A 70,269-nucleotide genomic window follows, 5' to 3' on the forward strand; every position below is an offset into this window, starting at 1 on the left:
TTGGGGTCACAGGAGAAAGTGTTTCTCTCCTTGACGGCGTTCATGTCATCTGGTGAGAGTAAAGGTATGTTTGAAGGGAGTTTTCCGTGTCGTGTGTATTCAGGGAGGCTGATATGGTTTCAGGAGTGGGTCAAGTGAGTTGACTCCTGACCTCAGTGCCTTTGAGGGGGTCAGACGATCTTGGGTTTTGCTCAGAACATCACTTCCTCACCTTGAAGATTTGTGTGCTTTTTCTACCTGAGGGTGCGGATGTTCATCAGTGCCTGACGTTCATAATTCCCTAAAGGTTGTCTGGTAATATTATTTTACATAGTGACATAAATCTACAAGTGAAAAGAGACAACCTGCCAATTTGTTCTCAAGTACAAAATTATACTTAATTACAAGTCAAAGTACTGCTGTTGAAAAAAATACTCGCGTAAAAGAACAACAGAGTGTTCTGGAAAAACTGTTCAAAGTATTAACAATGTTTATTTATTTATCTATCTATCTATCTATCTATCTATCTATCTATCTATCTATCTATCTATCTATTTATTTATTTATTGTTAGTAGCAGGCATGCACCTCTACGTTTAGATCTCCCAGATAAATCCATATAGTGATGTCACAATGCTAAACAAATGTATCTTTAAAGCTGGACTTTTATATGTTAATGAAATAAACAGGTTTATTGTTGGTTTAAAAAAAATACAAATTTCAATGTGATTCAAGTAATTTGTGAATTTGAAAGTAGATGTAATCGAAAATGGAGCCGTGTATGAACAATTAAACAACTAAACAAAAGTACAAGGATCCAAAAAAACTAGCTTAATGGTTTGAAATTAACATGACACACAGTCATACTTGGTACAAGTATAACCGTGTGTGTGTGTGTGTGTGTGTGTGTGTGTGTGTGTGTGTGTGTGTGTGTGTGTGTGTGTGTGTGTGTGTGTGTGTGTGCAAAGGGAAAATATGGATAGAAACTAAATTTACATACAAACATTTGTAATTTGTTACTGCTACTCTTGTATATGTCTGATTTGACTTTAGGGTTTTTTTTTATTTGTACCGATATTATTCAGTTTTAGTACTTATTTTACACACTTTCACAACTGGTGTGTGTAAAATCTTTAAAGATAAATGTGGAGCCAAAGAGAGAGAATCATAAACCAGTCAATAGCTGTGGTGTGGTAACTTTAGATCAGGCATTATCATCAACCCTGCTGCCAGTCTGAAGCAGGAAATCGCAGAGCCTGAGCCACAGTTTCACTTCCTTTGAACACTGTGAGGATAACATTACCCCCCAGTGGTGAATGTTTGCAACTGCATCCTGAAACTCATGAGTGAATGTCAACAACCCACGGTACAATCAATCTCCATACACCCTGTGGTCCATACAGTAGCTATAGCATAGAGACCCTGTCTGTGACCTCAGATGCAGTTATCAGGCGTATGTATAGAATATTGATCCGTCTTCATCATTCTCTTTTCCTAGCGCCGAGTGCAAGCTCAAGTGAGTTGGGACTGTTAAGCAGAGACCTTGCACAGTAGCCTAAAGGGCAGGGTAGAGCATGTATGTTTGCTTTCCACATTGAAACACACAGACACGCTCAGGGCGCTCTGCACACACTTTATGCAGTCCCACTCTCTGCTGCATTCTTCTTCCTCTGCGTGTTCTCCAGATGTCGTGTCCTCTTCGTCACCCCGTTTCTTTGCACCGCTCCACTCGGTTCCCCCGCCCGGAGACTTGTCACAGCCCCTAACCGCATCAGGAGCACTGCTAGATTGGATATACATGATCTGTCCATCCATCAATGGAGAGAGGGAAAGAGAGAGAGAGGGAGAGAAAAGGAGGGAGAAATGGCAGTCTATCTGGGAGGAGTGAGATACAGACGCAAGGAGAAGGAGAAAAATTGGGATGGATTGTCACTTTGCGAGCATGAATCTCACACAGCAAAGAAAAAAAAAACATTAAAAGACAGAAACCCTATAAACAGAAGCTTATTAAAAAGATGCCATTCGTGCACATGCGTGGAAACCTCTCGATACCATTTATTCCAACATGATGTGTTTGAGGATCATGTGTCTTACAAATAAACAGCCCCTTCATGCATGTTCTTCGTGCTGCTATCAGTGAATAATGTGATCAGTGATAATGCAGTTCTGCAGAGAAGTGGACCGAATGGCAAACTCGGAAGATTAAAATCGAGGTGCAGTTTTAGATTTCATCTCTGTTGTGTTCTGTCCCCCCAGCATCTGTGTCTTCGCTGAAGGTCTGGCCGGCGATGCCGAATTTCTTTCCCATTTCTATTCCGTGAAACGAATGAGCTGGAACACATGTGTTATGGCCCCTGTAGAAATGTGTTGCAACGTGGGCACACACAGCGAAAACCTGTGGGGGCTGAGCGAAACCTTGGCTCCATGCATTTATACCTGCAGGTGTTCTAATGTGGTGAGATTAGACCCCGTTGCAAACCTTGTTAATCAAGAAATATATAAGTCCCCGTGCTGAATAAACTCTGTGATTGTTTGCTGCAGCTCAGTTTTGTCACAAGTTTTATGTGACACTGACGATTATGACACTATATTTTAATGATGCAAAGTATAATATAAAGATTAAAGCCTATTGAGGCTTGCAACACTTTTAATACCGTGCGTCGAGAAAGCTTTTATTCTCAAGATGCTACTGTGTCATTTGTAAGAGATCATTTGTAAGAGTCTGTTTATTTTTTCTTTTAACATCAAATGAATAAATCTTGAGGCGAAGCATAACACCCGACTGTAATAAAAACAGAACCTCTCTTACAATCTTTACTTGGGGTATTGCTTCTCCCAGACTCTGCACTGTCATATATTAGTTTGATGTTGAATATACAGTATAAGCAGGGTTCAATCTGAGGTTGCCCCACCACTCCTTCCCTCTATGTTGCGATATTCATCTTTGTCTGCGGCTCGATCTTTTCCATACATTTCCAGATGAGGTGGTATCCCGAGCACATCTGTACATCTCCTCCCTCTGTCTCCATTTCGCTCTCCTTATTCTCACAGCCTCTTTCTCTCCTTCCCTTCTGTTTTTCCTCACACCTTTAACTCTGTCTCCTCTTATCTCTTCTTCCATTTTCATACTGACACCACCTCCCCCCCTCTCTCTCTCCCTCCATCCTCTCCTCTCCTCTCCTCTCCTCTCATCTCCTCTCCTCTCCCTTTCCTCTCCTCTCCTCTCCTCTCCTCTCCTCTCCTCTCCTCTCCCTCTCCCTCTCCCTCTCCCTCTCCCTCTCCCTCTCTCTCCCTCTCCCTCTCCCTCTCCGCTGTGTGCTGATGAATTGCCTTCCCCTCCCGGTGAACTCGACCGATAATCCTGGGGAAGCAGTAAAAGACCATCGATCAGCCCTGCAGACAGGCCCACAAGCCACAGCACAGAAACAACACGCTAACAACAAGCCTCTGCACTTGGCTCTCAGTATATACTGTATGTGCATGTATGCAGGGGTGCGTTTCCATATATTTGCAAGTGTGTACATGCAAGTGCAAATCTGATGCATGCCTAATGCAAGTGAGCTTTATAGAGATGCTTATATTCATATTGGTGTGATTGTTTCTCTATATTTTTTTCCCCCGCACATGCGAGCCACATGCAGTGATGAATTCAAAAGACTTCTCATACCATTATTGTTTGGTTGTGTTTCATGTGCATGGTTTGGTTGCATGTGTCACCGGCATGCTTAGCATACATTGAAGAGTTCCCTCTGTGCACATCCTCTTTGCTTTCCCACGTGATCAACCTCCTGCTGTGAGTCATCCTCTGGGAATGTGTGCATGTATGAGCTAACATGCAATGTTTATGTGCATATCTAATATGTCTGTGAGTGTGTGTGTGCATTTGTGTGTGTGTGTTGGCTTCTTATGTTTGTCAGCATGTGTGTATAGTATTTATATATGTATGCGGCACACGCACAGGCCATAAATCATGTGGCATTCTCCAGGCCCATCCTGAAGGAGAAGGGTAGAGAATGCACATGATCTTGGGCAAAGCTTGATGGCTATGAAATTGACCAATTGATTGATTGAAACAATTAATTTTGCACCAAGCTTTTATGGTTGAGAAGCCAAGTGATCATTAGTTTGCAACAAGCAAGTGAAGACAGCCGGATTGTTTTATAATTTCCAGTGAAACATAGCAAAGGACTAGCTACTGCTCCCGGCTTAGGATAATGATAAGCTACTGGCTATTGGTTTAAGTTATATGACATGATATGATAGCCTGGACCGTGCAAAGTCATGTATGAAGTCCATCCGTCTTCATCCTCCATTTTGCACACAAAAATAAGCCGAGCTGAGCGATTGAAGCACAAAGCAGCCAATGGTCATTATTCTATCCTCTTAAATATGACAAATGGATGAGTACTTCTATTGAATCTCATTCTTTACGTGCCATATTACAACACACTGCTGTTCGCCAGTGTGGAGGAGCTTGACCATAAAAAGCCAGTTGCTTGGAAAATAAATCTTCCCTTTGACAAACTGTGAACTGCTTTTCATTGAGGAGATTCACCATTCATACTTTATCTCCTTTTTTTTTTTTTTTTTTAGACCTGTTTGTGAGTTGTCCTTCACTGCCTTTTCTCTTTGCTGCCTTTGTTCCTAATGTACTGGCAAGGCTGACTTCATTAAGCCCTGTATGCGGGAAACACATTTATGTCCTATTTTCATTTTTCCTATTTCATTTTGCCGTGATACACCACAGCACCGCCACCAAAGCGGAAAATAAAGCCCCCGTCAGGCCTGAAGCCATGTGTCATTTTTGAAAAAGATGACACCTTGTGGGAAGGATGGAGAACTACACCACTACTTGAACTCAAACGGAGGGAGAAAAAAAAAAAGCCAGGTCACACACTAACTAGATACTATACTAGTTCCCGTAATTGAACTTGCCAGCCCTCATCAGCAGCATGAAAGTCCATGCAGAACAAAGAGAAGTTGTGCACAACAGCCCCAGAGCTCTGAAAAGACACCTGCAACAGGTATGTGAAGCATTTCGCAAGTATGAGGAGGCGTTTCTGGCCCTGATTCCTTTAATACTTGGGGGATGACCTAATGTGAGGGCGTGTGCGAGAGTACGTGTGTCCCTGTGCATTTTCCAGAGAGTGAAACGCCACCAAGGACATTGACAGATCACAGGGGGATGTTCAATTGCAGGTTGTTGCGTCCTGCTGTCATTGGGCTCATCTGTCACAGGCCAAAGCTAGCTGGGAGGCAGGAGTGAGGGGCGTCACTCCTTCCAGAGATGATGATCACACCGGAGCTCCTGCCAAGCAGGCTGCTGGCCCTGTCTTGCTCCTGTGGTCCCCTGGAATTCCTCTCCTTCACCGTCAACTCCAGAGCAACAAGACTGCTGCTTTGATAGAATACACAGTAAAGACGGAGGGGATCCCCCCCCCCCACTTGAATATAGTACAGCTCTGTTCCTCTATCTTTCCATCTTTTGGGCATGTTGCCATCTCGACTGCACCAAATATTTGTTGCAATTAATTTGGCAGCCTAGAGAATCATTTTTGTTTTATGACGAGGTATTTCTCCCAACAAATCCACACAATGAAGTTGTGTTTCAGAGATGAGTCAATGCACAGCCCTGCAGGAAGATAACTGATCTAACTTGTTCTCTCTCTCTCTCTCTCTCTCTCTCTCCCTCCCTCTCTCTCTCTCTCTGTCACACACACACACACACACACACACACACACACACACACACACACACACACACACACGCACACACACACACACACACACACGCACACACACACCCTTATTGCTGAGCGAGCGAGAGACAAACTACCCCTGTAACAATTCTAGTGCCTGCCTACCTGAACCTGACTTCCCCATCCTTCCTTTGTTTCTCCTTCCTGTGAGAAATATCTGTTGTTGTCATCCTGGCACGGGGCTGCTGCACTTTTGCATTTGCACCCTCTAGAGTCAAGGCCGGGAAGTGTCTTTGTTGTTACATGAGAAAAGATACAAACAGGAAGGCCAATTACAGCCGAGCAGTCATCTATCTGTCAGCCATTTGACAGGAACACAGCACAGCCAAATATATGACTCCCCCATAAATCATTGCATCTCACTCTAACTAGCCTGTCTTGTGTGAGTAATTAGTAGTATCATGCAGAAGCATTTTGGCGTCCTGAAATGCCATTAGATCATTTTACTTTTGATTTTCAGTCACTTTTCTCCAAAACCCACACACTCAAATAGCCAAATGTTCCTGAAAATGATATGCATAAAACTGATTTAGGAGGCACTCAGGAAATCGATCATGCAACAAAATCGTTTAATGTTTAAAGAAGGGCCTTATGATTTGTGGATGTTGAAACAGAGTTCATATTCCACATTTAAAGATTAAAAAGAGGACCTTGTATTTTCATAGTGAGCCCTAACCGCCTTGTACCCCCTTAGAGCAGTTCCTCCCCGAGAGCTCCATTGCTATTGCAGATGCTTTATGATGGGCAATTTAGCTTCAGCTGCTATCTGAGCCATCTCAGGAATGGACGCGCTTAGAATCAAGTGCAATAAAGCAGAGAGGGAAGTGGAGAGAAAAGAAGGGGGAGAGAGAAAAATAAAGAGAGAGAGACAACAAGCTTGTCTGGCCAGCCCCTCTGGACAAAAGGTTTGGGGGGGGGGGGGGGGGGGGGGGGGTGGTAGGGGCCTCCATGTGGACACACCAAAACACAAACAGTGGTTTCCAAGGCACTCGGCTGGACTTGGAAAAAAAATACCTGTTTGTTTTCACAGGAACAGAAGGAGTTTCCAAACAAGGCCGAGGCTGTGTGAGTACATGTACACTCACAAACTGAGTTTTGTTTTGTTTTGGGGTGCACCTTTATGCAGATTGTGGGTCCGTGCATGTGCATATGTAAGTGTGTGTGTGTGTGTGTGTGTGTGTGTGTGTGTGTGTGTGTGTGTGTGTGTGTGTGTGTGTGTGTGTGTGTGTGTGTGTGTGTGTGTGTGTGTGTGTGTGTGTGTGTGTGTGTGTGCGTGTGTGTGTGTGTGTGTTACATTTGGTCCTCAACACTGGGGATAGGCTTTGTTGAGTCTGCTGAGCTCCAGGAAATCTCCTGAGACGGGGGAGACAGATTTACACCCTTCCCCCTGAGAGGGCTTTAAAGCCTGGGACCCAGCAGAGCAATGGAAGGGCCAAGAGCGTCAAGTGAAGAGCAGGGTGATGAGACAGGGAGGGAGAACCGAGGGAAGAAGGGAAGGATAAAGGCAGAGGGGAAGGATGAAATATGGCAGAGACCTGGGAGATGGGGGGGGTTGTGATATCGATGGAATGCAACATGGCTGCTATTTTGCTTGCTGCCCTTCGCCTTACTCACATATCCTCTCTTGCTTGTACCTTGTGTCTCTCACGCTCAATTCATCCCTCCTGATCTGCCACACACACACACACACACACACACACACACACACACACACACACACACACACACACACACACACACACACACACACACACACACACGCAAAGGTCCACATGCACAAGGAGTTGCCATAAATCTGCCACTGAGTGCTGCTGGGATAGAGTCGCCGAAGACAGGCCTATGCTGTGTTTGGAGAGAATGCAGATGTACCTGCCTCCAGCACATCATCCTCTGTCCCTCTTCTTTTCCCTCGTTCTCCTCCTTCTCTTCACCCCTTCATTTTATCATCTCCATCTCTCTCTGGGATTTTTCTGTCTCATGTTCTTAACCCCTTTCAACCTTTAACTTGGCTCATCTCTCCTCCGCTCTCCATGCTGTAACTCCCCATTTCCCTTCGGTCTCACTTTAAGATGCGAGGCTCTTCCCACTTTTTTTGAGGCGGGGGGGGGGGGGACAAAACACTCAAGCCAAGTCCCAAGCCATTGTTGTGCTCAGACAAGGCCGAGTCAGAGGACAGACAATAGGTTGAACAGAAGGGGATACACAGCTCGCACTATAGGCAATGCCTTGTGGGAGAATAATGGTAACAAATACAGGGTCTACGCAACCTGTTTGCTGCCGTTCCTCTGCCTAAGAGCCTTTATTCATCATCTCATGACAGCCCTAACTACCTGCTGAGTGATACCTGATGTCCTAAGAAGGGCTACATTCACTGCTATCCACCTCTACATGATATGTCTGAGATAAAACCAGACAGGGGCATCACAAAAGAAACAAGAAAGTGTTGAGTAGGGTTTCATGTTTGCTCGTAATGTAAAATGGTGATGGCAGGTGTAGGTATTGAGGGGATCTATAAAAGGCATCTTCGTTAGTCAGACAGCGTAATAACTATAACTGTCGCAAGTGTTTCCATCCCATCTGTGGCAGCCATGATGGCCTCCAGACAGAACAGACCTCCAAACACATGCACACGCCCTCGCATTCACAACAAAGTGTTAACACCTATGCCTTGACATTATCACAACCCAGCCTCACAGGGGGGCTGCAGCAAAAACAAGGACTCAAACGCAGGCGCACACACGTAAACATACTCTGTCCAAACAGATGTGGCCTGTATGACCTGATTTACAAGGAAGTAAACGATTTAAGCCGCACATCTCACTCCAACACCTAAACACCTGACAGGCCTCTCATAAATAAGGCTGGCCAGAGACTCCCACATAATTTACACCTTGGCTATCTCCTAAGCTAACATGTAACAGGTCTCCACTTCATATTTCACCACCCAGAGCTCACCACTCACTGAAGTAAAAACGGAAGAAAAAAAAAAGGATAGATGTGCAAAACTGAGTCCAGACGAAGGGGGTGAGGGAACTTCAAAAGCTTGGGAGAAAGCTCTGCTGTGGAGACCGAAGCCTTCTGGATCTGAAGTAATGTGTGTGTCTGTGTGTACATGAATGACCCTGGCCTAGGGCGTAGCCAGGCCTAGCTTAGCCACAGCTCAGCTCAGATCAAGGCCCACAGCCAGGAGTTCCACTTCTGTGTCTCCCATAAATCGTGCAGCCTTTGTCTGTTCTCTCTTTCACTGGCTGAAACTTATCCTCTTCCATTAAGAGTGATGGATCAGCAGCTCTCGGGGAGTAAGAGACTCTGAGGTTACAAGTCTTTGCAAAGATTGTACTTTTCACTGCAAATGTATTTGAAATATACACACATGTAGGCATCGTACATGTGCCACACAGCAGGAGAGCAACATGAGCCAGAACGAGTTTTAGATGGTCAAAGAGAGAATCAAAGTGGAAATGGGTTGACTATATTTTCAGTGACTGATATGATTTCAATTTAATGTGTTGAATCTTTTTCTTCAGCACAATGAGAACAATGATGAGGAGTTGATATTTTTGTTGCAGATCAATGGTTTCCTATGATCAAGTAGCTTCAGTTTGACAGCATCTGTGCGCCCTCTGGTGGCCGCTTTCTGGTATTGTTGCATGTAACAGTTTTCATTTTTTCAAATATTTTACATTATATTTACTTCATTTAAAAAAAGGTACATCAGGAAATTTATTTTAATTTTATTTGACCCAAATTTTAACACCACAAACTAATGGGAATGTAATCAAATAATGTGATTACACGAGTATGCAAATCAAGACTTTAAATCCAGCCTGATGAGTTTGCTGTTGGGGCATACGGCTGCTTTTCCCAGAGACAGATAATAGCTTGCCAAGTCATTTTACAAACCTTCTGCACATGTTCGAACAACGACCTCACACACACCAGCTGTGTGTGTGTGTGTGTGTGTGTGTGTGTGTGTGTGTGTGTGTGTGTGTGTGTGTGTGTGTGTGTGTGTGTGTGTGTGTGTGTGTGTGTGTGTGTGTGTGTGTGTGTGTGTGTGTGTGTGTGTGTGCTTTCAGACTGTGCAGCAACATCACGTGCAAATGACTTTCCACCATGTTTGTAAGTGTTAAAATAAAAGTTGTTGAAAAGATTAATGGCCTTAATATTGCTGCAGGAAATTTGTGGAAAGTGTCCAAATCCTTCATATAAATTGGACTATTCTGTCAAGAAAATAAAGCTTGAACTGCTTAAGAATGGAGGTTTTTGTTTTGCTTGCAGTAAGTCATAATCTGCATACAAGTACAAAGTGAATAAACGTATCTTAAATGCTGCAATCCTTAAGCTGTGCAAGTAGGGGGGACAAATAAATATTCTAATACATAATATTATTTGAAGGCTGCATCCGGATGCAGCTGTTGCCCAGTTGAGTGATGATGCCCTCAGGTGGTGGGAGTGAAGCACAGCAGCAGTGAACGTGGAGTCTATCAGGAGGCTGGAAGATTCACTACTGAGCCTCTCATCTGCTCGCTTGTGTAGTACCCCATTTACGTGGGAATGGATTGCGTTTTTGTTTTTTTGTTGTTGTTTTTTAGTGTGTGTGTCGGCGTGAACCCTGTGGCTGCCCGCGCATGCGCCGCGGTGGAGCGGAGGTGGCCTTTGTCTCGGAATGTGGCTCCCCTGCGCCTGCGCCTGCGCGCTGCCTCACCGGACAGCAGAGGCACATAAAGCCTGGTAAATTGCACCAGGGCAATAAAATGGCAATAAAATGACAACAACAGTGCATTAATCCATCACCAGGGAGCGCTGAAGGTACTGTAAAGAGCTCTGGCTGGAGTCGGGAATGATTTCTGGGTTTATCGGCTGAGCGGCTGCAGCGCCCGCTCCGTTTGCCAGGGGGCAGTGTGGAGCCAAAGGCTCTCTCTCGCTCACTCTCTCTCCCTGTCGTATCTGCTTATATTGATATCATGCAGGTAGGGAACTGTAATGAGGGGGGGGGATGCAGTAAGTTCATATTGAATAGTCCTGCTTCTTTTAATTAGAAGACAGAAATAATGAAATGGAGTTTTGAAGTGGCAGGGGGATGATAGAAAACCCCAGCTCTCTGCTTTCCTCTCCTTCAGTCTTATTTGAAACAGTATTTTCCATGATCTGCTTGAGTTTTCCAGTAGCCCAGCCCCTCCAGTGTGCAGCCTCCCCTCCGGCTCCCTGTGGCTCCTGGAGAAAGAGAGCTTTATGCAGGAGCACCTGGATTTATGTAGGGGAACCAGAAGCAGCAGGTGATGGAAACTGTCAGCCCAGTAGTTGGTTGTGGCCAGGGGGTTCTGGCAAGGTAGTAAGTAGGCCCACTGGGTCACACTGTCATTTCCTGTTTCTCTACCCCTTTGCTCTCCTTTTACCGTCTTTCTATCCCAGCCTGCCTTCATCTACTGCTCCTGCCTTCCTGCCAGAATCACTTCCTCCAATAGGAAACAGATGAGGGGCTCATAGTCTGAGGTGGCCGTGATTTGCCCTTCCCATAATCAGGGCAACACATCTGACATACATTTTCACATAGTTGGGGCTAAAATGTGCCTTTAAAGATGTCATTTTGAAGTAATGCAGCCTCGCTAACAAAAATTATCAAAGCTTGTTTTTCTTTCAACTTGGATACTTGAGCACAAGTTTACCTGGCCGAACACTGACGATGAGTCTTTGATTTGTCCACCTGCATGTCAGTGTATGTCACTGCTGACATGACAACAAATTTCCGAACATACGAGCACGCGCACACACACACACGCACACACGCACACACACACGAAATAACCTTTAGGAAAGAGAGAGCGTCTGTGGTGTAAACTCCTCAGATAAAACCTCTACCCGGCAGCGATTCCACAGAAACAGCACTTTAAGCTGAACCAGGTGTTTACATGCCACAGTGGAGAGGTCAAAAGTGGAAACACATGATCCACTCTTTCTTCTTCTTCCTGCTCGTCTTCCTCTAATAACCGCTGCCTAGTAGAATACATAAATAAACAAATAAAGAAAAAATGAAAGAAAAAAAAAGTCATGCTCAAATGGGCTATTAAACCTCCCCATAACGCTTATGTAATGTGTGATTCAGTCCACGGTGAACACATTTCACAACACAAGCACGGTGAGACATTAACAAACAAAGTAGAAAAAGAAGAAAAGAAACGGGATGAGAGAGGGAAGGAAGAATTAAACAAGATGGTCATTTTGGTGAAGAAGTAGACAGGCGGAGTAGGGAGAAAGATGGCAGCGGTAGGTGGTGTCTACGCTGTGGAAAGACATCTGTTTGGTCTGCTCTGCTTCCCAGATTCCCTCCAATCGACTGGACCCCCGTCACACCGCTGCGTCTCAGTTTATTTTCTGGCCAGCAGTTGAGATGACGGACTCAATGTTTAGACTTGAGCTGTTTGGATAAATTGGCCCGTGTGTGTTACAGATCCTTTAAGTAAAGCCTTGTATCACTGCGCCCTCAGAAGTACGACGTCTTGGACACGTTATATTTCACCAGGATTCCTCCATGAATCAGCGCGGAGACTATCCTCCTCTATTTCACTAAGTTTTATTACAAATGTGTTTACTGCTAATCAGTGTAATGGACTCGACTGTGAGCACTTGAATGTGTGTTTAACTTATACATTCTGCGAGCCCAGGGAGATGACAGGACCCTTACAAGGACGGTGGTTGTAATATTGAGTTATAAAACCTATTCAGGAACCTGTCAAGAGCCGCTTTATCCTGTGCCGCGTAACATCTATGCCTTCTTTTATGTGCTAGATTTGTTATGCAATGTGGCTTTATAAAGTATTTATCAAGGCTTTATAAGCCACTAAAATTATAATCAGTCCAGGAGCCACCTCCAGCAGCAGAGCGGCCCACGTTGTTGAGAGCTCTCCATTCAGAGGTCTGGGCAAGCCCTGCAGCATTCCAACTTCTGCCAGAACTGCTCCTTGAGGATCAGTTAATATGAACCCATATCTCCTGTTGAAATAAATACTACTGCAGAAAATCCTGAGGATTTCATTGCCTCTCTGAACCCTAATCCTTGATGGAAATAGAAAGGCCTGAAACTTCATGTTCATTAGGCGTCCTGCAAAGTGCTCCGCAGTGAGACAGATGTGACTTTCTTTCCTCCTCCCCTGACAGCACCAGCCCGTCGCAGCTGGACTTTTCTCACTTACTTGTAAGCCTTGCATATTGTACCTCAAGCGTATAATACTTCACATTCATATACAGTGTAACATTAGATACTTTATGGCTCTGTATTATGTCAAGGCTGGCCATGGCTGGGAGCAGAGGCAGAAGAATGTTGTGGTCAGCAGCAGGTCAAAGACTGTCAGGGCTCCGGGCTGGCACGGGGCCAGACACTGTACGTGTCTGCTCTGAATGTTAATGGATTAACGCTCACCACACATACAGCCAGACTGGGAAACTCAAGCTGACTTTTAACGTGAAAGGCCGCCAATAAGTCGCCATCATAAATTCAGGGACACATGCTGTCTGTACCAGCGTGGCAGTCAGCCGTGTTTCCTCCGGGAGGCCGGGGCTGAGAGACTGTGATGGAGAGTGGGCGAGCAGGTGGGCTCCGTTGTTGGCTGACCTTGCCTCCCGAGCCCCACAAGATACGATCAGAGTCTGCTGGCAGCTGTGGCCTTGCTTAATAACACCCAAGGTATCATGTAAAGCAGGTACATCACCGCGGCTCTCCCACCCCCAGACGGAAGGCGCTCCTCTTACTGTCGCGTCAGGCTCGCACACTTCAGATTATGTCCCTTCGCAGTGTTTTAAACTCAGACCCTGCTGATTTAGCATTTTTCCACCACGAGATCAGCCCATTCTGCTGCATCACTTTTTTCCCCCTTAATTGCTTGGAGCGAACAACTTAGGCTTGTCTAATGTGAATTTCCACATGGCAGAGAGAGCTGCTGTTGTAATGCTCAGGAACTGTGCCGCGACCGCCCCAATGACTGTGTAATTTAACAGCAGGGGACAACGAGTTAATCTCAGAAGAGAGCCTATACTCCCAATTTAAAATCAATAAAGCTGCACTCTCTTTTTGTTAAGACTGCCTCTTCAGTTGTGTTGTAAATAAGAGCTTGGTTCGGAGCACACAGTTGGTGCATGTCTGTGTTTAGGGGGGGAGGGGTCATCTTAAAGCCCCAGCAAAGTTTCACACTCATTCAGACACTGGATTTGTCCTCATTGTTTTGATGTTGCACTGCAAGCAATTAAGTGTGATCATGTCAGGAAATGATTTCCAGCCATTTATTGAGAAAGTGACTTACAAGTAATCATTAGCAGCAGCAGCAGCATGGTTTTAAATAGATGCAAGAAAAACAAGTGACACATGCCTGGAAAAAAAAAGTTATGGTGGTGGGATTTGTAATCTAATTATTTTATTCCAGTGAATAAAACACTGCTGTGGTTTCTTATGATTTTCTGTCTCCAACCACGGAGGACTTACTTAATGCCTTCAATCTTCTTTTTCTTTTTTTTTGCTCTCTCTTCTCTGCAAATTAATTTATGGTCTAATTACAGGACAAGCCTCCAGATATGAAGGAACACAAATCACTGGTCCTTACCAGATGGCAGAAAAACGGCACAGGATAATTGAAAATCTAGAAGTGGATCAATATTTAGAAGCCCAAGGTTACACGAAGTATGACACAACTATTAACATGGAAATATGATGCATTGCATCCACAGGCAAATTGGCCTGTGTGTTATTTGACGGTGAGTGAGTGCTGACTGAAGAGCTTCCAGTGCTGACGCCGCAACAACAGGATGCAGAAGTAATGAAGAGACATGGACATCTTCACACTCTCAGATGATCCAAAATGTCTTGTTGCGCTCTCGTGCACGTGTACGTGAATGTGTACATTAACATGCACGCCTTGCTGTTGGTCAGTGGTGTGCGTTCCAGATCCTGGGGGTCTCCTTTTTAATGACCCTTTGTAACCTGAAAGCTCAAAGCCCCCCCCCCCCCCCCCCCCCCCCCCCCCACAAGCTACCTCTGGCCCACCCCGCCCTTCTCTAGCATTTACCTCTGGCCTGTTAAAAATGATATCAGCTCATGGAGGGCAAGCATTAGCATTTGCATTTTATTGGAAGCACAGAGATTTAGAGCGGAGGATATATCAGCTCTGAGCAGACAGAATTAGTTAACAATGCATTACCTGCCTTTTATGGCAGCTATAACTCTTTCCCCCTGGTGGGGAGAGGAGATGAAGGGAGGAGTGTGGTGGAGGGGGTGAGGGATGGGGGTGTGTGTGTATGTGTGTGTGTGTGTGGGGTGGCGGGGGAGTGGAAGAAGGAAACACAGCCAGCAGAAGGTTGGTGCTGGTGAGAGCTGTGGCGCAGTGGTGTAGTGGTGGTGGTGGTGGTGGGGGTGAAGCTTTGTCCATGGTGTTTTAGTGCACATTGAGAAGGTTAGTCGCCCAAATTAGAGCATCACATTGTGATCACCTTCAACACACGTCGGCATGCTCTGCAGACGACCCACTGGTCAACGCTGACTATTTTTTTGGGGTTTTTTTTTAGCTGATGGCAATGAGGGAAGCGAGGCACAGCTGTTGGGCAGCTGTGTGTGTGTGTGTGTGTGTGCACATGATCACAGCACAAGGAACAGCCACATCGAATTACGCCGGTTCTCTGGAAACACTTTAACGGCGTCTCTGCCACTAAGCGAGGGCCACGGCTTTTCTCTTTAATATACAAAGTGATAGTGCATTTGACGATAGCTTCGCTTGTAATCCCTCTAAAGAGTGCACACTTGTTCAGTTGTTGTTTTAGTGGTATCCTTGAACGAGCTGTAACTCTGATGAGGCCCACTGCAGCAGTCCCTTCCCTGCACACAGCCACAGCTGCACAGTAGCTCCCCCAACACTCATTTGGTGTAATGTGCTGCAAGACGACCCACCTCTGCCATGGGCAATGCTCCGAGGACCTCATTTGCACTAGAAGTTTAGTGGCGGGAGGGGGGCAGTATGTTTGAAGTGCAGGAGCTCATGTGAGTAAATAAATAAATTTACACCAAGACTGTAACTACATTTTACAGAGACGTGCTAATTAGGGGAAGACACTTGAATAAATACCTGTGACTTGTGTCTTAAAAAAAAAAGAAGAAGAAGAAGCTGAATTTAGAAGTGGAATGCACAGGGAGCTCTGAACGCATTCATTTTTAGCACACAACTGAAATCTGAATTCAGTTTTCTACCTTGGGGGGGGAAAAAAAAAAAAAGATTTTCTGTTTATGCTCAAATACCAGAAGCACCTTTACATCTGTATGCCACCAGCAGAGCTCCCACGAGTGCCACAGTGGCTTTTCCCAACCAAACCCAGTGGGTCTGGGTTTATCAGCACACGGCTCCAGGCTCCATAAAGCAGCCTGCTGCTCGCTCCCTTTGCCCAGCTTAATGGTCCCAGGGGCTGGATATTTACAAGTGACCTTTGCATTCCATTTGGAGTGTAAAAGCCTTTTTGCGAGGAAAATTCCATCACTTTAGACGTAGCCAAGCAGCACTGTGCGTGCATATGTGTGCGTGTAGTGTGTGTGTGAGAGAGTCACTATAAAAGGGAGCAGGAGAGAAAAAGATGGTGGTGAGAGAAGAACTGAAACCAAACGTTCACTGCATTTTATAGCCAATCTTGCAGTTGACACCTGAAGCAAAGACACTATTCTGTTATAACAAACTAAAAAAAAAAAAAAAATCATAAAAATCCCTGATCTTAATAAGTTAATATTTTTCTTCTGCCATGAAGGTAAGGTTGAGACAAAGAAAAGGTTCATTCTGACAGTGTAAAGTGGTTGCAGGGCCCTCTTCTTTTCATTGAACATTTCAATATCTTGTTTTGCTTGAATTGAGATTCAAACTGTGGCCTTAACAATCTAATTATTTTAACTGCTTCACCATTACATCCATTGAAAGACGGTTAATTGCTTTTCACATAACTAACCACAGCATTCAACCTTTATTGCACAATATTCTCTATTGCCTTGCGTTCACACATATGCCCTCATATAATAACACATTATTTTTAAAAGTGTGGGAGTGGTGATACCTTTTCCAAACAAGATTTTGTTCCTTTCATTTCTGAGATTAAATCCCTCAAAGATGAGTGTGGATACTTATTTTAATAACACATATTTCGAGACGTAATAGGCTTTAGTGCTGCTAAACTGTTATGATTACAGACAATACAAAGTACAAAATACATGCAAAAGCATGTATTTTTGAATAAACCACAACTAGCACAATAAGAAATATATGTGATTGGCTATGGATCTGTTAACATCTTATAATGTAAAAAAAACAAAACATTAGCCCATCATACAGTGTGAATGAATAGTAGCTCTCCCAGAGAGATTAGATTTTTCCTACAAGTTGAAAGTTGTAATTTAAAAGTCTTTTGTCATATTAGGTGTGTAATATCCTATTTTGTTTGTTAAAGGCCAATATTTATTCATTTGTAGCCAAGCTGTTCTAGTAAATGCAACTTAAGGTAGCCAGAGTGTGTTTAATGAAGTTAACTGTTGGATACTATCGGCAGTGTCTGCTATTTAAACTTAGTGAGTTTAAGAGGTCAAACAAAAACACCGATCAAGAACTTGTAAGCATGCTTTATGAATTGAAAACCAGTGAATGAGTTGTTTTCGGGAGTAAACATGAGTAAAAAGCGGTTCAGCGGTGAATGACTTGCAGAAACCTGAGGTTTGTTGAGCTGGGATTGTTTAGCAGCACCATCTGCTGGTTAAAAACCACTGGTGCTTTGCTCAGGGAAACTTGGAAAAAAGAAATCTTGCACATGAACGATTCAGTTTGTTCCATTCAAAGAAACTGTATCTACTTATTTGCCCTTGCAGTGTGGACTTAAATTCTTAAAGGGAAAGTATTTAGCATGCTTCTTTTTCCACAGAAAAATCATTGCAATCTGCACCAGACTAGTTTTTTGTGGGTTTGCTGGAGGGCAGTCCTGCAGCAACTGGGATTCGAACCAGAGTTCACCACTCAAGATTAACCCTTTCCATCCCAAAATAAAAAATAAAAACAACTGACAGCGACTGTTAACATTGAAAATGTTTATTAAAGGGTGCTACTGTACACATTTTTAACATTTTCACACAAGAAATATTCTACTTTGTTTTAAAAATTCAGCACTGGCAAAAAATTGGAGGAATTTTTTCTTTTTTTATTTAAGATGAAAGATGACGACACCTCAAAAAAAAAAAAAAAGATCCTAAGTGATATCAAGGGCATTATGGTATGTATGAAAGGAGAGAAAATCACAGCTTAAAAAAAAAAAAAAGGAATAAAATGAGAAAGACACAGCAGATCTCAGTTTGTAGACACGAAACATTTGGTCCTATGAGTCCATCCAAAACAAGCCGGCCAGCTCCGGCGATGATGAAACGGTCACGCACCAGGTCCCACAACATATTTGAATTCAGTGGAAAACACGAGGCCGTGTTGTTCCAGATTGATCTGCCAACTCTCAAGGATAAACACTCAAGCTGATGAATCTGACCACTCATCGTTTATGAAAAAAAAACACCAAAAACATTCTTATTTGGGGTATTTCCAACAGAACTGTCAGGTTGTCATAGTGATGTCTTTTTGTTGTTGTTTTTTTAACCACAAGGTGGCAGACTCGAGTGATGCTGGTTTCATCTGAGGAAATTGAGGATTGTCTAACCTGGAAATGACAGTTAAAACAAATTTAAAAACTGAGCAAAATGTGTTTTATTCTCCTTTACTTGAAATCAGTGAGAGTAAAGACATTAAAAAAAAGCACACAATAGTGATGGTTTAAAACTTAAATGAGAAACAAGCATATGATGAACATTACAAATCATGTTTTAAAATGCTTCCAAATTGCGGCATTACATCCTGGGGGGTGGAAACCGAACAATCTACAAAAATGATAAAATAAACAAAAAGGAAGCGATTCTGCAGCCAGGACAGTGCTGTGGTTGTTACTTCCTTAACGTCAATTGCATGGTCACATCCTCAGTCTTGTCAGAAGAGACGCACAGAGAAAGAGACGCACCGTTTTATACCGAGTTTTTTTTTTTTTTTTTCCTTTTCTCTTCTTTTTAAACTAACTTTTAGAAGACGCCCACTTGTACTCATGAAGGCAAATAGCATCAAACAACAGTATCCAGCAAGAACTAAAACAGAACCTGTTAAGACATTAAAAAGAAGGTAGAGAATACAAAGACGGGAAGAAGAAAGAAGAAGAAGAAAAAAAAAAAAAAAGTAGAAACCCTCCCCAGTAGCATGATCAGCCGTGTCGACGGCAGCTCCTGTGATGGATCCTTCTCAGCAACCCGGGCCCTCGTGGTCCAGTGGGGCGTGGATGGAGTTAACAACACTGTGTCCGCTGTCTTTTTGAGTCGTTGCTGGACATGGTAAAAGTGAAGGATGGGAGTTTTTTTTGGGTGGTGTGTGTCTGTGTGTGTGTGTGTGTGTCTGTGTGTATGTATGCGTGTGAACAATGTCCGACTCAAGGTTGTCCCTGCAGTGGAGGAGGTCCCGTTTCCCCCCCCCCCGGGGGGCCAGGCACTCACGCACTGACGGCATCCTTCTCCTTCTTGTCGCTGTCTTCGTGCCAGGTGAGGCGCTCCTCGTAGAAGGCTATGACGATCTGTGGGCACTTATGATTGGCCTCCTTGGCGAGTACGAGGTCGGCCTCGTCCGAGTCTTTCCTGTGGGAGGAGAGAACACCCCGAAACTCAGTCTTACGGCACACACTCAGTCCACTGCATTCTGACATTGTTCAATTAGGTCTGTATTTGGTTTTAATGCGTTTCAGTTTAAGGATTATTAAAAGATCGTTTTTTTCCCCCCCGATATTTGATTAACTTTATTATCATCAGAAGAGCTGCTCAGCTAAGAAACAAATCCATTATGTCAGCAGTTTAGGAAAATTAAACCCTTCCTCTTTACAAACCTAACTTTCATTTAACCTGATAAAAACATTAGCCATTTAGTATTGATTAAAAGATGCAGACGTGGTGAATTCCCTTCTATTCCGTCTAAATTCATTCACTCCTCTCTCGGCTGTGTCAGTTTTCTCGCGAATCCTGCTGGGCCTACTTATGAAAATCATTTCATTCCAACTCCTATAATTATTTTCTGAATGACTCAATTTCCTCACTGCAGAATTACGGTCGGTGCTCCTAATGAGCAGGAACAGCCAGTTGTGGCTTGTGAACTTGTTTATGGTACCATTAATTATTCCTTTAATCTTCCAATAGATATGTCCCTGTTTTAGATAACATCACATTAATAAAATTCACTTGACTCCAACCTTGCAGCCGGGGCTCCGGCTGCACTGCGCGGGAGATGAGCCGCCACATATATCCATCCACATAATATGCCATAACATAAAGTTTTACGGCGTGGCTTACTGTTTGTATATGAATGGACAGCTAGGCTATTAGTGCTGCTAATGGGTCATTTGCCTGTAGAAATGTGACAGACTGAGCTGTCATTCCCACGAATCATCCCATTACAACTTGCATGCAGTCGTCCGACAGACTGCGACCACTGCACGGTAGCAAAGGTTAACACACGGTAACCAGCGGAGCAGCGAGGCCACTGCAGAAATATGAATAATAAGTACCCCATTAAAAGCCAATGCAGGCATTTATGAGCCATTCCTTGTATTTTAGAAGAATAGATTTTTCCCCTTTTTTTTTAAACCATAATTTTAACTAATTAACGCTCTCTCAGCGTGTTCTTTACAAACAAACTCCGCATCAAGTGTTTAATCGTTTCATTCCAGTGCTGCAGGCTAAGTTGGTGCTGATGCACCTGAAACTTTGTGAACTTCAGAACAAGTGCAGAGCACTTCCATCAACGCACAGTGGGTAGTTTATATACATTTCACCTCACTAGAAAGTATCCCGAGATGTGCATTTTGAGCCCCGGTCTTCAGTTTCATTGTGTGGAAACATTGTAAGAAGGATATTTTAACAGTATCAAAAGAAACCTTACCATTTCATAAGAAACATTAAGTCGCCGCATGAATCTGTGGCTCCGATGATCTTCTCTGGCTCCAGTCCTCTCTCAAAGCCCCGTGCAACAAGAATGTCCTCCTGAAAGAAAACACAAACTTAAGACACAAAGATTTTGTCCACAAAACACAACCAAACTCTGAAATAACCAACAGAATAGAAATTATGTAAACAGTGAGGAAAAAGTAACAGCCTCTGTCTTGACAAATCAAAAGTGAAAAGCTACTTTTACGGTTTTGCCTGTGCCAGAAACAAACCTTAAGAATGGTGTTTACATTCTGTATTTACAAGATGTAAACAGCAGGAAACTACTGAAAGGAGCATCACTGCAACATTTTTTCTTTTCAGTTTGAGACGAAGCCCCCATCCACTTCCAGTTAAACAAATAAGTATTCAAAGTGGAATCTCGTCTACGGAGCACGCAGGTTTGTGTTAGTCTCACACAAGAGCGAGTACAGATCCGTGCATGCAGCTCAAACCTCCAGTAGTTAAAGACGTTTAAAAAAAATAAAAAAAATCTAAGTCATGTTGCATTCAGGGGCTTAGTGACCAGCACTCTTGTCTTATATCCACAACTGAGTGCAAGTTGAGTTTGTAGGCCTGGATGGGTGTGTTTCCTCCACCGAGGTCTCTGAATGTTTGTAAATGTGAATCAAGGTGCATGTGTGTGTGTGCGTGTGTGCTGCAGTCCTTCACACTGAACTGGGTAAAGCAATATAAAATATGATTGGATGTAAAATTGACAGTGTATTAATGAGGGCATCAAATTGGTGTACGTGTGGATGCTGTTAAATATCGTCCAATTCAACTTTGCAAAGCAGTACAAATTCACTGCTTACCTCCTTTTTCTTCTTGGGCTTACTACCGCCCTCGTCGTCGTCGTCGGAGCTCCTTTTCTTGGAGCCGCTGGAGTCTTTGGTGCGCCCCAAGGAGCCTGTGCTTGACTTGCTGGCCCCGCTGCTTGGTGTGGAGCTTCCGCCGCCGCCGCCGCCGCCGCCACCACTTGCACCGCCACTTGCAGTGCTTCCACCTTTCTTGTAGGTCTTCATGAATTCTGAAATGAGCTCAGGGCAGTCCAGATTCTTCTCCGGCTCCCATGTGTTGTGCTTGCTGCAGAAGACCAAAGCAAGTCAGTATGCGCAGAACAAATTCGACACACTCGTTTTTAGAGGAGATGCTTCGGAGCTACATAATAAGCAGGGGCTGTTCCATCTGTGGTCACACGTAGATAAGTACAAAGGGAAAGAAAAACAACATACTTTTTTTTTTGTCAGGAGAATTCCTCCTTGATCCCCCCCAAAAAATTAAGAAAAAATACGTGTAATGAAATTCTATTTCTATAGCAAGGATTACTAATAATCCAACATGAGAAAATATATAGGTGACAGTGGAAGGGAAAAAAACAAACTGTCCTTTAACTGGAAGAAACCTGCAGAACCAGAGTCAGGGGTGGAGATTTTCTGGGTTTCAGATGAGGAATATAAATCCTGGTGCAGGTAGTGGTTAGGGCTTCTCTGATCAAATCAAGAGATATTAATCTCCCCTTGTGTTGCCAACAGAGTTACACTTTCTCTCACATGGATATCTGTCGAAAAGATGCTTCCAATAACACCTCGATCACATCAAACCAGACTGTGAAAGAGGAGTCCTTGTTTCAGTGGGTTAGAATATTTTAATTGGCGAATGTGCTTTTGTCTTACTTAAACAGAAGGAATGCTCTCGCAGTGTAGACTTCGTACAGCTTTATGGCTCATCCAGTGCTTACATTTTAAGCCTGATTTAATTAAAATATAAAACACTCATTATGTGATGTGTAAATAAAGAATGTTGGTCTTAACAGTCAACAGATGCCTGTTCTGTATGTTTTGAGTCAGGAAGCAGTGATTTCCTTTGTTACTTTGAGTCACAATATACAGGCTGGAGACTGTTTGTAGGATATTGATGGAGATTTTAGTTCAGAAGAAACATAACAGGCCTGATGAGGGGTCTGTGGTTCTTACAAAGCTTTTTCAAGCAAACAGAGATACCGGGCGAGTATGTTTTTTTTTTTTTTTTGGGGGGGGGGGACTTACTCGGAGTATCCTTTCCACTTGAGGAAGAACTCGACCCTGCCTTTCACCACCCTCCTGTCCAGCACTTTCTCCACAACGTATTCTTCCTCATCAGACGATGATGACTCCTCGTCGCGAGACTTTTTGCCCATTCTGAAGTTCGTTGCAGGCCAAATGGCACTTCCCTGTCCAGGAAGAAAACAAAGGAGCCAGACGTTCAAATAATCGAAGAAGAGGTCATCACAAATAACATCAAGTTTCAGTTTTCCCACATAAGCTTATCCATATAGCTGCTTTAAGTGGTGGTTGGTAACGCCACTGCTAGCTTAAAGGCTACCGTGCTTTATTTCATTGTCGTTAAAAGCAACCTGTGACGGCCACGATAAAAAAAAAACACACAATAACCGTAAAATCAACACCAGGACTACACGTCTACGAGTAAATACCAACCCAACACAATCAATAAGGTGTAGACAGCTTAATTAGAAATCGTACAAAGTGCACATAACAATCAGGATACGCTGTTGCTAACCAATGGCCATCCACTTGCTAAAGCGGTTAGCCTGTAAGCTAACGCTTCACGACGCTGGGCTAACTTTGAAATCAAAAACCACAAATCGATACTCGCAGCAACATCGCGCACATATATGCATGGGCGACCCCCTACCCTTTGGATGTCTAGATGGCCGGCGGTGACCCGGTGAGCGCGGCGATAAGCCCCCTTGTTTGTAGACCAGCAGCGTCTGAGACCAACGTTACAGCTACTTTAGCAGCTAGCCTCGAACACATAAAAGCACCGTGCGTAAAAAGCGCGCGATAAAGGCGCACAATGAAGGTTCCGCCCCTCGGTCAGCTGATGACCTATATTCTGTCTGCTAAACACGCTCAGGAGGCATATTTTAACAGCATTCAGTGAGTCTCGTACGTGTTTATTTTCATACATACGCGTATGTAGTCTCTGTAGAAAAGATGAATTGTATAAAAACGTGTTTGTCAACAAATTTCCCTCTGAGGTGATCGTGAAGTTCGTCTTCGATTCATCGCTCAACCCGCTACAGTCAAGGGTAGATTAATATGTGCCTGATTACGCGGAGAATGCAGGTAAAAGATGTCCAATTCAAAATATATCCACATTTGTTGGAAATGTAATTCAGTGCTGTACAGTAATTTTTCTCTTCCCTGCCCGACTGAACCCTCAAATGTGAGGCAAACTTCACTGTCTGCGCCGAGCCACTTCTCTGCCCCCACCCCCTACTAATCAAACCCATAATTGTACAGAATAATGATCGTTTCCCTGCCCATTTCCACTCAGAAGATATAAAGTAGCGTTCATTAATTTACTGGAAAGCTTTATAACAAAACTGCACAGAGAAATTCACCCTTAAAAAGAACATAACCTGTTTTCAATCGTCCCAACACGCCTGTCGCCAGATGATTGGACTCTGGCTGCGATTGACAGGTCCTCATCCAATCCAGGATTCGATCGATATTAACGTCATACTGCAGCGGGAATCATTGACCAATCACCGCGATAAAGAGGCGTGTTTTAACCCCTGTTTGTCGTTGTTGAACAGCAGGCTGAGCCCTTGTGTCGCAGATCTCCGTATTCTGGCTGAGCGTGAGGAGTCTTCAAGGATAACCCTGCATCATGTCTAAAGACGTCAGTATATATTTCGAAATGCATGTTGTGTGACGATTTCCACCGTGGTATATGCCTTTTTAAGCGCGTATTTTTTTCTTCAAGTTAATGTATAGACGAGGTGTTGTCTATGGATCGCCGTCGAAACTGCAGCAGGCTCGCTACATCGTAACGCCGCCATTTTAAAACGCTCGGGCCTCGTGGCCTTTTGTTCAATCGCATGCAATTTCTCGGTATACAGTCTCATCACATGTGTCATTATTGTCGTGCACGCAGGAAATGGTGATATGTTTTATTCCCGTGTTCGTGGTGCGTGTTTACTGTTGCTAGTTGCGTATTTATAAATCACGAGTGTCGCTCGCGCAGTTTAATGGCGGCGTCACCTCCTTCCTCCGCCCCGGTCTGGCTCTTTATGTTGCGCCGGTTTAGTTAAAGCGCGATCAACGTACTATTTATGCCAGCGCATGTTTTATTCTTGTGATTAAATGCCTGAAATGTGTCCAAATGTGTTTATTAATTTGCCGAGTTTTGAACAGACCGGATGTTAAAAGTGGAGCTTTGTCCATTGTCCAGGTCCCACGCGAGCCGGAGCAGCTCCGCAAGCTCTTCATCGGAGGCTTGAGCTTCGAGACCACAGACGAGAGTCTGCGAGCCCACTTCGAGCAATGGGGCAGCCTCACAGACTGTGTGGTAAGTGGACCCAACTGCAAGAAAACACGTGTTTTGAAGGAGTGCATGTCTTAATGTGTAGGCCGCTAGAGTTGCCTAGCAGTAGGAATATTTATCCAAGTAACACTATTAACGGATGCCATTGTATTTGTGTATTAGGCTAAAAATCCCCAGAGACACAATTAGCATTTTTGTTGCTACATTGTTATTGCCACCTTCCTCCCGTTTTTGTGTCGGTGCTATTCAAAGAAGTGTTTTGGATGATTATGAAGAACGTGGAAAATAAAGTGGTTAGGTTTTAAAAATGAGAGTTGTAAAAGCCTTAGGATGGCGTGTGTGTTGACGGGAAGTTTGTTCCTCGGGTGAGAAGTGTAGAAGTAAAGTTGCTTCACCCTTTTGTCTCTTCTGGCTCTGAAATGCTTAATAAACCAGTTCATGAGACCCGTAAACGCATAGTTGGAATAATCCAGCCTACTGGGAAAAAAATGTTATTGAATCTTGGTCAGAACTCTTTATACACAATATTACAATGTTCTCTTGCCATCTCCAGGTCATGCGGGACCCAAACAGCAAGAGATCCAGGGGCTTTGGGTTTGTCACATACTCGTCAGTGCAGGAAGTGGATGCTGCGATGTCCGCCCGACCCCACAAAGTCGATGGGAGGGTTGTTGAGCCCAAACGTGCAGTTTCCCGGGAGGTACGTGAACCTCCAGCTCTGCTCGGGTTTGAATTTGAGTTTGCATTTGTGTGTGACGATTTGTGTTTTGATTACAGGACTCGAACAGGCCCGGCGCCCATATCACAGTGAAGAAGATCTTTGTTGGAGGGATCAAAGAAGATACAGAAGAGTCACATCTGCGGGATTACTTCCAGCAGTTTGGTAAAATCGAAGTCATTGACATCATGACGGACCGTGCTTCAGGAAAGAAGAGAGGCTTCGCTTTCGTCACTTTCGATGACCACGACTCAGTTGACAGGATCGTCAGTAAGTGCAGTAATGTGATTTTTATAGGTTTTGGCAGGTTTGGCTCTTAGCGTTTCAGTATTACGATTGATGTTTTGTTTTTGTTTTTTCCCCTCACAGTCCAGAAGTACCACAACATCAACTCTCACAACTGTGAAGTGAGGAAAGCCCTCACGAAGCAAGAGATGCAGAGCGCTGGTATGAGAATTTGAAGTACACACGATTCAGTCTATATATTCAGTAGATATATAGTAGTCCAGACACTATTCAGAAGTTGATTTTTTTATTTATTTTTTTTCCTCTCCCTCTTTCCTAAATCTCTTTAGGCCGCAACACCGGTGGACGCCCCTACGATTATGACCGAGGTTTCAATCAAGGTGTGGCTTTTTTTCTGTGTATGATTAATTTATTTTACTACTGAATGTAAACAACCACTGAAGACTCATTTAAATGTTTCAGGTAGCAGAGGCAGATATGGAGATGGACCATACAACTGCAATGGGGGTGATGGTGGTGAGTAAACTTCATCGAGGTTTACCTTGAATGCTTTGTGTAGGTTTATACCTTCATGCTGCATTGTTTTCTAGGCTATGGAGGCGGCCCGGGCGGTCATGGTGGATACAATAATGGCGGCAACCGTGGATACAATCAGGGATACAACCAGGGCGGTGGTGGTGGCGGTGGAGGCTATGGAGGAAACGGTTATGATAGCAACGGCTATGGTGAGTTTATTTCTGAGTTGACCAGTTATGTCCTGCATTGAGTGGTTACTGTGTACTAACTTGATCATAATGTCCAACAGGTAACTGTGGTGGCGGCGGCGGCGGTGGTGGCAGCAACTACAATAACATGGGCCACTACGACCCAGAAGCTTCCAACTTTGGCCCGATGAAGAACAACTTTGGTGGCGGCGGCGGCGGTGGCGGCGGCAGGAACTTCGGTAAGCTTCCGTTTGGACACAGCGGCTCCGAGCGGACACTCTGGGCCGTCAACTCAAATGTTTTGTTGCTGCTGTCACTTGCAGGCAGTTACGGCGGTGGCGGCGGCGGCTCAAACAGTGGCAACTATGCGCGCACTGGGCGATTCTGAGATGTAACCCGGTAAGAACGCATGAGCATGTCTGAAATTTGAAATGTAAAACCATTTGCCGGGAAATCATTAAGTACAGATAACATTTAAAAAAAAAAAAAAAAATTCACTCTGGATGACAGGTCATACAAAGTCAGTGCACAGTTAACAATGTTGTTCCGTATTGTTCAACAGGGCTGATTACTTAGGAGAGGAGAGCAAGGAGAGGAGAGCAAGCGAAGTGACAGGGCAGCTGCAGGTTTACCTCCTAAATCTGCTCAGCCTAAAAGTTGTGGCAGGGTACAGCTGCTGCAAGAAGAGATGTACAGTAGATGGAGGGCCTCCATTAAAAATGTGTTTGTGTTTTGTTTTTTCTTTTCCTTTTTCAAATGTGTGTTTCTTTTTTTTGGAAAGAAAGCATTCCAAGATTTTATGTAGATCCTGAAGTCTGGTTTTTATTTGTAACTGCCTCGAATTATGCTGAAATAAACCATCTTTCAGTTTTTTTTTATTCTTAGCCTCTTGAGTATTTTGGGAAAAGGGAGGGTTCAACGGCTAGATGCAGCACAGAATGCATCACGCCCCTGCGTCTCAACGCGCACTCCACGACCCATGGGTCAATGCCGTACAATAACGGTGCTGGTTGAGGAATGAGGGGTGGCGTGCACATGCTATCGTCCTGGTACAGACTCTACCCCGTTTCTGCAAAGACCTACTGGAAGATGCTAGCTTACATGCAAAGTCTTTGAGGCTAGCCATGGAAGCAAGCTGAGGGAGAGAAGTAGCAAAACCCATCGCCAGGATCATTGAAGCAGGGGAGAGTGAGAACAGAGGCCAGAGGTAGCAGGCAGCAGCTACCGAAAGGCTTAAGTGCTTGCTGTAGGTAAGACCAGACTTCTCAACTCCTGACAGTACCTGTTGCTTTTCTCATGTAGCTGGTAGCGCGATGTATAGTAATCAAGTAACCATAACCAACTGTTTTTATGACTTGCACCAAATGTTGACTGGTAATTGATGCACATAAGCTCAACATATTGCATGCAGTGAATAGAAATGGAAGTCTTTTCCGTTTTGCTGTTGGGTACTCATTTTGCATTTCTGCTTTCTAGGGTCACAACCTTGCTCAGTTCAGGCTCTCCGTAAACCTGACGTCACTCGCTGTGGCTCAGACAGGTATACTTGCTCCAGAAGTATTTATTACAGATGCTGAAACATTTATAAAACCATGCAAAGCATTCATTTTATTCAACTTTTTTTTTTTTCTTTTCCACACAGATGAGCTGACAGTCTGCTGGTGTTGACGATTTTTTTTTTTTCTTCTATTTTTTTTAACTGGGAAACTGCTGGGCAGTGAGTTTTTTAAAAACTTTTTTTAATAAAGTATTTTTTCATGAAACTGTCAATTGTGAGTTTTAATGTTACAAATATGAAATGTGTCACAATGGAAGAAACGTTGAACACACGCTACACAGAAGTGGCACTCGTTAACAATGCTCCCTTTTGTGCATTGTTGTGTGAGGTACCAAATAAATTTTGCCATCCGGTGTCTGTTGAAGGGAGTATTCATCTATAGAGTATGGCTGTCCGTCTTCATCCCGTAAGTGAGAAAACACTTCGGTATAGAGGTCCGTGAGGCGACATTTCATGAACGCCAAGCTGCGCTGGAACTCGAGCCGCTCCTGAACCAGATGTTCCCTCTGAGCCTGCAGCTGGCCCAGGTCTCTCTCCAGGTGAATTATGCTCTCCAGCTTCCTCTTCCTGCAGTTCTGAGCCGCCACTTTATTCTTCCCCCTGCGCCTGATGTCTCTGACCAGCGCCAGCTGAGTGTCTGTGAGGGTGAAGTGAGTCAGCAGCTCGTTGAAATCGTCCACGGGCAGGTTGATGATCTTCTCCATGGGGAAGGGGATCTTCAGCGCCGTGGCCCGCCTCTCGTCCCTGCTCATGGGAGCAGGAGTGCAAGTACTTAAGTGTGGTTTCGTGTAGATGTGAAGCTGTGCGCTCCCTCTGCTGGACTGTGTGGAATCATACATGTCGCTCAGATCGGCAGAAAGACCCTGCAGCTTTACGGACCGCGGAGTCGGTGCATTTGGTTGTATGTGAGACGAACCAGGTTGAGGTGAATAATAAGACGAGTGTGCACCGGAGTGTAAATAAGATGGAGCTGGACTCTGGTACTCCATCTGATAATGGGCGCGTGCCCTTCGGGTGTGCTCGGTCATGCCATCTGGTTCACCGTCGCTGTACGTCATACCCACTTCTACATTCTGGTAACCCGGTGCCCCACACACAGGATTATCCGGTGAGGCCAGAGGTGGACTCGAACCCAGAGAGAGCCCGGAGTCCGACTCTAGATCGTCAGCAGAGCGAGCGTGTGCAGTTTGTCCGTGTGCTGTCCACAGCATGTGCCGGTTAAGACCCTGAGAGAGGCAGGAGTTGGTTCTCCTGTGTACCTGGCTGGTGCCCGACATGTTCATGTGCTCCCTCAGCGACATGAGGGGGGGCTGCGAGTGAGATGAGGCGGGGAGCATCCGTTGACCCAGCTGAGGTTCAGAATTTCTGTACATTGTGTCCGTGTTGCTGCCAAGGTGACACGCGGGCACCTCCTCGGGATAACATCCATTGTAAGTGTCCACGCCGCTCATCTCACAGGCAACAGGAGGAGGAGGAGGAGGAGGCTGAGAGTGGGAAGGCACCATCCCATAATCCCCCACAGGTGCCATGGAGTCAATGCTTTGGTACTGTGCTGTTTCATAGGTGCCTTCAGTGGAAACCTGGAACTCCTGTAACGACAACCACACAGTTTACACTGACAGGTACAAATTGATGTCACATCAACACATTTAAAATTATAAACCTGTCTACTTATGAGTTAGTCACCAATTTTCACAATTTATCTGCTTTGCTATAAAAGAGAGTTTGCCCCCCACTTCTGTCCGCCACCCAGAGCCCATGAAGGGCTCTCAAAGATATGATCGGGTTTCACTCAGGAACAAATGGCTTTTGTGCAGTGTAGGGGGGCTGCAAGCGACATACGGCGTAGGCTGCGCCCCCCCCCCCCCCCCCCCCTCTCACAATCTCTCCATCCTACACAATCACACAGACCATTGTTGACCAACCTCACCTCTGCGCGTATTAGCTTTTCAACACAAAGCAACATACATCAGATGATATGAAAAATCAAAAGCCCCAAAACATTAATCAACTTTAAATTTGACCTTCGTTTGAAAAGAAAAGGACATTTATCACATATTTCTAAGCTGATTAAGAATCTTTTTTTTTAAGGTTAATAATTATGCCCAAAACGTGTTGGTCTTGTGTGAACTGTTCTTGGTTAATGTATTTTATTTCAACTGATTATTTAACAATACCCATGAGTATGTCATCTTGCCACTGTCCGTTTGCCAACAGAAAGAATTTGTTTGTATATTTCATGTACATTCATCATTCATATATATTAATGTTCATCCAAAATGACGCAGCATCAGTGAGTGCAGTCGATTCAGTAATGGAGGACCTGACAAAGCCAGCAAACATTGAATATGAACCAAACTATATAAGCAAACTCGTATAGTTTAACATGTTTTTTTTTCTCAGTAAATGAGAAGTCTCACATATTTTTCTTTTGAGTTTTGTGTGACAATTTGCACGGTGCATCGCACGTACAGTTTTTATTTGCACAACATTGGAGAAACAAAATGCTTTCAATAAAGAAGCAGTAGTAATTCATTTGAAGAATATCATTTCTAAAATCAATGAGCAGTTTGCATTTAAAAACCTAGTGTTTACCTGCAGCTCTGTGATGGCCATCAACTCCTGCCAAGCCACGTCCATTTCCGTGTCCTGAGGGCCGCCATGAGGCCTGACCCCCGGGAAAGGAGCTGGCATGGACACTCCCCCACACAGCCTGCCTGGAGGAGCTAAGACCTTGAATTAGAAAAACAAAAAACAATATCATTCACATGTCCGTACCCGACTCGACTGTGTTCTGTGGTTTCTGTTCCACCGTCTTGTGCGCTCCGGACTCACCTCACAGTTTCTCCTCAGAGGGAGAACATAGTTGGCTGTTGAACACATTCAGGAGAAACTTTTGCTACCAAAAGATCAACCTGGTGAAGAGACAGAGCTGCACGTTAGTATCATCACCATGCAGCCTCTGCACTAAAACACACACACAAAGTAAATGAAATATCAAACTCACATTGAACCGTCAATACAATGCCTTCAAGCACGCACCTCTAATAGCAGAACACATTGGTGCAGACGAGCCGGTGCTCAATAAGTGACTTTTCTGGGTGTAGTGGGGCTTCTTTTGAGACACCTACAAGGGTTCAGTTGAGTCGATTTGACTCCGCCCAGCAGCTATCCCAGCATGCAGCCATGCCAGGCCCTGATAAGACAATCTATGGGAAAACAGCATGCTCTACAGGACTGACGGCTGCGCTGGCAATCTAGTGCATTACTCTGTTTTAGTAAGTGTGAAAACTGATGTATTATTACTAGAGTCTGCATGTACTGTAGAATAAACATATTTATATTTATATTATATTATATTATATTATATATATATATATATATATATATATATATTCTGACAATCAATGCGAGGGAGCAGCTGACGATACACTTGAAGTTAGAATTATTAAAGATGAAATGGATTTTTATTATTATATTCACTTTGATAATACTGAATGCTGAAATGTATATGGCTCATTGTAAGATATTTATTTAGATAATGATTTATATTTTGGTAGTTCATTTCTGTAATATTTACAATGTCATCTATACCAGGGGTCATCAAGCTTTTTGAAAGTTGGAGGGGGATAAAGTGTATCAGAATACTTTTATAAACTTACTGAATGATTAGAATTGCAAAAAAAAATTAAGTTGCAACATTAATAATTTCAACAATGTAGGATTCAGTGAACACATGTATGCTTGTGTGACAAATATATTTTTTAGTGGTTTTGCTGCATCAGGTTAAATTGTAATTTTGTGTATGGGAGGGCCTGGTACAGACTCCCAGGACACAGAACTGGCAACCTGAAATTTATAGAATACATTCTATTTTCTTATAGAAACTTGTGTGGAAAATGTTTGTCTAAAGGTACTGCCACATGTAGGCATACATATTTAATATAATTCAAGTTGTAAAAACAGTGAGTTTTTATAATATAGTGAGTTGAATTACTCTATAATTACTGATTATTTTATGTGAAGTTTCTTCAGGATGTTTCAAGTCCAGAGAGATTTTGTTTTTCAGGTTGAAAAACAAAGAAATCCAGGAAAGTGTTTTTTTTCTTTAAACAAATAACATCTCCTTTGTCCAAATATACACGAACAAAGGCATAAACATCTTTGTGGTATTTTCCTGAGTGTAAACGTTTGAATACATGTTTCATTTCATTTTACGGGATCATTGTGACATCCTTCGTCTCACTTCACAGCCGAATAAATAGAATAGAATAAGAAATGCTTCCCAGCGACAATTTGAATTCATTAGAAATATAATGCATGGCACATCAGCAGGAGGAAGAGAAATGAATGAACGTACCTGAGCAACATCCTCTGCATCTCCAACAGGTGACGAGTAAATAAAAACCTGAGGGGCCAGGGGAACAATCCTGGAGGTACGATGGAGAAAAACACTGCCGCGGCTGTTGAGCTGATGCTTACTGTATTCTCAGGTCACACGAAGTAAAACACACCAGGCCTCTTCCTCTAACTCTTATTCAACTGTGGGCGCCTCTCACTGTTCTGCACGTACAGCCACCGGCATAAATGGGATGGCTCTGTGCAGACAAACGCAGTCTTCCTGTAAAGCACCCACACCACAATTTTTTGCACTCTTGTATCCTTAATAGCACACTTGCACCCCAACCTCCAAATTTCCCTTTTGCCCACATGACAAACCACAACCCAACAGTCTGGCATGCACCACAGCAATCATTCTGTCAGTCCACAGTGAAGTAGGTAGATGTTTACAAATCCAAGAAAACTGTAAGCAGTTTTGATTCTAATTGTGTAATGACGATACGCACAAAAGAACCAGATTAAACAACTGAAAATGAGCGAGAACTGGCCGTATGGTTGTCTCTCTCCGGGGCCAAACCGTGCAAGAACAATGTCCTTTCAAATCCACCCGAAGGAAAGGTATGAGGAGTGTGATGTGGAGCACCTGGAGTCAGAGCTGGCGCTGCAGTGAGGGCCCGGTTCAAGCAGGGGTGGGTTTGGAGGCAGGATTGAGACTTAGTTCAGCAGAGATGGAATGTACACCCTCCGACAGGTAAGAAAGACTACATTGTTCCTCTATCTGGCAGAGCCAACCGCCAAGGGAGCGAGAGGAGCAGGGGGAGAATGGAGGGGAGCGTGTCTTACATAGCAAGTGACCATTAAAATCCTCAACAAAAAAATCCCCTCATTGCCCTGATCTGAAGCTCGGAGAACAGAGAGCTCACAAAGGCTGTGTGTTGTGTGTACTGCCCTATTGTGCAAGAGCTTTCGCACAATTTACTGATCATTGCTTTATGGAGTGATGTGTGCTCATTGTGATAGATGACGGTGGCGGTCAGTCTCAAAGTGATGATTTTGGATTTGTTCGTGAAATAAATGACAGTAATTCACCTCTGTGTTTCTTGGGTTTGTTTCTCTTTTGATGCGATACTCCACAAACATGTGCATTTGTAACAACAGAAGTTATGAAATCCTGAACAATTTTCACAATTGTTGTAAATTAGGCAGTTGTATGTTTCTACATTTAAAAAAGTTAGAAATTCATTTTCTTGGTAAAGGCTGTTCATATAATTATAGAAGCACATGTAACGTCTGAGAAATGTAAATCAGATAAGCGGATGTCATTACCCCCGCTTTGTGTCAACTGTCGGAGGTGAATAAGCATTGTCACTACAAAGCATAAAAATAAATTAATCGACTGGAACCTGCTCACATGTCCTGTCCAAAGCACATACTAACAATATATAATTTCCATCATACAATACAATGCTAGTATTACGCCATAAAGTAATCATTTTTAGAAGCATCAGTTGAGTCAAACCTTTTGCGTTTTAATGAATGAATGTATTTAAGACTGGATGAATAAGGTGAAAGTTTAGTTGCTCTCCTGATCTGAAGTCTCATTTCATTGTGAATCTAATAAACCATGTAGGGCTTCACTCACAGCAACGGCTTTCCAAACCATTAGAACATGGAAGGTTTTTGCCTGGCCTGTTACAGTATCCCGTCCCGCTGAGGCATAAATCACAATGTTTTCTCTGTCATTGTTCTAAGATGGAAAAAGTAGGTGGCTGACAAAGTCAAGAAAGGTGAATGTCTACCAGGAATCAAAGAAGGGACTTCCCAACCCAAGTTCCTAGCACCCAGCCCCTGACTCAACCACTGCCACGGCATGCCAAAGAGCACCCTGTTATTACTGCGACCACAGTGGTTTTCAATCTGGACACAGTTCCCAGGTCGACGCCCACGTTCGCTGTTTGTGTTTGTTTGCTTCAATTAGTCTTTGACATCTCCGCTTTCCAGCTCGCCTGAACCTCCCCGATCTGTCTGAGTTTTCTTACCGAGCACAGCTCGGCTTCAGAGGCACAGCGGCTATTTTAAGTGCCGTGTAAGTGTGAGTTGAATCAGTTTGTGATTTAATATCACAAATGTCAGTTTATTTTATGCTTTATGGTCGCGAGGCTTTTTGTGCCATTTGATTTCCTCATTATGAGGAATTGTGGCATCTTTGGTTTTGTTTTAGCATCCCGAAAGTTGTATCAGACATGAGCGGAAAAACCACCTCACTGGCAAACAAAATGAGTGTGTGCATTGGGTTGTGGTATCAAAAAGGGAATATTTTTGGAGCTAGCTTCTGGGAAAAGAAGAAAATACAGGCAGCAGACAATTTTTTTCTCCTTTTTTTTATATTGATCATCAACTTAATGTAGTCCAAAATGTCAAAAGCAGTGGACATTGTGCTTTTCTTCTGTTTGCATTTAATAAAAGCAGCTCTGAAGTTAAATGAGACTTAAAACTGTAATAGCACAGTTGTATGATATAGAAAAATAATGGGAATGTTCTTTTTCTGTGTTATGTAGGTTCACTTTCAAACCCCTAATTCAAATGTTGATATTATCAAAAATATTCCTTTATAATAATTAATTATAGTTTTTTTTTTAAAAAGTGAATGAGGCAGTCAGATAGACATATTATAGATTCTGAGGTAACTTTGTCATGATGGGCACACATTGATGTGGAAAAAAAAGAAAGACAATGAGGAACCTGGAGATGCAGCATCATACTTCTGAATGTCTCAATACGGTGATCGCTTATCTCAAGATGTTCAGATGAAGATAAAATTTCGCAACAACAGTGTTACATTCCTACAAATTATTTTCTGATACATATTTTGGTTTGACATTACAGAACAGTCATTCAACATACAGTAGGCATTAATTACTAAATTTACGTACGATCATATTTCATTATATAACTAGGATTTTTAATATATTAGCATGGCTCTTTCTTTAACAGTATATATTCATGACATTTTGACCTTTTGTTAATAACAATAAAGGTCAAACCTGGTTTGCATAACAGACAAAGAAGCAGGGAAAGGAGGATGTTGGCTGGCGGAAACTCTGCTTAATGCTGATAAAAGTAACACTCGGTTCGTAGGAAGGGAACTGCTAACTGCTGTGGTTGCTGGCATATCCTGGGGACACTTACATTGCAGCCCATACATTAAAAAAAAATCACCCCTATCTACTGTAATTCTAGTTTTTCGACTTTTGTTTCAATCCTTGTATATGTCAAACGTGAAATATGCTCAACTTAAAGATTTACATTTGTGGAAATATTTTTTTTAAACATTATGATTGAATATTTTCTGAGCTGGTCAGTTCACCCTTTCATTGTTTTCTTTAGATGTGCACTAAATCCTTGCTGGATCCAAGGTTAGAGTAGCAGACTTGGGATTTTTAAGTCACAATTGATCGATCACCACTGTGGCTCCCTGAGAAAGTATGTTTTATTGTCACGACGGGCATCATTTCATTTTTGCACCATCTGACAGTCATTACGCAGAAAGCCTCTCGTATGTTCGCTGATCATATATGTCATCATCATTCAACTTTTCATTCATAACAAAAACCTCCTTTGCCAGTCATTGAACATAAAACATAAAAGTATGTTTGACCTCCCGGGTGAGATGGCATGACATTCACATTTGAAGATCTAACAACTTTTGAATTGTCGTAAAGTGAGTGTAGCACTCGGTTCCCTCTCCTGTCCAGTCAGTCAAAGCAACTTGAAATTATAGTAGCAAAGTTGTGTAAACTCGGGGAGCAATTGCGACACTTCATGGCTCGCCGCAGTGCTGTTGTGAATACACATCAAAACAGTTCATGTCTTCACCATACACGAAAGAGCAGCACACTATTTGCTCTCCAGCGTTATTCCAAACGCAAGAACAAAAATATCATCCAGTGAGGCCAAACAGTGATGTAATTTATGGAGTGAGATAGAGGGAAATCCCCATCAGCCTGGCTTTCCAAATGCTTCCCAGAAGTGGGAACTAAGATAATTGGGGTTGGTCAAATGTAGGAGGATCCTGACAAAAAAGATGCTGAGGAGTACAAGTCAGGCTTGTAACAGGAGAGATTTCTGGTAATAAAACATTATCCTTAAAAACAAAAACAAAAACAAAAAAAAACAACAAAGCATGGCAGAAGTCAAAAGTGTCATTAGGTTCAACTACATTAAGTATCTGAGCTGTGATATTATGAGGGTAGCTCTATGTACGTGTTAAAAATGGCCATTCATTTTTGGTTTATTTTAGATTTTCTATATTGAAAAAAGCATGTTGATTACAGTTTCTAGGTGCAAATAACAGACATCTTTCCATTGGGGGTCATCAAAAGGGTGAATGTTTCTACACAGCAGGATCAAATATGTGTAAAGTGCTCAATGTGAGCGCACTTTATGAAAAGTTATGAAAAGTTATGATCACATAACTTTATATCCCTGTGAGTGGGCAGGGATAAGTCGGTGTAATTTTATTTTTTACTGTTGTTTTATGTCTTGATATAGATCTCTGAGTGTTAAACATTGTCATGTGAATGTCTTTGTTATACGGTTTGTCTTTTACTTGCCATGGGACTGCAGATACGAATTAGCCGCCGGCTAAATCTGGTACGATGCATCAAATGGCAACATTTATGTTAAAATTGTACACGGTCCATTTTAAATAAATAAATGAAATAGAAAATAATAAAATGAATGAATATGTACGTGGGTGTAAAAACCACAGCTTTTTGTATATTATCTGTGTTTCGTATGTGTTTTGACATATCCGGAAAGAATTAATAATGAAAAATAAATCGATAATAAATAAATCATAAATTCACGGGCACACCGCGTCTCTTCGTGTTCCGTACAGGAGCGATCTTTGCCCCATCCGTGTGTGACGTAACAGGGTGACAACCAATAGGAAAGAGCCTCATTCACTGTACGTAGTATGTACCCGCTGTTAGCCGTGTAGCCGCCTTGCTAACAAGATGGACTCTCCGATACTAGTAAGATAGACACTTCTTTCAATATAACACAATTTCCGGAACCGTTTCTAAGTGGTGGTTGGTTCTTTAAGCTTGAAGAAGCTTTGCACGGTGAATATATGTGTCGCTAACTAACGTTGATGAGCTGTGGCGCTAACAGTTAGCTTGTATGAAGTTAGCTTCGTCGGCGGTGGTGATGTGGAAGTCTCATGTCCTCTTTGAAAAATCTAACAAAAAAACATTACACTCGTTATGTTTTTCAATTGTTCATTGAGTTCGAGCTGTTTGAGAGTCCGAGGTATGTGGTAATCAGGGACTCGCTGGAAACTTTAGTAACACAGAAGTAGTGTAACCAAAAGTAAATTAATGCCAGAGCTCCCTATTATCAATAACTTTCATTTTGCTGTACGTTCCTCGTGAGAATCAATGTAGATATCTACACACACACACACACACACACACACACACACACACACACACACACACACACACACACACACATATATATATATATATTTCCTGTCTTGGTTGTTTACAGTGCATAATCTTATGATCTTTTAACATAGTCCCTCTAAAATGTTTTTTTTAATTTGTGCAATAACGTGTACATGCACGTTATTGATTTAGAATATTTTGACTTCAATATCATATCAAGATTAGAAGTTCCTTCAAACACTCTGCTGGAAAGAGTTATAAACTCTGACCTTTGCAAAGAACATATGTTATACTCGTGGTTGCTATTGTATAAACTGGGGAAGACTAAGGAAATAGAAGAGATTGGTTGGACTACTCTCACTCACTTCTTTTTGAATCATTAGTCATCTTTAGTAAACCTCATGTGGTGTTTTTTAATATTTGCACCTTTTCTCTGTTATATTTGCCTATTCCACAGTGCTTCCCAGTACAAGACCACCTTCCTTTACAACTTCAATAGTTAAGAGACGTTAATTTGAAGTGCTCACTTTACACATACAATCATTAATACATATTATTTGGGTTTGGGCTTGGTGTGTGCCTTGAACAAATATATCAGTGAAAGCCATATGTTTTAATGAAGTGTTTATCTTCTTCCCTGCCAGGAACCATCCCTGTACACTGTCAAAGCAGTTCTGATCCTGGACAATGACGGAGATCGGCTGTATGCCAAGGTATGGACTCCAAGTCAGAAGGTTAAACATGAAATTAAAATATTTCATAGTTTAGCCATTTTGGGAAGCCCTAACTCAAACCCCATGATTATCAAATTAAATGATTTTTGGTTTTTGATAATATACGCCATGGCAATTTTATTTGTTTATTTGTTAACACTTGAGTAGGAAAAACAGCTTAAAAATAACTAGAAATGAGGTACAAGGACTGATGAAAACACAAAATAATTAATAAGATACCAAGAATACAAAGTAAGTGCAATACATAAGTAAACGTACATGATTACATGAAAACAACACCCAAGCAATTCAGAATTGGAGCTGTAATGCAATTTCCTGGGAGTCTCTCTCAATCATTCGGTGCATATAATTTTAAAAACATCTGCATATGTCTGAGGTCTGGATGGTTAAAAAAAATAAATAAATACTGGATTAGAAATATACGTGGGTCTACACCAACCAGAGCTGTGTAGACAGTAGAACTGGACTGATGCGGTTGACTTTCTTGATCCTTTTTAGGCTGAAGCTGTAATAGGTGTTTCAGAAAGGCCTGTAAATATAGAGTGACAGTCGACCAGATTACTCAAGACAAATGCCTGAATAAGTTCCTCTAAATCCTTTCGACATAAGCTTTTCAATTCTTGCTTAGTTTTTGCAGGTTGTAAGGCGTCTGAAATAGTCTTAACACAGCCGCCCATACTCAGCTCACCAGTTTCTTAATTTATTTATTTATTCTTTTCTGCTTTTCAACTTCACATTAAAGGTTATCACTAAGGTTAGATTTTTTTTCCTCTTTACCTCCAAAAGTCTTTATCTTTAGCTGAAAGACATTCAGGTATAGCCTAAAGTTGTGACCTGTGGAGAATCGCAAGTGATTCGTCGCTTCTCTTTTTGTTTAAACGTCCAAAAACAGTGTCCATCTCTGTATATTTTATGATACTCTATAGCTGCCTTTAATCATTATTAAATGCACAGTTTGTTTGAAAAAAAAAAAAAAATACCACCAGTCTTATTTCTTGAGGAAAATCCAAGCTACATTCAAATTGATGCGTTATTCTTGTCACCCACTTTTTACAATAACATCCTTGGTTCATGTTGGTTGCCAGTATTATGACGACACGTACCCGACGGTGAAGGAGCAGAAGGCCTTCGAGAAGAACATCTTCAACAAAACCCACAGGACGGACAGTGAGTGACGTCCCCTCTGTTAAACCGCAGCGCATGTTTGACGACCCACCGCTTATTTTTCGTCTTCGCCGTTTTCAGGTGAGATCGCGTTACTCGAGGGCCTCACCGTCGTCTACAAGAGCAACATCGACCTCTTCTTTTATGTGATCGGAAGTTCACACGAAAATGAGGTACGTTTATTTCAGGATACAGTGAAGACGTGCGAGCCGCTGTGAATTATCACATTAATGATGAGTTTGCAGAATTATGTGTTAGAAAGGATGTATAATGCAAATGAGTTTTGTGTTTCTATTTTAAAACGTTAATCTCGTCATAAGCAAAATAGGGAGGAAAAAGGAACCCTTTTGTTTCCGTGTTGTGAGACTCAAAAGTGTTTTGGTCAGAAAAATTATCTAATCCTAAATATTATATCACATGCACGCACACACACACATGCACGACTACGACTAAAACCCTTTCGAAAAGCAATTTTGCTTTATTATGCTACAAGATCTTAAGAAAAAAATCTAAACATATTTATTATAACTAAAATTTGCAGTCAGACCACTTTCTCAGCTGTTGCAGTTAATTTCTTGCTCTTTTCTTCTCAGTCGCTTGAACCTTTTTATTGTTCTTAATATTCAGTGATGTGTTTTCACATGATTAAAAAAAAGTAAATTTTGATTAGAATTTGTAAAAAAAAAAAAAACAACGTATTTTTATTTTTCATCATTCAGCAAGGTGAAAGCTCGTGTCGACCCTTTTACATCTGTCGTATCTGACAGCGGCGTGTGTGCTACACATATTGATAACTCCTCCACTGAAAAATGGCAGAAAAGTCGAGCTTTCAGCAAGAAGCTTGTCGTCACGATGGTCCCATGGGTTCTGCAGTGTGGTCACAACATCACAGAGAATTTCTCAATACCGTCAAAAACATACAGTTAAAGTTATCTAAAGAAAAAAAAGGGGGGGGGGGGGTGGGGACAAAAGAAAGTTGCACATTCTTGCCAGTTCTTCAGCCATAAAGTGAAAATAGATGGAGGCAGTCTAGTTTGTAAAAGGGCGAATTGTCCTCGTTTTTGTGACAATGTGAGAATTCAAAAGGACTTTAGTTGCGCTATAAATAGACGTGCGATAGTTAAATAGGGGATGTCTAATGAGGGAATGACTTTAGAGCGTTAAAGGGATAGTTATTATGAGAAGAAACGCCTCGGATTGCACAGGTCTGATGCAGAGGAAAGCAAACGCTTCTTAAATTAGTGAGGATTTTCTCTTTCAACCTGAAGGATAGTAAAACACGGTGTGCTCATGAGACTTTAATAGATTCTAATGTGTTTCCAACAGCTGATGCTTATGGCGGTTCTCAACTGCCTTTTTGATTCACTGAGCCAGATGTTGAGGTACGTTTTAAATGCAGTTTGTCTTTTATGCTTCTTTTTCTTTTTTTACACACAGATTCAGCAAATCTTGTGTAGATAATGCAAATTAGCAATGTTTTCCTGTCTGCAGGAAAAATGTGGAGCGGAGGGCCTTGTTGGAGAATATGGAGGGGCTCTTCTTGGCTGTGGATGAAATAGTAGATGGAGGGTAAGAGAGACTCTCTTCCCTGCTGAAATACAGTTTGATTGTGACACTTTTAATGTTTCTTTCTTCTTTTTTTAATGTTCTGAAAGTTTCACATATATAGTATGATTCCATTATTTCTGTTCTTTCTCTGCTTATAGGGTGATCTTAGAGAGCGACCCACAGCAGGTTGTGCATCGGGTGGCACTCAGAGTAAGTCTCCTCTCCTCTCCTCTCCTCTCCTCTCCTCTCCTCTCCTCTCCTCTCCTCTCCTCTCCTCTCCTCTCCTCTCCTCTCCTCTCCTCTCCTCTCCTCTCCTCTCCTCTCCTCTCCTCTCCTCTCCTCTCCTCTCCTCTCCTCTGCTCAGTAAACTTTGATGTTGCAGTAGAAGCTGTAAATACGATCTCATGTCACTTGCAGGGGGATGACGTACCTTTGACAGAGCAGACAGTCACCCAGGTAAATAATAAAATCTCTACCTTGATCTCGTCTCTTCGGCTTATTGATTGTTACCTACTTTCTCTTTCTCCTCGCTCACAGGTTGTCAGTTTTTTTTTCCCCTCCCATTGTCAAGATTAGTAATTATTTAGCGTGGCGGCTGCATGTAGCCACCAGTAGTTCCAGCCTGTCGGTTTCTTCGAGCGGCTCCCTGCGTCTCTGCGCTCCTCTTGATTAATGTTGTCATTTAAGAGGCCTGAGACTGGCGACCGCCGTCCCTGCTCCAGCTGTGATTAATTGCCACGCGCCGCCGCCATGCTTTACGGTTATGATTCAGCTTTCGTCCAGTGAATTAAGATGATTAATAAGGTTGTGCGTGTTTATCTTCAATTCTCACGTATTCATCAGTTTCACTTTAAGCATTTTTATGTCTTTTTTGGGAGGGGCGGGTTTGACGGCCGTTGCTGTGATCCTCCTTCACTTCCATGCGTCATATCCTCTTATCTCATAACTCAACCCATTTTAATGGGAGGAATCTGATTGGTTTAAAACTTTTTTCTCGCCCGCAGGTCCTCCAGTCTGCTAAAGAACAGATCAAGTGGTCACTCCTCCGATAGGCTCATTCCCTCACAAGACGACCAGCGAGCCTCTGTTGCGCTCAGACTTCATGACACTGACCTCTGATCTCTTAACTCCTGCAGTCAGAAACTGTGAGGAGCCTTGGTGGCTGATCCAGTCACACTCCCAGGACTACTGCGCTGACATTTCCTTCTTCTTTTTGCTTTGTGGTGCAACATAAAGTGTACATTCCAGTTGTGGCTGAACTCTTATTTTTTTTTTGTGTGTGTTTTTTTTGTGGTTTTTTCATTCAAAGGATTTTCTTTGCTGAAGTTGTGTAAAACACTGTTCTACACCGTCGCAGCCTGTGACATTACTCCTCATGTTCCTTATATACCACACAATTTTGTCTCAGATTACTGTAGAAACGATCCGTCTCTCTGTCCTGCAATCTACCTGGATATTGTGATTAAAAACTGTATGACTTGTACTGTAATGGTACCAGCGATCACAGAGGTATGTTTTTCAATCGATCTTGTCCGCGTGTGTCTTCCATCAGATTCTCTTAATAAATCTTGACACTGACAAAGTGAACAATAGTGATGGATTCTTCACACGAACTGGAGTTGTTTTAAACCAAAAGGGAATATTTGGTGTGAGGAAGAGGAAGAACATGCAAACTACACACATGGCGTTCAAACTAATAATCTCCACTCTAGTATAAAACACCTTGTTAGTGAAACACAGCTGGAGTCTGTCTTGTCCACATTTTGAAATGTTGCTCGTTTTCTGATATGAGATCACTTCTTTGTTCCTTCAACCCCCCCCCCCAACACTGAGACATGTCTGCCAGTGTGAGGGCGCCATCTGCTGGTGTTCCCTGCAAAGTGCATCTCTCGAGGACCATAAATAGTGTGGCAGAAGACAGTACAAAGGGGGAGACTCATTCAAGCGGGCGATGATGTGGAGCTTACACACCACTGTGTACTGTGACACGGAGATAAGTTTTATGGAGTCGCACTTGATTCATTTCTTGTCTTGCGGCAGGGAGTGCAAACGTGAATTGTGTGCTCCCGTGTGTGTGCGCGCCGCGCGCCCTCGCCGCCTTCACACACTAAGCACATGCACTCATTTGAATGCAAATGACGGACACCCTCCAGAGAGGAATGGGTCTGAGAATAGGCACTACATCATGTCGGTACCTGATGCACAGAACGGGAGAAGAAATGATGTATCTGAGTTCCTCCAAGCGAGGAAATCCCCCCCCACCTCTGATCACTGGGGGGTAGATTTTGGTGTGTGTGTGTTGGTCTCGCAAGAAACAGATCCAGCCATACTTGACTGGGACCTTTTTGAGTTGTCAAATGCCATGAAGACACTCTTTGGAGCTGTCTTTGTGATCTCTAAAAGTAGTTTGGCTCAGTCATCAAACGGATAGACTGACGCTCGAGATGTGTGTGTCTGTGGCCTGGAGGAATTTGTTGAAAGGATCACACACATTAGTGGTAATGTTGGTATGCAGAAACTAAATTAGAGGGTTTCACACTTTATCTGCCCCATGGGAAATTTTATAACCCCCCCCCTCCCTTTCTCTCCTCACTAATAATCAGCCAAATCTGGCGACAAATGGACCTGAAAGTGTAAATTGTGGCCACGGCATTCTGAGATCCTTGCATTTTAATCAGGTCTGCATGCATTCTGTATTGCTTTGTGGATCTAATTGAGAGAAAAGTCCAAAAAAATAAAAAAGGTCTGGAAAGGGTTTCTGTCGTCACAGAGCAAGGCGTGCACGTGGTGGTGGCTTCCACGCGAGCGTGTGGGTGAATGTTTTCACATGTGCAGTGCAGTCAATGAAATTGTTGCCGACTCTGACCTGAAGACCTTCTGTCTTGGCTTTGCTCCAGTCGCTTCCAGCCCTTGAATCTGTGTCTCCTCACGGCCCTCAGCGACGGCGTGAATGGAGGCTTGTGTTAATGCTTGTTGTCTGGCATTTCACCAGACAAAGAGTATTAAAGAAAGAGAAAAGGTATTCATTATGAATGGACTCCATTATTGCACCAGTTTATTGTTGTGTGCCAGTTTGCTGGTACATAATGAGAACGGCTTCTGTCTCAGTGTGTGTTTCAGTGAGTGTGGCGGGCGAGGAGGAATGGGGTGGAGGGGGTGGGTGAAGGTTAAAGAGGACGAGGTTAGCAGAAGTAGACAGCAGTAAATGTAATTAGATGAGATCGCAGCGAGGGCACTGCGAGGAAAAGAGAGGGTTAAAACAGATCCCACCCAAGGTGCCTGTCCAGACCCCCACTTTTCATCGAGATGGCCCTCCGGCACTATCGGCAGCTCAGTGACTTGCTTTCATCCGCTAATTACACTTGCACCATCATAAAAAGCAGCGAGGTAATTTATATTAATTATACAGGAATGAGTATAACCGTTTGAAACGCCATGGCTTGACATGCTGTACATAACATGCTGTAAAATTGTCAGAGACGTGTGGGCTCCAGCCTTGTAATTGATCGATGCATACAGTGAGAGTTGCTCTTTCTTCTCTCTCTGTGTGTGTATGTGTGTGTGTGTGTGAGTGAGTGAGTGAGAGAGAGAGAGAGAGAGAGAGAGAGAGAGAGAGAGAGAGAGAGAGAGAGAGAGAGAGAGAGAGAGAGAGAGAGAGAGAGAGAGAGAGAGAGTGGACTGTGTGAATTAGGTTCAATAAATTATCATCATCTGTGAGCTTACAGAGTGTTTATGTCATAGTCAATGGGCCCGTGCAGCCATCCAGTGGCTTGTCCAGCTAAACAGCAACAACAGAGGGGAAAACAATGACAGCACGTTGGATCCAGTACAGTAAACGTATTAAAGTAAGTGCCAATATATTGTGTGAGCAGGGCAAAGGGCAAGACCCCCATGATGTTAATGACCCACTGTAATAACATTAACAGGGCTATTTTACCTCAACTACCCTCCCATTTTCACCAGAATATGATGTTAAATGATTAAAATGAAGGTGTCATTTGACGATATTGGATATTATTAAAGTATTTGTAAGCATGGAATACCATTCTTTAAGATCCTTTGAGGTTTATGTGGGAGACCCGCCATCAAATGTCAGGAATTATTGAAGACACAGCATTCATAGATTTGTCATTAAACGGCAACTCAAAGTGACTGCAGTTGTGTGTTGATGTGAGAAGAAGAGGGAGGGATGGTCCCGGGCCTGCTCCCCTTTGCCTGAGCAGCATTGTGGCAGCCTGACGTGGTTTATGGTCCGGTTGCCCTCTCTGGGTCTGTTTATGGATTCCCATAGAATAGAGAATCATGGCCACTCCAAGGAAAGCCAGCCAAAAACAACACCTCCGCCATTGCACTCTTGCCCGCCTCTGCCATAACTCACCCGACTATTTATGTTTCACCGAAGGTGAAAAAAAAGAAGAAGAAGTTTTCATAGTAATGACATAAGATGACTGTAAATTCTGATGCTAATGTTTAATTTTTTTGTTGATGCGGAATAAAAACGTCACCACAAACGTGTCTTGCTTTATTGGACGTCGTTACAGGTTGGTGAAAAAAATTGTGGGATTTGTAAAAGGGAAGGCTTTTTTTTTTTCCTCCTCCTTCTTTGGGATGGAATATCATTGCCTTTGCAGGACCTGTTATTTTATGACGCTTAGAAGATTTATCACATGAAAATGTTCAACTTTGATAGGATAATGAAAGTGCATCACCAAGGGCGTTGTTAATCGGGGGAAAATATTCTACCTGATGTGTTTTCCCTCTGCTGTTTTCCTCACGGTTTTCCGGGGCAATGAATTAGTCGTTACCGAAACCAATGCTTCAGAAGACTGATAGTGGACGCTCTCTGGACGTGAAATACTTGAGCCTGACAAGGGGCTTAGATGCAGGAGTATCCCCCAGCATTGTTGTTTATGTTTTCTGCGCTGCAAGTGCAATCCCATCCTCCTGTAGCGGCACCACAGCTGGGTCACATCTGGCTGGGTATGGTGCAGTTCAGAGGTCACCGCTGTTATCAAACAGTCCGCCTCAGGTTTTTGGTGCTGCCGTGATGCAAAAGAGCACTAAAGAAGGCCCATCAGTCATTTTCAGTGTGGATGGTCAACATCAGACTCAGTCGTGCTGGCTGTAAACCTTTATGAGACTTTCTGGTGTTATTGGGCTTCCTCAGCATCCATCAAGGCTGCAAAAACACTCCTTTTCATGTTCAGTCTTGTTATTCAGCTGAAAAGAAAAAAAAACAACACTGCATGCCCTCCGCTGTTTTACAACACTGTGTGTGTGGTGTTTTTTTTTTTTGCACGGTTTGAGGAAAAAAAGGCATTTTCTGTGGCATACATACCTCTAAAGCCTCGGTTTGTTCCCTCCTCCCTCTGTCATCCACTTTCTCCACTCCCTCCCTCCCTCCCCTCCCTCCCCGTGGATTCCCCAACCACACCACGGCACCGTTAACAGAGCGGGGCCCCCGACAGATTTACTGCGCTCGTCTTGCCATTGGCCGCCAGCGTGACAGCGAAGATTTAAGGCCGCGCGCTGATTGGCTGCCGCCTGACAGGTGGATTTACGGGCGCGCGGTGATTTGATGCCTCCCGCCTTTGAAGTGAGTTACAGCTCTGTCGCTTATAGGACACAGAAACGGTGTCAGGTTGCAATCGTAAAAAATCTTATCCCTAAAGGGAGGTGGCACTGGAGTATAATAGTCCTTACATCATGGGAGCAGAAGAGGAGGGACAGAGAAATGTGGCATGGTTAAAAAAAAAAAAAAAAGGAAACAGTGAGGAGAATCCAAAAATGTTTCCAAGAAAATACCACAAAGAAGGAATGCCAGTCTGCAAAAAGAGGGAGAGAGAAATACTGGGACACTTTATGCATTTACAGGTTTTTATTTTTAAGGTCAGGGCTCTGCATAGAATAGAATAGAATAGAATAGAATAGAATAGAATAGAATAGAAATACTAAATTAATCCCAAGAGGAAATTCCTTCCAATAAAAATAAAACAAAGATCAAACAAAACCTTTCACATGGATATTGTGCAAATGTGCAACCAATTCTGACAGAACGAACACCTCCAGCCTTCAGCAATCACACTTTAAACAGAGGCTAATATGCTGTAATTAGTAAAAGAACCTAATTGGTGTTTTGCAAGGCAATGAGAGTTAATTTATTTTGAATAGATGTAAAGCTTAAAGTCATTAGATTAAAGACTTTAAGCTATGCAAATTGTACTTATGTATGGGGGTGGGGGATTCAGAAGCTAAAATGAAAGAAATGTGATGAATTGTCTTGTGAGAAAGCTTTCATCCTGGGGCTGTACCTGTGGAGCACCTGGGGTCTCTCTGTGCACGTGCCTGCTTATGAACTCCAGATTTTCAGTTGACTCGGAGGTCAGAAGAGCTTGAATGGCTGAATCAATCATCTTGCTGCTTACACTGCAAAACAAATAAGCATTTGTGCATATGGTTGTAAAATAAAGCTTTCAGCAAGCAAGCAAGTCATTTCCATTTACTGATTAATTCCACAAATTACAAGGAGCACCATCTAATATCTAATTTTTACTGACCTCTCTTTTTTTTTCTTTCTTCCAAAGCTGTATAACTGACTGGCAGCAGCATCACACTGCCAAAGTCACTTTGTCTGGCGTCTACATCTGCAGGCCCAGTGTTCGTGCAACCCCATCATCTATCTGCAGCCTATCGCTTCATCAGCCTGACAGTCTATCTTGACAAGATCAAGAAGAGGGAGAATGTGGCCCTGTAACAGCCTTGACCCATGGAAATCTCTAAGGGTAAATAGCACGGCCGCCCCTGCCCTGTCCATCAACCTCGAGTGAATTCATGCACCGCTTCCCCTGGATATCAAATCCCTCTCTTTACTCTTCTCACTTCACACTTGAGGCTGTCTGCTCAAGTGGAAAATTGTTTGAAAATAAAGAGAACAAGGAAAGCCCTAGACTTGTCTTGTCAAGCTAAATTGCATAATTTCATAAAAGACCTTCTCATGAACTTGATAACTCGGGGGGTTACGCGGCGTGCCCTCTGACAGCGTGCCATGTCAGAGAAAGAAAACAGGTTTTACATCTTAAAGAGACATGATCCCCCTGAACTCACGGGAATGATGAATGGCTCGGCGGCGTGTTAGAAGACGCTGGGATAAATATACCTGTATAGAGTTAACCATTACTGTGAGGCCCTTCGTGCGGAATCTAGATGTGAACTTTTGTCCTTGTTGTACTGTTGTGACCGACAAAATTACACACTTATTCTGTTCTGAGGTCATGAAACAAGCTCTCCTGAAAGTGGATATACTGGTAGTCATACTACCGAAGAATGTGGGTTTTTTTTTAATATTCAGAACAAAATCTACCTTCAGGGGTAAAACGTGTTCCTACTGGGGGTTTATCGTTAACACTTTTCTAACTGTTACTCTGTTAAGTTTAGAAAAAGGTATTGTAATTTTTGCTTCTATTCCCATTGACAGTTGAGCCACAATCAAATATTGAGGCTGCACAGGTGTGTAGAGGTTTGCATTCCCACTACAAAGCCAAAAGGTTCCCGGTTTGAGTCCGACTTTGGCTTCTTGGTCTTTCTTCAGGGATGTTCGAAAGTGGCAAAAGCTTTCCTTTAACCTTTCCTCTGGGCAGTGTCCTTAACCAAATCACACATCATCATTTCAAATGACCCCTTGTTTATTTATTCCCCAAATAAGTTGCGTCTCTGTAATTTTCATCCACTGAAAAGATAAAACCTTTGTACCCTTAAAACATCTAAATCCATTGTAGGTATATGTGCAAGTCTGTTTGCTTTTTAATTTGACATTGTGGAACACAATCATTGGCTACAAGCAGAGGCTTAGATTAAATTAAGCAATAAAGTGAAATAATTGTAAGAGTAAAATCATTTGTTAACCAAACCTTTTTCCAACACACAGTTAATTGTTTGAAAACCTCTATTTCTGTCTGTTTGGAGCAGTTTATTGTTGTGTCTTGCTGATGGAAGAGGTCTGCCTCGATAACAGTCAGCGTTTTATCTAATACCAACCACAAATAGGACTACAGTTGAATGCCAGAGTTCCCAGAGGTTGTCCATTCATCCATCCATCCGTCCATCCATCTATCCATCCATCAAAGCCCAGATTTGAACTCAAACCGCCCTGTGGTGAGGCGGCCATGTAAACCCCTTTAACCCTTTATAGGGCACTTGTTTAAATCCTGATTGAAGAAAGGATCAATTATTTTTTTTTGTCATAATGGTTAAAAAAAATTGGTCCAGGTATATTAAAAAAAAAAAAAATTAGGTTGAAGGTCTAAAAACTACCAAAAACCACAATAAAGTTGCTGGATTGTTGCGGTTATTTATATATTCTTAACCAGATTATGCGTTGCTTTGTTTTAAAGCAAGCAAGAGGCACTTAACTCAAAGCAAATGTGAAGATTTCAAGACGAATTACCATGTATGGTCACTTCAACAATAAAGGGTTAACAATCTGTTCATGCTGTATCTGCTCGGTGTTGTTTGAAAAATGAGTCCATCTGCGGCTGTATGAAAAGTATTCATGTCGTCCGGATTCCCTGCCTGATGAGCTTCAGCTTCACTTCAGTCAGTCCAATAAAACCACCAGATGAGATCATTCGTTTGAGAATCAACTCAACAAATGATAAGTGACATTTATAGGAAACTCCCCATCCATAAAGACACAAAGTCTTTATTGCACAGGAAAAAAAAACAGCTATATACTATGTGTATGTTTTTTTACGTGTTTCTTTTGTTGTATTTTTTCGTGGCATCATTGAGAATTAAAAAGAACAATGACATGATGGGAGAAGACATCCTCCTGATATACTGGTTATTCAGCTGTGTCCCTAATGAAGCTCGATGGCGTCCCCTCGGGGCGGAGCCCCGCCCCACGCTTTGAAAACCGCTGGATTCCAGGAAAGCTGGCTTTGGCCGCCTGAGGTTTTGCTGGATTCCTCTGTGAGTGACCCATTGTTTTTTTTTTTTTCAGAAAACCAGCACAGTCCAAACAAGCCCCAACAAACTGTGGATTAATGACAAAAAAAAGCCAAAGCACATTCATCTATCTGCTGAGAATTAATTCATCTCTGTTGGAAGAATGACAACGGGAAGGTGGAAGAAGAACTCAATCTGTGCAAAAACATGACTGAACTTGAGTTTTGTGCTCATGAACTGCTTCACGGGAGTCGACCGAGTTCAGCACAAAAAAAAAAAAAAAAAAAAAAACTCAACGATATCTTTGATTTCAGGAAGAAAACTGGAGATTTTGGACAAAAACGACAGAAAAAGATCTCTCATCCATCTTCTCCACCCCTTCACCCAGGTCAGGGTACGCCCTGAACAGGGGAAAACACAGCGAGCTCCACCTCAGATTTGTTTTTGTTTGAACTGCGAGAGCAAACCAGTTCAAGCGCAGCTGTTCCATTGAGTCAACCCTGTTTAATTTAAAATCTTAACCTATTTCCACCAAACCCCTTATGCGGATACTCACATTCCCTCTCACGTTTACCTCATACCCAAACTTGCACGTTGAAACTTCACTTGGAGGCTCATTTTTCAGGCCTGAATATTCATGATCTGAATATACTCCCAATGCAGGTATAGGCCCAGTTCAAACATTCCCCCCTGTTACCCGTTTGATGGGTGATGGCTTTCGCTCCTCTTCTCCTCTGTTTTGTCTTTTGAGTATTCGGGGAATGATGAACACACGGGCTAATTAATCTTGTTGAGCTACACTAATTAGAAAAGTAGTGGCAGAGATCTGAATATGGGACACTATGAGGTGTGGCGGGACACAACGTCCCCCTCAGACGCAGTTCGGGAGGCAGGCGGCTGGCAGACGCCCCCCCCCCCCGGTTTCATGCATATGTTTACTAGAGTCTAACTTTGTGTATACCTTTCCAGATCATTTTGTTAATCTCAAGATTATTGGAAGGAGGTCACCATTGCTTTGATGTTCTTCATTCTGTAAATTACGCCACGGAAATTCTCATTTTGGTGCACGATGGCTCTTGGTTATAACATATACCAGTGCTCCGCTACTTAAATAATTGATTTCTGAATAATAGCCCCAGTATTAAAGAATATTACAATATTTGGTATTCATTAATAAGTAATGCATTCACAATGTCCCAGCCTCATTGTTTCGACGAGAACACTGGAATTTCTGACAAATTGCTTCATTTGACATCAGATAATCACTCAGCAAAGGTGATGAGTTGAATTGATGCGTCCACATTTGTTGGTTCAGCGCTCAAACGCACGGAGACGAGCGAGGGTGCACCAACAGAGAGGAGTTCACGGACAATTCATCTGACTTAACGCTTGCGCTCCTGTGTGAGGGCGACGTGTTCACTGAGCTGTCGAAGGGTAAAAATGGGAGTAACCCGGACAGAGGGATTGAAATTTTAATGATGAGCAGCACCACCAGCAGCGTGCTGACGGCCACCGAATACCTCAGACAGCTTAAATATCACTGCTAATTAACACAGAGAGGTGGGCTGTCACCGGCGTGATGGATGCTCGGCGGGGGCACATCGTCGCTTCCAACCAACCAGCGGTTCCTTTATTAATCAAAGCTGAGATGAAAAGGCTCTCCCACACCTCAGGGAGAGCGAGATAGCAGGAGCATATTGTTGGGAAGGGTTTCAATCATTTGCGATGGGCCCGTGATGTGTTTGATCAGTTGGGGGGGGGGGGAGGCCAAACATTTGTAAGGAGACGGAAGGTTTGCACTTGTTTTTGTAAACCTTTGAACCGCCTACATGTTGACAGAGCCACAACATTTGCAGTCAGCTGAGATTTACCGCTGGAAATTTCTGTTTGGTGTTTTTTTTTTTTTTTGTTGCGGCCCTCTGACAGCAGAGGTGAGCATGTGGAGAGCCGGCGATCGGTCTCGAGGAGAGCTCTCCTTCCCTGATGGAGTGAGGCGGGCTGAGGACAAGGCGGCACTCCCACACTTTACCTCTGGACTGACTCCATGATCGGTCTGTCTCGCTGAGATGATTTCGAACCCCGATGATTTCAGCACTTTGTGCATGAAGATGGAGTGTTATCTCCCCCCTCTCTGATCTCCTCCCCATCTACCTCACTTAAGGAGGTCCATTGTTAAGTGCCGGGGGCCTGTGGGTGCTGTAAATCAGGCTGCAGCAGGAGGGGATGTCTCCCATGGGGGGAAAGCGCACACTCCCAGCAGCCTTCGGGGCTGATCTCATCCTGCCTATCCTAATGCCGTAATTAAAGAACTAGTCAATAGCGAAAAAGGAAGGTGCTAAAGGCTATGATCCGCGCTTCCTAACGCACGGCCGGTGTGGCAATATGCACGCAGGCAGAGTTATGGGACAATGTGGTTGGAGAATTTCTTTTCCCGGAAAAATGTGGGGCATCAAGCCATTCACACCCAGACCGTTATATCCACTGAACATTTCACCACATAAACACTTGGAACCAATGGCCCCTGTGATTGAGTGTTGTACATTTACATTCCCCCACTGTGCGTTTCTGGTTAGTTTTGAACAAAAAGATGTTGACGCTCTAACCTCAAGTTAAATTACATGTTAAGGCACATTTCAGGAAGTTTTATACAGGAGATGGATTCTTGTTGGCAAAATTCCCAAAAAGAGCAGACTGTCCAAAGTCCGTCTATAGTGTGCGAACACCAGCCTGTGTGAGTGTGCATGTCTAAAGGAGTATTACTAACAACATGAAGCACTTTTAGACGGCTAAAGTGCAAAAAAAAGAAAAGAAAAGTTAATTAAGAATGAATGGTATTTACTTACAAAAACGTTCTCTTTATGTACTAATCTGCTATTGGTGTTCCCACACAGATCATTGTGACCCTTCAGTGATGGGGTTAAAACATTTAGTATTGTCTTTTTTTCTTCCACGTGTGCCTCACAATGAAATCAAGTGACTCGTGTGGTCATGGCTGCCACCTGCTGACAGAAGTGGTGCGTCGCCGATTTCTCACAAATGTGACTGTATCATGTTGGGGGTTTCCAATGTGAAAGATAAAGGTGGAGTAACTTGCAAAGCCACTGAAGAAACCTGGTTGTAGATCACACCAGCGACATAATGCGATGAGAAAGAAACACCTTTTTATTGTGATTTGAGGCCCTAATACTCCACTAGGTACAGTGTGACGGACTGAGTCAAAACTCACTTCACTCCTGACAAATGAATGTTGGGACTCACATAAAGAATAAAAAAAAAAAAGAAAAAGAGACAAAATAAAATACAAGATTTTCCAAAGAATACATGCAAATAAAGGTTTGGAAAACTAAACATGGCTGCTACTCTAAAAAAGACATGAGTGGAAGCTTTCTCCGAAAAACACGATGAACAATGACCCCCCCCTCCTGCGGCTTTTCCACATGTCGTAACAAAATAACCAGTCTAATGTATATAGCTTTGAAAAGAAACCAAACTTTGATTCACTTGAGGAGTTTAGGTCCCATACATACTAAATTTCTACCCCTAATACAATTTAAATATATATTAACTCCATAAAACAGCAGACAGTCAGCGATGGGCCCCAAACTCCTTTTCCACATATTTCTAAAGGTCTGACAGCAGCTGGACTACCTGCCTACGATTAAACATTTTAGTCTAAAGAAGTGTTAAAACGCACGCGTTCTACGACTGAACCGACGTCCAGTGTTTACAGAGAGCCTCGGACCTAACGGGCTGCTGTTGGGCGCCACCAATCTAACAAGTTCATAGTCCCCCCCCCCCCCCCCCCCCCCCGTTTACTAAACCAGCCGGTAAATCATCTTCACTGAAGACACAGTGAAATGTCACATTCACTCACTACAGGAAGAGTGTGAGGAACCCAGTCCGGTGTGTGTGTGTGTGTGTGTGGGGGGGACGTCTTCTCCTCCTCCTCCACCTCACGTCCTCAACTTAAAGGGGTTATAAAAAAATAAATGAAAGGATAAACTGAGATATTATTGCAAAAAAATTGAATTTAGCGCAGGAGCATCAGGGAAGCTTGCGTCGTCTCCTTTGACATTTCTCACACGTTTCTACAAACTAATCTCAGTTCAAAGCACATATTTATAGATGTGTGGTTTATATATCCATGTTCAAGAGCTATAAAAAAAAAAAAAAAAAATACTCCTATAAAGCCCATCGTATTTCATTATCGACGGTTTTTAGCGTCGCATCCAAAATGTTTGGCAAAATTGCGAATATAAGTCCAGGATGAGACAAAACATTTCAGGAGCAATGGGATGACTTCTAGTGTTTTCTACTTCTTCATCTGGATGAAATGCGGGTTACACATGACTTTTGATCTATTTAAGACTTGTGTGTCAGGAATACAAAGGACATTTTTTTTTTGCACACAACTACTGTGATTTTTTTACTCTGCGATGAGCGCCAATAATATTCAGATCAGTGTTCTTATAAAGTACCTAAAGACTGGTTTTATAGGCGGCTACTTACATGGTCGGGGCTACACACACTCACACACACACGCCACCAGTTCTGTTGGTACACAAGTAAAACTTCCAAGCGCATTAAACAAGAGGGAAACAGTAAAATCCTGTGTGTGTGTGTGTGTGTGTGTGTGTGTGTGAGTGTGTGTGTGTCCGTGTTTGTCCTTCAGAGACTTCTGAATAAAAACAAACGGGCAAAGCTGCCGGTTCACTGCAGATCAGAAGGTGGACGATACACTGAGCATCCGGATTAGATTAAAAAAAAAAAAAAAAAAAAAGTAGTTAAACTGTTCAGTGACAGCAAAAATACCCCCAAACTGTTCAGGTAAAAAGGAGTATTGCCATAATACCATGAACTGTAGTCCAAGATTTCTAAGTGGTCCATCTCTTTTTGCCTGCGTCGTAAATGTAACAGTACGTAAAAAAAAGTACAAAAATCCACTATCAAGCTTTAGGAAGGAGCCGCGGCGTGTTTGGCCGAGTTGATCTCGGCCTCGGCTTCGTCGTGTGGCATCACGGAGCTCCAGCCGACGCTCAGACAGTCAGACGGTTGTTGGAAGGCTGCAGCGGGCTCCAGGAGGCCGTGTGGCCAGATGCATTCTGGGAGTACTGGCTCTCGTCTTTGCTCATCCCGACCGTGCACAGCCGCCGGTGCCTCAGCAGCCGGTCTGTCCGCGAGAAGTTCTGAAGCAGAGAAGACAAATCTGTTCCCGCAATCCAGGCTGAAGCGCCGAGCACAAACCACCGAGGGCACAAGTGCCTATTTCCCTCAACTCCCAAGTCGGAAATGTTTTTATGGGTTCTCGGTTGGATGACCGAGGCTCTGAACGACAGTTGGATGTCTTTGGAATCTTTTCGTTAAATGCACCACTGTTGAGATCCACAGACAGCAGGAAGCACTGACTGAGGCATGCTAACTGGACACTTGTTTTTAATCTATTTTAACAGTACTTCCTATTATATTCAGTCATAAAAGCGTGCATTTTTATTGAAATCATTACCATTTTAATCTTTAAAATTTTTTTTTTTAACTGACTTCTGAACCCCCTCCCTGGTTTCTTCTTGTTTTCAACCATCAATGCTGAGGGCTTTAAGGGAGCTCCGCACTGAGCACTCATTACAGTTTTCAACTATTTACAATAGATGTCAGAGGTCCAACAACATTGTACTCAAAATGTATTGCTTCAAATCCAGCCTTGGTGCTGAATTTCAGCTCATCTAAAGATTCAGAGGGAGTGGTTATTTCCCTGTAGGATATCGTTGAAAGGAAAAATCTGAAAATCGCCTGTGTGTGCACACATTCTCTAAAAAGTTGGAGCAAGCAAGTGGCGGAGTTGACAGACTTTCTTCACTTCTGGGGTCTTATAGACAGACTATGGGGAAACATTTCTGTACTGCATTACTGTAAATGTTGCTTAATATGGGACCTTTAAGAATATCATCATTGTTAACTTGAACCCCCCGAGATTTTTATATCAAATTTGAGACTATAGTTGTGGTCGGTGTGGGAATAATATTGCATGTTGAATCTAATCAGCATGGAATTTGAAATCATGCAACTGTAGTGTATTAGATATTACATTTAAGTCAGAGCTGCAGAAAAAACCTGAGCAGAATTATGCAATCTTAACTCGACAAAGTAAACCGTCTTACTGACCTGATGGCAGCGGTCACACTGGTAGGGCTTCTCTCCACTGTGGACCCTCTTGTGTCTGTCCAGGTGGTAACGCTGAATGAACCGCATGTCACACGCATCGCAAGCAAATGGCTTCTCCCCTAAACCCAGACAGAAAACCCCCACATCAGCCTTCGCGCCAACTTCTTTCCTCGGGTTGTACATCCTCGATCGCTTAACGAGTTTGCTGTAAACACCACAACCTGCTGTACAGCGACACGACGACGGGGAATAGTACAGGGGCGGTGAGTGAAGGAATGCCGGTTCTCACCTGTGTGTGTGAGAATGTGTCTCTTGAGGTGGTAGCTGCTCCGGAAAGCTCCATAGCAGTGATCGCAGATGAAGTTCTTCTGGACTTTCAGAGAGGAGTCGTCGTCGTCGTCCATGTTGATGTGAGGCAGTAAACGCTGCGAACACCGACCCAACATGGTGGAAAATGAGCACGCGGGCAAAGACACGTCGCTTCTTTCACCAACCATCTTAAATCTTGCGAACATGGTTACCTCCACCTCCTCTTTAATTTTGTGGGATGATTTTTTGTGTTTCTTTTTGGGTTGCATATTCTGGTTGGCCTGCACGTCCTTTCCATCCATCACCCTCGATGAGTGATAATCCCCGTCTTTCCGGATTAGCTTTTGGGAGAAGGAGAAGCTAATCATGATTTGGGAAAAGTGCAACCGACTCAAACGGACGATCTCTGGCGCAGGGTCATCCGCTGAATTTCAAACTGTTTAACACTTATAAACAGTTTGAAAACACAAAATGCATCTCACACGTCATTATAATGTCAACGAACACAGTCCAACCAGTACGACGAAATGACCGTATTGAGTAATCGTATTGTCTCCATGTTAAATACTATTTCTCTCACCAGCGGTGGGCAGGTCCCTGCCGACGGGTGTCCCATGTGGCTGATTTGGCCCTGTCCATGGTGAACCTGCGGCCCGTGGTGGTTGTGGCCGTGCTGCGGGTGTGTGTGGTGGCCCTCCGGACTGCCTCTGTGGCCCTGACCCAGCGTGGACATCATCTTCTTCTGGCCCGGGATGTTGTTGGCCTGCATCAGGGCCATGCTGGACAGCACCGCCTCGCAGCCCAGCAACCCCGCCTGGCAACACAGACAACATGTCAGGGACCAAAGGGACTTCTCACAGGGACCGGGACGGGACGGGACGGGACGGGAGGGGGGAGGAGGGGGGGGTCTGGGGCAGACAGATGAAACCATGAGGGTGATTCTGGAGATGAAAAGACTTCCACTGACCCACTTCATATGATCTCGAACAGAATTGTTGGAATGGTGTGTCATCGTCGTGGTTTGAATGCGTGTGTGTTTTGAGGGGAACAGAGGGGGCTTCACTCGGGATGAGGGGTAACAGAAGAGACCACGCCCACCCAAATCATCGGGGGCCAAAGCCTGAAAGTAGAACCATATGGATATATGACCACGTACTCTGGTCAACGAAACACGCGGATTATCAGGCGGGAAAGCCCCAATGGTTTGGTGCACGGAAACACAACTATCGGATAGAAAATATAAAGTGTGATGGGAAACAGTAGGAAAATTAAAAAAAACATTTGTGCAGGTTTGATATACGAGAAAACAAAACAAGCCTGGCACTATATTAAATGGTCAAACTAAATTGTGATAAAAATTTGGTGCAAATTGTGTAAAATTAATGACACAGTGTATAAATAAAGTTTGTACTTTCCATTTTGTACCTTTGACCGCAGCTCAGGGAACAATTTTATTTTATTCTGGGTATTTCCAGTAACGTCTGCGCAGAGATGGGAAGGCGACAAAACATTTAACTCTGAAACCTCTAACTCTAACTCTCCTGAACCTGTTAAGATCAAGTCATTAACTGTGTCTCCTGTTATCTCATCAGAAGAAATCAATGTGGCTAAGTATTAAATAAGTCCAGAGTATTAAAATTACTTAACTATATATATAATGAAATAGTAAAAAGCTGTAAAAAGGTAATCAAACTGTAAGAAAGCAACTAAAATCAAAATGATTAAAGGTAGAGTAAAATATATTCGCAAGTATTTCTAAAACACACACATATATAAATGTTAGCCTTTATGAAACCATAGTCAAATTTTAAGGAGCCATGGCTATGAAAAAGTTAAATTTAGGAAAATATAATTAAACACAGGTAAAATAGAAGTGAAACATTTATAAAAGACGATGGATACTCTAACTTAAGATACATTTAGGATAAAATCACAGGATCCAAATTTGCAAAATGCTACATCTGCAGTTATAGAGAATTACTTTGTGTAAACAATAATTTATTATCACTGAACTCCTGTTGATCTTTGATTTGTGTCAGCAAAACATCTGTTGCGTCCATAGGAATCATCCTACGTGTGGGCACTGGTCTCAGGTAAACTATTTCCATCCACTTTTCTGAAAGATGTTTTCTCCTCAAATCACTTTGTCGCGAACAAAAAATGAATGAAATGATAACGCAGCTGAAGTATCAAGGGGAAAATGTAATTTGGCGACATGGTGATCATGAATATGAACACATAAATGTCTGTGAAGAACATATTCTGAGGACAATAATGAACAAATGTGTATGCAAATGTCTTAATATAGTTGAAATAACATTGATAATAATTATTTATGCTACTGTGAAAATGGAAACAACAATGTAACAAGCAAGCTCTTCTTTAGTGATCCTGTTGTTACACTATATTTTTCTGATGTGTGCACGGTGGCGATAGAGAGCTCAGAGCAAAGGAGCTTGCATTGATGCAATGTCAACATATTTGACTGTTTCTCAGAGGATTGTATATGCCTACTTTGGATTAACATTGGTTTGACCCTCTGGAGCTGGGCTGGACGCTCATGGTCCTGGAGGGCCATAGTTCTGCAGGGTTTCAATGTTCCCCTGCTCCAACACAGCTGAATTTAAAGAATGCATCATGATGAAGCTCTGATTAGGAAACAATAGTTCGGGGTAAAGCCTAGCGGAGTGCAGCCCTCCAGGACGGGGAATCCTCACGAACATGATGCTCAAAAGCAACATTGCGCTTATTTCAAAGTTGCATGCGTCAATCTGAAGCACAGGAAGCGAGAAACGCTGCCCATGCCATTATTGTGGGAATTTATGACGGATTTACTTGTGAAACTGCATAGAACTGCATCATTACAACGCATCATTATAACGATGCAACACTATTATTATTATTATTATTATTATTATTATTTCAGCACGAGGAGTAACAAGTGTGGGCTTCAAATTCACCACACAGGAGGGACATGTGAGTCTCTTCAATGAGCAGATCAGAGTTGAACGTTGTGTTTGCTCAAAAGTTGTTTGACCTTCCACTCACAAGCACGATGCATCGCCGGGCGAAATAACGTGTCCTAAACACGTTTAATATGCACAGAAAAGCTTCCGGTGACGTATTTTTGTGTGCAAGTGCGAAAGATCGGAGCCCGCGGAGAGAGAAGGCCGTAATCAGTCCCCAGGAGTGGGGCTGGTTTTAGGACCACTCTGCCCTCCTCCTCCCCCCATCGCGCACACAATAACAGCCCGGCGGCAGGCAGGGCGTGCGGGCTGAGCCCGACCCCACAATAACACCTCTCCCGCCGCCTGCAGCGGCCACACGCCGCCCGGTACCGCGGCCTCGCGCGCTCACAGAGCCGTGCGCGAAGCGGGCTCCGCACCCGGCCTCTTACCTTTCGGATTTCAGAGGTTTGCTGCGTTCTATTTCTTGTCGCACTTCCAATTTTCTCTCAGTTTACAAACACTGACAGGAAACGGCACCGGAAGTGCTCCCCGGGGACGGTGCTGATTGGCCCTGCGTGCGAACACGTGACCGAGGAGGACCGACACACGGAGGAAGCCATGTTGGTGAGGTCGTGACGGACCTCAGTCAAGCCGCTTGCTGCGTAGAAAGGTTTATATTTCTGGAGCCAACAGTTGTTTCAAAAAATTTTTTAAATAAAGTTTTCCAAACACTACAACATTTTTTTGTTGTTACAATAGCTACAGGAGGACAACCACACTTTTGTGGGGGTAAAACAAGCGAAAGATGCTCCCCCCCTAAAAGGCCTATATAACAATGTACTAAAAAAGAAACAACTTTACTTGAAATGTATATATCAGCGGTGGAACATTTATTCATTCCTGAATTTGTCCCCCCCCCCCAAAATAAATCTGTGTATGGTAAAATAGCAGTAAAATAATTTGAATATTATTGAGATTTCTGTAGATTTACAATCTTAAGCATCAGATACACTTGTAATTTATGCAGTAATATGTTGAACAAAACAGTAAATAAGTCATAAAAATGAAAACACAATTTTAATGCCTTTTTGGAATGTCCTCATGTATTCACAATAAAATGAAATAAGCTTATAAATTTAGTTTTTCTTAAACCAAAGGACAAAAATTGCAACACAGATAACAATATCAGAAAGTAAAAGAAAATGGAAGACATTCATGATCTTTTTTCAAACACCATTTAAAATTTAAAATGTCTCTGGTTAAGTGCTATTTAGGTCAACATAAAGCTGTATTTTAACTATTCCACTTCTCTCCTCTCACAGTAAAGGCAGAAAGGCCTCAGTCAGACTCCAAGAGGAAATCGATGCTTTCAGGAGGCAGTGCCCAGTCGTCCTGACTGAGGAGGGAATGCAGGTGAGCTGCGGTGGCGTTTTCCCTCTGACAGGTACACCAGTAACGCAGCATGGCAAACACTCGCTCAGTGTGAGTCGAGTGGTCCTCTTCAATCTGCTCCAGCTTCACCGACGGGATTTCCAGGCCCATTCTGCCTATTTCCCTCCAGGACCGGCCGATTGCACGAGCCACGGACATCAGCTGCTTCTCCTTCACTAAGCCTGGACCTGTGTCAAGAGACACAGAAAAAGGAAGTAGGTGAACGTTGGGTAGATTAGGGGGAAGAAAACTTTCACAGTCGTGACTCACCATTGCTGCGCTTGTTTTTAGCTGGAACTAAGTCTTGTGTTTCAAGTGTTCCTTTTCTCTTTGTTGATATTTCTTTATTCCCTTGCAAATACAAAAATAATAATAAAATAAAATGCATTTTCAACACAAAAACAAATAGTATTTGCAAATGATACTTCTGAGAAGGATGATGCACTACCTGTGGACAATGTGGCAACTTGCAGGTCCTTCACAAAAGAAAGCATTGGGAAAGTTTCCTGCATCGACTGCTCTTTCAAAAGTTTGAACAGACCTTGTGCTGCTTCTGGGCCTCTCTGGAGGACATGATCCAAAAGATCTGTCACCTTCTCAGTGGGAACGCGGCAGGATTTCACCTGCTGGTAGCCGTGAGGAGACAGCAGACAGCGAGAGTCTGCATGCTGCAGGACAAAGTCAGCATCCGCACTCAGGACTTCAATGAGCTTTGCCTTCTGGCTTCTGAGCAGCTGGATTTCTGCTGCAGGTTCCTCACTCATCTCGGAAATGTCAATTTAATGCAAAAAAAAAAAAGAAAAAAAAAGGCTACACGATGGTTTAAGCAAGCATTAAATTACATTTAATTGTGTCTTTATTGTATTTATGTGAAACACCCTTTTACCTTATACACATTAATATTGATTCGTCTATGAGTGGAGCAATGGTGTGAAGAATTTCCCTCTGGGATAAATTCAATATTTTCTAGTCTACTCTATCAAGACACATTTCTTGTATGTGCAAATATACTTTCTAAATGTCTGAATCTGAAAAGCAGTGGACTTTAGATCTATTTCTATCTTACAAATTCCATCTAGGTAATAGTATTTTATTCCTTTTGGTTTATTCTGATTATATTTGAGATTCTTTCTCTAACTTATACTTTCTTTTACTATTGTTATTAGCTTATTTGATGGTTGTTACAGTTTTTTTTAAGCTAAAGGTCCCATTGAGATACAATCACTCTAATTAGAATAAGTATATTTATAAAAATATTGTTGTTGCTCTGGGATACTGAATCAACTTATGTCACTGTACATTTAAGTTACAGCACACACGTTGCAAATTCAGGATTTAGAATATTCCATCTATTATTTACATCTTTTTAAGTGCCCTTTTAAATAGCATACGGACACATATGTCCCCAAATCAATAACAGTTCTCCCACGTTTACCTCTAAAAACAAAGTTTATGTATCTCTGAACGAGCGCATTCGTGTTTCCGGTACATTGTTTACATCCACGTGCAGAAGTGAAACAAAGCGCCCATTAACTGTCAATACAACACAAAGCACCACGCTAATAACACGTTCCTTAACCTCTCAGCACCTCACCATAACAGCGACATACACCTCAAATACATAGATATACTTCAACCATGGTTTGTTTTTAAAAATAAGGCATTCAAGACATTTCCTCCTCCTTTCTCCCGCTGCTTTTTTCTTCTTTGTTTCCTTTATGACGGATTCCGGCCACATCTGCCCCGCTTGCTCTCACTGGTCTCTGCTGCCATCCAGTGGATGGAGGCCAGAACTAAACGCAGGCTTATTCTGACGCCAGAGTGTCATCTGCCGGAGACTCTCCGACATGGCACGCATTTAAAAGTAATATTTTGTTTTTAATGCCTTAGTTTTATTTTCTGCACAATACAATAGCAGCAAATAAATAAATAAATAAATAAATAAATAAATGGGGCTTATGTGAAACTCTTCAACCAGATTGTTGAAACGTGTTCATGCATTTATTTTCAGCAGGCTGGATATTTGAAACAATGTGTGTACGGATCATTTAAAAAAATTAATACAAAATCAGCTGCAGACAGCCGCAGCTCATCCAGAGTCCTCAACAACCAGAGATGATAGAGCACATTACTCCTGAGCTCCAATCTCTGCACTGGCTGTCTTTGTGTCATATGATCCACTCAAATATCTTTCTTCAAAATATATCTTAGATTTACTAGTAGAATATGAAACATCCTCAAAGTCCTCAGAAAGAGTTTAACCAAAATGTTCCCAAAGTCATAAGAAACACTGTCGCAGCTTTTAGCTTTTATGTCTCTCACCTGTGGAACAAACTTTCTGCTGACACACGCTTCTTTTAAATCAGCCCTTAAAACACTATTAATTGCTCAGGCTTTCCATTGGAAAATACACTTTACTTATTTTATTGCTTTTATCTTAATAACCACCAAAAGAAATTCTTCGGACTGTGGAAATGTACGTTTTTATAGTGGCTGGCAATAAAATCTTTCGAATTTCTGATTCTGATAAAGCTTTTACTTTATATGGTGTCATTATTATGCCTTTCTTAATCACTTTGTTTTTAATATATTCCTTTTATTTCCATGTAAATCCCTTTGTATTGCCTTGCGTCTGAATGGTATTAGTTGAGAACTCAAATGAACTCAAATCAAGCAACAGAAAATAATAACTGAGCAAAACATATAATGAGCAATACAAGTGATAACAAAACTATTAGTGGTTGTATTTCTAACAGCAGCAATAGCGATCATTTGAATAAATTGTATAAATGCATATGCCCTCTATAAGGGTCACACTATAGTATGAATAACAAGTATAATATTCAAAATACCATTAAAGTGTAATGTTAATTTGATCTTCTGGCTAAAATCCTCAGTGCTGTTAAACAATATGAAGCTCCAGACCCCAAGATGAAGATATTAAACAAGATCAAAAGCAACAACAGCAACAACAACAACAACAATAATAATAATAATAATAATAATAATAATAATAATAATAATGTCTGTTTCCATTTTTCTTTTTAAATGAGCCAAAACTCCTTGAACCAGGAAACCGACACCCGCCGCTTCACTTATTCATTAAAACTGTTAAACTGTGAACTAAACGTCTTCTCCGCCCGGGCACACTCCTTCAAAACAAGGAGCTCAAACATTTGTGTCGACACGGAGAAACGTGTTGTTGCTCTTGCCGTGGAAATAGAGTGCTGTAAACATAGGAATAAATATTTGATTGTTTTTGGTTGAGTACAAAAGACTCCCTGCATGAATACAAAATAAAGGATGCGAGAGTGCATACGTGTGTGTGTTTTCTTTTTTTTTTTTTTTTATTGTATCTGTGTGGATTTGCAGGTGCACGCAAGGTGACAATAGAAGCACCGGATACATTTGAGTTATGATTTCAGAGAAAAGGGCTCTCGTCTGTTACTGGACAACAACCATGTGGATCCGCCGGTCGCACGTCTGCTTAGCCTATTTACTAAGCTCCAGCTCTGGGAAATGACAAATCAATATCTTATTCCTGGACAGATATTTGCTTTGTGAGAGAGGAAAAGCCTCCCGAGTCCATTTCATCCACACACGGTATACACTGTGAGTCAGTGTGTGTATTAGCCGTCTGAATAAATCCACTTTTCTCCTTGCCTACAGTGGAGAAGAGGGCAAATCATCATTTATTCCTGGTATTCATTCTCACCAACCTGCTGTATAAAAGAGAGGGGATGCATAATTCATCCACCTCAGGTACTTCTAATTACTTCATTATGCAATAAATTCAGCTTATACTCCGTTTTTTTTTTTTTTTGTCTTGAAAAGCATGGCATTAAAATAAAAACGCTGCCGATCCGGAAGGATGTGCACATGTTGACAGTCTGGGAGCTGTTCAACTTCCAAATGCAGTATAATGTGCTTGTGAAGTGTGCAGTTAGTTCTTTATTTACAACGTATCTCTGCAGCACAAGTGGAGCACATTTTATATTGCGGGGAGGGGGGGTGACAATGAACTTTGTCGCTGATCAAGCACAAATCCAGCTGCACCCTCGCGCTTTTCAGGCCCCATCGCACTCTCTGTCAAGTGGCAAACTCCACTTGTATGTGCCTGCACAGTGGTAGATGGTATAATGGCTCCGATTTTCCACATTGCTTTCGGAGAATAATGCAGTTTCTGTATGAGTGGCTCAGCCTCTATTCTACAGGCCTCTGCACCTGGAAAATTGGGATTTTGTAGATGTGGGTGTGTATGTGTGAGTGTTTATTTATGCATGTATACAATTCAAGAGAGAGCCAGCACAGCAGCTTATCCCCTCCACGCCTTAACGGAGAAATTAAATTTACATGTAAAGTAACTGACGAGGGAAATCACTCTCACTGACAGTCTTTAGCACTGTGAAGCACAAAGGACAAAACGGAGACGGCTCCACATCCGTATGGATCCAATATTGCTCAGTACGCTCTAATACACAAGTTGGGGACTTTGAACTTTACACAGAGATGATGGGGAAAAAAAACAAAAAAACTGATGACATGCATCTGGGTTTCACAAGTTTTAGTAAAACATCTGTGTTTTTCCCTCACAGGAAATCCCTGAAGCTACATGACCTGGGAGAGTCCACCCCCCTCTGGAGGTGTAATAACACTTTAGTGTTTTATTGCTTTATTGCCGGGGACAGCACAGTGGTGTGTTGATTAGTACTTTGCCCTCATAGCAAGAATAAGTCCATGTGTGGGCTTTCTCCAATTTCCTCCCACAGTCCAAACACATGCATTTGAACATTCATTGTTGATCATAAATACAAAATACGTCTGAATCTGTCGTCTAATGCTTCCTCATTGCAGACCCATGCATACATAAAAATTTTTGCATTTATGTGTTGATGTTGTTGTACACAAACTTTTGAATCTGTAATATACATGTGTAGACAGTGGAGACACAAAAGTTTACAAGCGTTTTAATGTTTACATACCTCTAGTGTCATTAACCATGCAGCCCAATTACAACTTGACTGGGCTGGACTGGTAAAATAGTGCCATAATAAACTTTATATCAGTTGAATCTGGTTTATTACCTCGTCTTTATCATCTTACCCTGCATTTCTCTACTAAAGGGTAAATTTTGATCCACTTTTATTTCACAGTCTCATTTATTAGTGGCGGGACACCTTTAATGCACTTTTATTGATTTTGTAGTCCTTGAGTGACGGTGACTTTGCTTTGTTATCAAAGCCCTGAAAAGATGAGAGACACTTTACAAATAAGAGTTTCCTTTGAAGGAAAAAACACATACTTCTTTGTCGATTAACCGAAAAAATCTTCTCGATAAATGTGCATGAACATGCACACACACTGGTTGAAATGACTGCGCTGAAGACACATTCTGCTATGAATTTATAGGACGAATTGTTGTATGGTAAAGATTGTCTGTATAAATAGACTCTGGTCGAGCAAGGAAATTGATTTTTTTTTTCTACAGTAGTTTGTATTTGGTGCGGCTGACTGTACCTCGGCTGGGCCCCGGGCCCCAGTATGGAGGCCTTTGAGACGTGACCTCTCGCTCTCTCTGGGCCGCCCGCCGGTGCAGCAGTGTGGGGACAGCCATGCATTTGAGTGACTCTGACATGTCTGTTTGTTTAACATGCATTATATATGAAAGACCAGAGCGAATGAGGAAGGAGCACGGCAGCGGGGCAGCTGGAAATGGGAGAGGGAGGGAGAGAGCGTAACAGAGACAGACACCAGGAAGGCGAGCGAACGAGAGGGCAAAGGAAAGCTGCTATTCGCGGCCGAGCGAGCACAAACTGTGGGTGGAAAGCTTCACTTTCCTTCACTCAAAGAGGCGAAACACAGTGTAAGACCTTTCTCAATCGGACCATTCTTAATAAGTTTGTATGATATCCTGTCATTATCATCCTTACTGTTGGAGGAGAATGACCCTACATTATCGTACATCATGTCATGTGCATTCTCACAGATCAAATATATATGAAGCCATTGGTCATTATGGCTGGAAGAGCGTTCGCAGAGGACTTATAGATTGAGCCTGTTGTGTAATTGACGGGTCCATTAACGCTGATAGAAGTGTAAATAATTTACTTGTATGTGTATGTGTGCGTGTGTGTGTGTGTTTGTGTGTTTCTCAGCACTGCCTGAGTTACTGAAAAATGGCCGACATAAAGGCATTTTCCTTCCTTTAAGTATAATGAATGGAAAAGACAGTGAGTCTGACTGACGGAGCAGACCAATTCTCAGACTACATTAAGGCCAACTGCAGGAGAATATGGATCTGTGTGTGTGTGTCTATGGTGTGTGTCTCTGATGTAAACAGGGGGAGTGTTTGGAGGTGGAAAGGAAGACAGTGTTGAGGGGTTCAGAGGAGCGTAAAGAGTCACTGCACAAAAAAATGCTCCTTAAGCTCCAGATCATTACAGCCGGGGTCGCCCGCAGAGGCCGGAGTCAGAGCTGGTGTCAGCACGTAATGCAGAGTTGGTGCAGGATTCACTGGATCGAAAAAAGAAGAGAGAAAGAGAGAGAGAAAAAAAAGAGGAAATCTGCATTATCACATCAAAGACAAAGGAACAAACTCCAAAGAGATGATGTGCCAATAATGCACTTTAAGTCCTCCTCTAGAGGGAGCTCTTGGCATTCTGAAATGCTCTCAGGCTCCTGCAGCTCTTCAGCGTTCTGCAGAAATTGGGGCCATGATGCTCAGACTTCCCTGAACCTAGAAGACTCTGTTTTTGGCCATGAGACAACACAAAGTCCCTCTGGCGAATGAGGGCGAGCTGGGTTTCCCTATCTCCCAACAGCAATCCAATGGCAAGACGAAACCCTGCATTCATCTGGCTCTGGGCTTTTTTTTCCTTAGGGACGCCTCACCATCCTGCTTCAGAACTGCAGTACTCTGTGACTATGACACTAATGTATTTTGAGGACATCAGGGTGTTTAGGCTCCCTCTGCAACACTGGTTAAACACGAGCCACCACCTGCTAATGCAACTGGGATCATTATGGATCTACAGCAACCTGGACCATAATAACTGCTCCACAAACACGATTCCTACTCTTTTAACCCCTCTAATAAAAACAATCCTCTGGTTCATCGATTCTAGCGAGTATAGATGTGGCAGCCTTGGCGATAATTATAGAAAAAAACATTTGGTTGGCTTAGTTTTGTTGAATAGATTTATTTATTATTGGACTTCAATTGGTTGTACTATAACCCTTGTCTTAAAATAGGAATATTTAAGTAATTTCGATCGATATTTATTGGAATCAACATCCAGCCAGCCATTTCTTTCAGTCTGCATTGCCCCAAAACTAGATCTACTCACCAACTGGATAAACTACAGCCTTCAGAGAGACAGAGAGACTTGCAGACAATTTACAGGCATCAATTCAACAAATACACAATTCTTTGGATTGTGGGAGGCGACCAAAGCACCTGGAAACTGAGTGAGAAATTATGTGTGTGTGTGTGTGTGTGTTAGCCTCTGCACTGTTATCTTGATTAATGAGATGAGAGTAGATATACAGGGAAATATATAGTTTAATACTTAAATGTATGTGCAGTACACACACACACACACACACACACACACACACACACACACACACACACACACACACACACACACACACACACACACACACACACACACACACACACACACACACACACACACACACACACACACGCACTCACACACACAGGAGCTCACATTAATTTCCTGGAAACTTTTCCAAGCCTTTCCCCAACAATGAAGTCACCCCTGACCTTGATATAACCTTGAAATATTGTTGGGTTGTTGTGCTCACATGCACAACAACAATATCCCCATGTTGTGAGTTTGGACACATATTTTGGTTCTCAAAACAGCAAAAAGAACAAAAAACCCTATGAATGCTTGAACAAACACTTTGATTTGGTTCGTTGGACCGCACGCACCGATAAAAAGCATCTAGAGACAGATAAGGGAAATGCTGATAATAGAGAGGACTGTATTGAACTGTTTTCCTTCATCAAAGCCTGATGGTTTGAAAGACTTAAATTTATCTTCTGTGTTCATCATGAACTGATACAATCCCATGACCCTCAGCTGATCAATACTGGAAAACCGTGTTGATTTCAACAAAATCAAATCCCACACCATTACTATTTCTGACGATAATAAAAAACAAAACAAAACAAAGCAAAAAAAACACAAAACAAACTATATGACTGAGCCAATTGACTCTCACCGCTTCCCATCAGCCACTACCATTACCTGCAGACACTCATTTCTGTTGTAGTCATCACAACCTAATAACCCCATTAGTGCCGGGAAAACAGCTAAATCTTTGACTGGGCTGGAAAACAATGGAGTCCAATGGATAAATGCAGAGAGTCTTTTGTGGTACGCTTTTAAACTCTACTTCATACACTGATCAAGACACTAGAAGACAGATGAGAGGCTAACAACTAAGTGATTTGTCTGTATATGTGTGTGTTTGGGTCAAAGTTAAAGAGCTGCAGCGCATTCGACTCTGTGACTTCACCTGCTCTCTCAGCTGTGTTTTCACTGCTCCTCCATGTGAGTATGTGTAATAATTGGTGGTGCTTCGGATTTGCATTTGAATGTTGCATCACACACATCATCCCCAGAGGGAGGAAATAGCGTCGTGAGGAGCAGTGGAAACTCAGCTTAAAGCCTGAAGAAAACGAATGAAACAGAGAAAGCAAGTGTGACGAAACATATAATTAATAATCCAACATGTTAAAGTATTCAATTCATAGCGGATATTTTATAATCTATTTATTAAAGCTTATTGAGGCTGTAACTGCCAGTATTTTGTAATAAATGTGAGTGTTTTTATAAGCATTTTGAAATGTTTCTTTAATGT

At 42.7% G+C, this 70,269-nt stretch overlaps 5 protein-coding genes and 1 long non-coding RNA gene across 8 annotated transcripts; 2 read left to right on the top strand and 4 right to left on the bottom strand.

Annotated features, from left to right (window-relative positions):
- Positions 1-18,468: 18,468 nt before the first annotated feature.
- cbx5 (chromobox homolog 5 (HP1 alpha homolog, Drosophila)) lies at positions 18,469-23,692 on the bottom strand. Its single transcript, XM_080496503.1, has 5 exons — positions 23,484-23,692; positions 22,838-23,001; positions 21,605-21,875; positions 20,746-20,846; positions 18,469-19,451 (listed from the first exon to the last, which is right to left on the bottom strand). Exons 2-5 carry the CDS (start codon positions 22,966-22,968, stop codon positions 19,310-19,312), a joined length of 645 nt encoding a protein of 214 aa, XP_080352629.1. The 5' UTR covers positions 22,969-23,001; positions 23,484-23,692; the 3' UTR covers positions 18,469-19,309.
- Positions 23,693-24,377: 685 nt separating this feature from the next.
- hnrnpa1b (heterogeneous nuclear ribonucleoprotein A1b) lies at positions 24,378-28,559 on the top strand. Of its 2 annotated transcripts, XR_013936622.1 has the most exons (12): positions 24,378-24,476; positions 25,029-25,145; positions 25,675-25,821; positions 25,899-26,109; positions 26,209-26,286; positions 26,415-26,465; positions 26,548-26,601; positions 26,676-26,810; positions 26,891-27,028; positions 27,113-27,188; positions 28,266-28,329; positions 28,432-28,559. XR_013936622.1 is itself a non-coding variant. In XM_080496502.1 (11 exons), exons 1-10 carry the CDS (start codon positions 24,465-24,467, stop codon positions 27,175-27,177), a joined length of 1,008 nt encoding a protein of 335 aa, XP_080352628.1. In that variant the 5' UTR covers positions 24,378-24,464; the 3' UTR covers positions 27,178-27,188; positions 27,352-27,669. The 2 variants fall into 2 exon arrangements, 1 of the variants encoding a protein (XP_080352628.1); XM_080496502.1 differs by lacking the exons at positions 28,266-28,329; positions 28,432-28,559 and adding an exon at positions 27,352-27,669.
- nfe2 (nuclear factor, erythroid 2) lies at positions 28,446-31,253 on the bottom strand. Its single transcript, XM_080496501.1, has 3 exons — positions 31,183-31,253; positions 30,943-31,080; positions 28,446-29,936 (listed from the first exon to the last, which is right to left on the bottom strand). The coding sequence occupies exons 1-3, from the start codon at positions 31,228-31,230 to the stop codon at positions 28,641-28,643; spliced, it is 1,482 nt and encodes a 493-aa protein (XP_080352627.1). The 5' UTR covers positions 31,231-31,253; the 3' UTR covers positions 28,446-28,640.
- Positions 31,254-37,665: 6,412 nt separating this feature from the next.
- copz1 (COPI coat complex subunit zeta 1) lies at positions 37,666-43,106 on the top strand. 2 transcript variants are annotated; one of them, XM_080496184.1, is made up of 9 exons: positions 37,666-37,724; positions 38,783-38,851; positions 39,958-40,039; positions 40,118-40,209; positions 41,363-41,418; positions 41,528-41,605; positions 41,743-41,794; positions 42,002-42,040; positions 42,589-43,106. In XM_080496184.1, exons 1-9 carry the CDS (start codon positions 37,707-37,709, stop codon positions 42,634-42,636), a joined length of 534 nt encoding a protein of 177 aa, XP_080352310.1. In that variant the 5' UTR covers positions 37,666-37,706; the 3' UTR covers positions 42,637-43,106. The 2 variants fall into 2 exon arrangements, with proteins under 2 accessions (XP_080352310.1, XP_080352309.1); XM_080496183.1 differs by having other exon boundaries at positions 37,699-37,724; positions 38,783-38,872.
- Positions 43,107-53,693: 10,587 nt separating this feature from the next.
- On the bottom strand, positions 53,694-60,475 carry znf740b (zinc finger protein 740b). The gene is made up of 7 exons (XM_080496768.1): positions 60,393-60,475; positions 57,963-58,115; positions 57,576-57,809; positions 57,208-57,336; positions 56,976-57,111; positions 56,687-56,805; positions 53,694-55,713 (listed from the first exon to the last, which is right to left on the bottom strand). Exons 2-7 carry the CDS (start codon positions 58,005-58,007, stop codon positions 55,564-55,566), a joined length of 813 nt encoding a protein of 270 aa, XP_080352894.1. The 5' UTR covers positions 58,008-58,115; positions 60,393-60,475; the 3' UTR covers positions 53,694-55,563.
- Positions 60,476-61,382: 907 nt separating this feature from the next.
- Positions 61,383-61,925, bottom strand: LOC308130879. The gene is made up of 3 exons (XR_013936644.1): positions 61,823-61,925; positions 61,645-61,725; positions 61,383-61,562 (listed from the first exon to the last, which is right to left on the bottom strand). It is a non-coding gene; the product is annotated as an uncharacterized lncRNA (long non-coding RNA).
- Positions 61,926-70,269: the final 8,344 nt, after the last annotated feature.

Source organism: Blennius ocellaris (genome assembly GCF_963422515.1).
Source record: "Blennius ocellaris genome assembly, chromosome: 5".
Taxonomy (NCBI): Eukaryota; Metazoa; Chordata; class Actinopteri; order Blenniiformes; family Blenniidae; genus Blennius; species Blennius ocellaris.

Coding starts and splice junctions, on each gene's coding strand:
- hnrnpa1b (XM_080496502.1), top strand. Junction 26,110..26,208: donor CTCAGTTGACAGGATCGTCA/GTAAGTGCAGTA, acceptor TTCCCCTCACAG/TCCAGAAGTACCACAACATC. Junction 26,602..26,675: donor CTGCAATGGGGGTGATGGTG/GTGAGTAAACTT, acceptor ATTGTTTTCTAG/GCTATGGAGGCGGCCCGGGC.
- cbx5 (XM_080496503.1), bottom strand. CDS start 22,968: ATGGGCAAAAAGTCTCGCGACGAGGAGTCATCATCGTCTGATGAGGAA. Junction 20,847..21,604: donor AGCCCAAGAAGAAAAAGGAG/GTAAGCAGTGAA, acceptor GTTTTCTTTCAG/GAGGACATTCTTGTTGCACG. Junction 19,452..20,745: donor TTAATGTTTCTTATGAAATG/GTAAGGTTTCTT, acceptor CTCCTCCCACAG/GAAAGACTCGGACGAGGCCG.
- copz1 (XM_080496183.1), top strand. Junction 38,873..39,957: donor TATGGACTCCAAGTCAGAAG/GTTAAACATGAA, acceptor GTTGGTTGCCAG/TATTATGACGACACGTACCC. Junction 42,041..42,588: donor CAGAGCAGACAGTCACCCAG/GTAAATAATAAA, acceptor TCTCGCCCGCAG/GTCCTCCAGTCTGCTAAAGA.
- nfe2 (XM_080496501.1), bottom strand. CDS start 31,230: ATGTGTTCAACAGCCAACTATGTTCTCCCTCTGAGGAGAAACTGTGAG. Junction 31,081..31,182: donor CTCTGAGGAGAAACTGTGAG/GTGAGTCCGGAG, acceptor TTCTAATTCAAG/GTCTTAGCTCCTCCAGGCAG. Junction 29,937..30,942: donor TGGCCATCACAGAGCTGCAG/GTAAACACTAGG, acceptor TTGTCGTTACAG/GAGTTCCAGGTTTCCACTGA.
- znf740b (XM_080496768.1), bottom strand. CDS start 58,007: ATGACACACCATTCCAACAATTCTGTTCGAGATCATATGAAGTGG. Junction 57,810..57,962: donor TTCGAGATCATATGAAGTGG/GTCAGTGGAAGT, acceptor CTGTGTTGCCAG/GCGGGGTTGCTGGGCTGCGA. Junction 55,714..56,686: donor AGTGTGACCGCTGCCATCAG/GTCAGTAAGACG, acceptor TCTCTGCTTCAG/AACTTCTCGCGGACAGACCG.